Raw genomic sequence first — 70,875 nt, forward strand, 5'->3', positions numbered from 1 at the left:
AACGAGTGCAGGGAAAAAGGGAACGAGAAAATCCGAGCAACGAACGAGTGCAGGGAAAAAGGGAACGAGAAAATCCGCGCAATGAACGAGTGCAGGGAAAAAGGGAACGAGAAAAAGCGAACAACGAACGAGTGCAGGGAAAAAGGGAACGAGAAAAAGCGAGCAACAAACGAGTGCAGGGAAAAAGGGAACGAGAAAATCCGAGCAACGAACGAGTGCAGGGAAAAAGGGAACGAGAAAAACCGAACAACGAACGAGTGCAGGGAAAAAGGGAACGAGAAAAAGCGAGCAACGAACGAGTGCAGGGAAAAAGGGAACGAGAAAAGGCGAGCAACGAACGAGTGCAGGGAAAAAGGGAACGAGAAAAAGCGAGCAACGAACGAGTGCAGGGAAAAAGGGAACGAGAAAAACCGAACAACGAACGAGTGCAGGGAAAAAGGGAACGAGAAAAACCGAACAACGAACGAGTGCAGGGAAAAAGGGAACGAGAAAAAGCGAACAACGAATGAGTGCAGGGAAAAAGGGAACGAGAAAAGGCGAGCAACGAACGAGTGCAGGGAAAAAGGGAACGAGAAAATCCGCGCAATGAACGAGTGCAGGGAAAAAGGGAACGAGAAAAAGCGAACAACGAATGAGTGCAGGGAAAAAGGGAACGAGAAAAAGCGAACAACGAACGAGTGCAGGGAAAAAGGGAACGAGAAAAGGCGAGCAACGAATGAGTGCAGGGAAAAAGGGAACGAGAAAATCCATGCAACGAACGAGTGCAGGGAAAAAGGGAACGAGAAAATCCGAGCAACGAACGAGTGCAGGGAAAAAGGGAACGAGAAAAAGCGAGCAACGAACGAATGCAGGGAAAAAGGGAACGAGAAAAAGCGAGCAATGAACGAGTGCAGGGAAAAAGGGAACGAGAAAATCCGCGCAATGAACGAGTGCAGGGAAAAAGGGAACGAGAAAAGGCGAGCAACGAACGAGTGCAGGGAAAAAGGGAACGAGAAAAACCGAACAACGAACAAGTGCAGGGAAAAAGGGAACGAGAAAAAGCGAACAACGAACGAGTGCAGGGAAAAAGGGAACGAGAAAAGGCGAGCAACGAACGAGTGCAGGGAAAAAGGGAACGAGAAAATCCGAGCAACGAACGAGTGCAGGGAAAAAGGGAACGAGAAAATCCGCGCAATGAACGAGTGCAGGGAAAAAGGGAACGAGAAAAAGCGAACAACGAACGAGTGCAGGGAAAAAGGGAACGAGAAAATCCGAGCAACGAACGAGTGCAGGGAAAAAGGGAACGAGAAAAAGCGAGCAACGAACGAGTGCAGGGAAAAAGGGAACGAGAAAATCCGAGCAACGAACGAGTGCAGGGAAAAAGGGAACGAGAAAAAGCGAGCAACGAACGAGTGCAGGGAAAAAGGGAACGAGAAAATCCGAGCAACGAACGAGTGCAGGGAAAAAGGGAACGAGAAAAAGCGAACAACGAACGAGTGCAGGGAAAAAAGGGAACGAGAAAAGGTGAGCAACGAACGAGTGCAGGGAACAAGGGAACGAGAAAGTGCGAGCAACGAACGAGTGCAGGGAAAAAGGGAACGAGAAAAAGCGAGCAACGAACGAGTGCAGGGAAAAAGGGAACGAGAAAATCCGAGCAACGAACGAGTGCAGGGAAAAAGGGAACGAGAAAAAGCGAACAACGAACGAGTGCAGGGAAAAAGGGAACGAGAAAATCCGAGCAACGAACGAGTGCAGGGAAAAAGGGAACGAGAAAAAGCGAACAACGAACGAGTGCAGGGAAAAAAGGGAACGAGAAAAGGCGAGCAACGAACGAGTGCAGGGAAAAAGGGAACGAGAAAATCTGCGCAACGAACGAGTGCAAGGAAAAAGGGAACGAGAAAATCCGAGCAACGAACGAGTGCAGGGAAAAAGGGAACGAGAAAAAGCGAACAACGAACGAGTGCAGGGAAAAAGGGAACGAGAAAATCCGCGCAATGAACGAGTGCAGGGAAAAAGGGAACGAGAAAAACCGCGCAATGAACGAGTGCAGGGAAAAAGGGAACGAGAAAAAGCGAACAACGAACGAGTGCAGGGAAAAAGGGAACGAGAAAAAGCGAACAACGAATGAGTGCAGGGAAAAAGGGAACGAGAAAAACTGAACAACGAACAAGTGCAGGGAAAAAGGGAACGAGAAAAGACGAACAACGAACGAGTGCAGGGAAAAAGGGAACAAGAAAAGGCGAGAACGAACGAGTGCAGGGAAAAAGGGAACGAGAAAATCCGAGCAACGAACGAGTGCAGGGAAAAAGGGAACGAGAAAATCCGCGCAATGAACGAGTGCAGGGAAAAAGGGAACGAGAAAAAGCGAACAACGAACGAGTGCAGGGAAAAAGGGAACGAGAAAAAGCGAGCAACAAACGAGTGCAGGGAAAAAGGGAACGAGAAAATCCGAGCAACGAACGAGTGCAGGGAAAAAGGGAATGAGAAAAAGCGAGCAACGAACGAGTGCAGGGAAAAAGGGAACGAGAAAAGGCGAGCAACGAACGAGTGCAGGGAAAAAGGGAACGAGAAAAAGCGAGCAACGAACGAGTGCAGGGAAAAAGGGAACGAGAAAATCCGAGCAACGAACGAGTGCAGGGAAAAAGGGAACGAGAAAAAGCGAGCAACGAACGAGTGCAGGGAAAAAGGGAACGAGAAAATCCACGCAATGAACGAGTGCAGGGAAAAAGGGAACGAGAAAAAGCGAACAACGAACGAGTGCAGGGAAAAAGGGAACGAGAAAAAGCGAACAACGAACGAGTGCAGGGAAAAAGGGAACGAGAAAATCCGAGCAACGAACGAGTGCAGGGAAAAAGGGAACGAGAAAGTGCGAGCAACGAACGAGTGCAGGGAAAAAGGGAACGAGAAAAAGCGAGCAACGAACGAGTGCAGGGAAAAAGGGAACGAGAAAATCCGAGCAACGAACGAGTGCAGGGAAAAAGGGAACGAGAAAAAGCGAGCAACAAACGAGTGCAGGGAAAAAGGGAACGAGAAAAAGCGAGCAACGAACGAGTGCAGGGAAAAAGGGAACGAGAAAATCCGCGCAATGAACGAGTGCAGGGAAAAAGGGAACGAGAAAAAGCGAACAACGAACGAGTGCAGGGAAAAAGGGAACGAGAAAATCCGAGCAACGAACGAGTGCAGGGAAAAAGGGAACGAGAAAAAGCGAACAACGAACGAGTGCAGGGAAAAAAGGGAACGAGAAAAGGCGAGCAACGAACGAGTGCAGGGAAAAAGGGAACGAGAAAATCTGCGCAACGAACGAGTGCAAGGAAAAAGGGAACGAGAAAATCCGAGCAACGAACGAGTGCAGGGAAAAAGGGAACGAGAAAAAGCGAACAACGAACGAGTGTAGGGAAAAAGGGAACGAGAAAATCCGCGCAATGAACGAGTGCAGGGAAAAAGGGAACGAGAAAAACCGCGCAATGAACGAGTGCAGGGAAAAAGGGAACGAGAAAAAGCGAACAACGAACGAGTGCAGGGAAAAAGGGAACGAGAAAAGGTGAACAACGAACGAGTGCAGGGAAAAAGGGAACGAGAAAAACTGAACAACGAACAAGTGCAAGGAAAAAGGGAACGAGAAAAAGCGAACAACGAACGAGTGCAGGGAAAAAGGGAACGAGAAAAGGCGAGCAACGAACGAGTGCAGGGAAAAAGGGAACGAGAAAATCCGAGCAACGAACGAGTGCAGGGAAAAAGGGAACGAGAAAATCCGCGCAATGAACGAGTGCAGGGAAAAAGGGAACGAGAAAAAGCGAACAACGAACGAGTGCAGGGAAAAAGGGAACGAGAAAAAGCGAACAACGAACGAGTGCAGGGAAAAAGGGAACGAGAAAAAGCGAGCAACAAACGAGTGCAGGGAAAAAGGGAACGAGAAAATCCGAGCAACGAACGAGTGCAGGTAAAAAGGGAACGAGAAAAACCGAACAACGAACGAGTGCAGGGAAAAAGGGAACGAGAAAAGGTGAGCAACGAACGAGTGCAGGGAAAAAGGGAACGAGAAAAAGCGAGCAACGAACGAGTGCAGGGAAAAAGGGAACGAGAAAATCCGCGCAATGAACGAGTGCAGGGAAAAAGGGAACGAGAAAAACCGAACAACGAACGAGTGCAGGGAAAAAGGGAACGAGAAAAAGCGAACAACGAACGAGTGCAGGGAAAAAGGGAACGAGAAAAAGCGAACAACGAACGAGTGCAGGGAAAAAGGGAACGAGAAAATCTGCGCAACGAATGAGTGCAGGGAAAAAGGGAACGAGAAAATCCGAGCAACGAACGAGTGCAGGGAAAAAGGGAACGAGAAAAAGCGAGCAATGAACGAGTGCAGGGAAAAAGGGAACGAGAAAAAGCGAACAACGAACGAGTGCAGGGAAAAAGGGAACGAGAAAATCCGAGCAACGAACGAGTGCAGGGAAAAAGGGAACGAGAAAAAGCGAGCAACAAACGAGTGCAGGGAAAAAGGGAACGAGAAAATCCGCGCAATGAACGAGTGCAGGGAAAAAGGGAACGAGAAAAAGCGAACAACGAATGAGTGCAGGGAAAAAGGGAACGAGAAAAAGCGAACAACGAACGAGTGCAGGGAAAAAGGGAACGAGAAAAGGCGAGCAACGAATGAGTGCAGGGAAAAAGGGAACGAGAAAATCCATGCAACGAACGAGTGCAGGGAAAAAGGGAACGAGAAAATCCGAGCAACGAACGAGTGCAGGGAAAAAGGGAACGAGAAAAGGCGAACAACGAACGAGTGCAGGGAAAAAGGGAACGAGAAAAACTGAACAACGAACAAGTGCAGGGAAAAAGGGAACGAGAAAAAGCGAACAACGAACGAGTGCAGGGAAAAAGGGAACGAGAAAATCCGCGCAATGAACGAGTGCAGGGAAAAAGGGAACGAGAAAAACCGCGCAATGAACGAGTGCAGGGAAAAAGGGAACGAGAAAAGGCGAGCAACGAACGAGTGCAGGGAAAAAGGGAACGAGAAAAACCGAACAATGAACAAGTGCAGGGAAAAAGGGAACGAGAAAAAGCGAACAACGAACGAGTGCAGGGAAAAAGGGAACGAGAAAAGGCGAGCAACGAACGAGTGCAGGGAAAAAGGGAATGAGAAAATCCGAGCAACGAACGAGTGCAGGGAAAAAGGGAACGAGAAAATCCGCGCAATGAACGATTGCAGGGAAAAAGGGAACGAGAAAAAGCGAACAACGAACGAGTGCAGGGAAAAAGGGAACGAGAAAAAGCGAACAACGAACGAGTGCAGGGAAAAAGGGAACGAGAAAAAGCGAGCAACGAACGAGTGCAGGGAAAAAGGGAACGAGAAAATCCGAGCAACGAACGAGTGCAGGGAAAAAGGGAACGAGAAAATCCGAACAACGAACGAGTGCAGGGAAAAGGGGAACGAGAAAAAGCGAGCAACGAACGAGTGCAGGGAAAAAGGGAACGAGAAAAAGCGAGCAACGAACGAGTGCAGGGAAAAAGGGAATGAGAAAAAGCGAACAACGAACGAGTGCAGGGAAAAAGGGAACGAGAAAAAGCGAACAACGAACGAGTGCAGGGAAAAAGGGAACGAGAAAAAGCGAGCAACAAACGAGTGCAGGGAAAAAGGGAACGAGAAAATCCGAGCAACGAACGAGTGCAGGGAAAAAGGGAACGAGAAAAACTGAACAACGAACGAGTGCAGGGAAAAAGGGAACGAGAAAAGGTGAGCAACGAACGAGTGCAGGGAAAAAGGGAACGAGAAAAAGCGAGCAACGAACGAGTGCAGGGAAAAAGGGAACGAGAAAATCCGCGCAATGAACGAGTGCAGGGAAAAAGGGAACGAGAAAAACCGAACAACGAACGAGTGCAGGGAAAAAGGGAACGAGAAAAAGCGAACAACGAACGAGTGCAGGGAAAAAGGGAACGAGAAAAGGCGAGCAACGAACGAGTGCAGGGAAAAAGGGAACGAGAAAATCTGCGCAACGAATGAGTGCAGGGAAAAAGGGAACGAGAAAATCCGAGCAACGAACGAGTGCAGGGAAAAAGGGAACGAGAAAAAGCGAGCAATGAACGAGTGCAGGGAAAAAGGGAACGAGAAAAAGCGAACAACGAACGAGTGCAGGGAAAAAGGGAACGAGAAAATCCGAGCAACGAACGAGTGCAGGGAAAAAGGGAACGAGAAAAAGCGAGCAACAAACGAGTGCAGGGAAAAAGGGAACGAGAAAATCCGCGCAATGAACGAGTGCAGGGAAAAAGGGAACGAGAAAAAGCGAACAACGAATGAGTGCAGGGAAAAAGGGAACGAGAAAAAGCGAACAACGAACGAGTGCAGGGAAAAAGGGAACGAGAAAATCCGAGCAACGAATGAGTGCAGGGAAAAAGGGAACGAGAAAATCCATGCAACGAACGAGTGCAGGGAAAAAGGGAACGAGAAAATCCGAGCAACGAACGAGTGCAGGGAAAAAGGGAACGAGAAAAGGCGAACAACGAACGAGTGCAGGGAAAAAGGGAACGAGAAAAACTGAACAACGAACAAGTGCAGGGAAAAAGGGAACGAGAAAAAGCGAACAACGAACGAGTGCAGGGAAAAAGGGAACGAGAAAATCCGCGCAATGAACGAGTGCAGGGAAAAAGGGAACGAGAAAAACCGCGCAATGAACGAGTGCAGGGAAAAAGGGAACGAGAAAAGGCGAGCAACGAACGAGTGCAGGGAAAAAGGGAACGAGAAAAACCGAACAACGAACAAGTGCAGGGAAAAAGGGAACGAGAAAAAGCGAACAACGAACGAGTGCAGGGAAAAAGGGAACGAGAAAAGGCGAGCAACGAACGAGTGCAGGGAAAAAGGGAATGAGAAAATCCGAGCAACAAACGAGTGCAGGGAAAAAGGGAACGAGAAAATCCGCGCAATGAACGAGTGCAGGGAAAAAGGGAACGAGAAAAAGCGAACAACGAACGAGTGCAGGGAAAAAGGGAACGAGAAAAAGCGAGCAACGAACGAGTGCAGGGAAAAAGGGAACGAGAAAATCCGAGCAACGAATGAGTGCAGGGAAAAAGGGAACGAGAAAATCCGAACAACGAACGAGTGCAGGGAAAAAGGGAACGAGAAAAAGCGAGCAACGAACGAGTGCAGGGAAAAAGGGAACGAGAAAAAGCGAGCAATGAACGAGTGCAGGGAAAAAGGGAATGAGAAAAAGCGAACAACGAACGAGTGCAGGGAAAAAGGGAACGAGAAAATCCGAGCAACGAACGAGTGCAGGGAAAAAGGGAACGAGAAAAAGCGAGCAACGAACGAGTGCAGGGAAAAAGGGAACGAGAAAATCCGAACAACGAACGAGTGCAGGGAAAAAGGGAACGAGAAAAAGCGAGCAACGAACGAGTGCAGGGAAAAAGGGAACGAGAAAATCCGAGCAACGAACGAGTGCAGGGAAAAAGGGAACGAGAAAAAGCGAGCAACGAACGAGTGCAGGGAAAAAGGGAACGAGAAAATCCGAGCAACGAACGAGTGCAGGGAAAAAGGGAACGAGAAAAAGCGAACAACGAACGAGTGCAGGGAAAAAAGGGAACGAGAAAAGGCGAGAAACGAACGAGTGCAGGGAACAAGGGAACGAGAAAGTGCGAGCAACAAACGAGTGCAGGGAAAAAGGGAACGAGAAAATCCGAGCAACGAACGAGTGCAGGGAAAAAGGGAACGAGAATAACCGAACAACGAACGAGTGCAGGGAAAAAGGGAACGAGAAAAAGCGAGCAATGAACGAGTGCAGGGAAAAAGGGAACGAGAAAAAGCGAGCAACGAACGAGTGCAGGGAAAAAGGGAACGAGAAAAAGCGAGCAATGAACGAGTGCAGGGAAAAAGGGAACGAGAAAAAGCGAACAACGAACGAGTGCAGGGAAAAAGGGAACGAGAAAATCCGAGCAACGAACGAGTGCAGGGAAAAAGGGAACGAGAAAAAGCGAGCAACGAACGAGTGCAGGGAAAAAGGGAACGAGAAAATCCGAGCAACGAACGAGTGCAGGGAAAAAGGGAACGAGAAAAAGCGAACAACGAACGAGTGCAGGGAAAAAAGGGAACGAGAAAAGGCGAGCAACGAACGAGTGCAGGGAACAAGGGAACGAGAAAAAGCGAGCAACGAACGAGTGCAGGGAAAAAGGGAACGAGAAAAAGCGAGCAACGAACGAGTGCAGGGAAAAAGGGAACGAGAAAATCCGCGCAATGAACGAGTGCAGGGAAAAAGGGAACGAGAAAAAGCGAACAACGAACGAGTGCAGGGAAAAAGGGAACGAGAAAATCCGAGCAACGAACGAGTGCAGGGAAAAAGGGAACGAGAAAAAGCGAACAACGAACGAGTGCAGGGAAAAAAGGGAACGAGAAAAGGCGAGCAACGAACGAGTGCAGGGAAAAAGGGAACGAGAAAATCTGCGCAACGAACGAGTGCAAGGAAAAAGGGAACGAGAAAATCCGAGCAACGAACGAGTGCAGGGAAAAAGGGAACGAGAAAAAGCGAACAACGAACGAGTGCAGGGAAAAAGGGAACGAGAAAATCCGCGCAATGAACGAGTGCAGGGAAAAAGGGAACGAGAAAAACCGCGCAATGAACGAGTGCAGGGAAAAAGGGAACGAGAAAAAGCGAACAACGAACGAGTGCAGGGAAAAAGGGAACGAGAAAAGGCGAACAACGAACTAGTGCAGGGAAAAAGGGAACGAGAAAAACTGAACAACGAACAAGTGCAGGGAAAAAGGGAACGAGAAAAAGCGAACAACGAACGAGTGCAGGGAAAAAGGGAACGAGAAAATCCGAGCAACGAACGAGTGCAGGGAAAAAGGGAACGAGAAAATCCGCGCAAGGAACGAGTGCAGGGAAAAAGGGAACGAGAAAAAGCGAACAACGAACGAGTGCAGGGAAAAAGGGAACGAGAAAAAGCGAACAACGAACGAGTGCAGGGAAAAAGGGAACGAGAAAAAGCGAGCAACAAACGAGTGCCGGGAAAAAGGGAACGAGAAAATCCGAGCAACGAACGAGTGCAGGGAAAAAGGGAACGAGAAAAACCGAACAACGAACGAGTGCAGGGAAAAAGGGAACGAGAAAAAGCGAGCAACGAACGAGTGCAGGGAAAAAGGGAACGAGAAAAGGCGAGCAACGAACGAGTGCAGGGAAAAAGGGAACGAGAAAAAGCGAGCAACGATCGAGTGCAGGGAAAAAGGGAACGAGAAAATCCGCGCAATGAACGAGTGCAGGGAAAAAGGGAACGAGAAAAACCGAACAACGAACGAGTGCAGGGAAAAAGGGAACGAGAAAAAGCGAACAACGAACGAGTGCAGGGAAAAAGGGAACGAGAAAAGGCGAGCAACGAACGAGTGCAGGGAAAAAGGGAACGAGAAAATCTGCGCAACGAATGAGTGCAGGGAAAAAGGGAACGAGAAAAAGCGAGCAACGAACGAGTGCAGGGAAAAAGGGAACGAGAAAAAGCGAGCAATGAACGAGTGCAGGGAAAAAGGGAACGAGAAAAAGCGAACAACGAACGAGTGCAGGGAAAAAGGGAACGAGAAAATCCGAGCAACGAACGAGTGCAGGGAAAAAGGGAACGAGAAAAAGCGAGCAACGAACGAGTGCAGGGAAAAAGGGAACGAGAAAATCCGCGCAATGAACGAGTGCAGGGAAAAAGGGAACGAGAAAAAGCGAACAACGAATGAGTGCAGGGAAAAAGGGAACGAGAAAAAGCGAACAACGAACGAGTGCAGGGAAAAAGGGAACGAGAAAAGGCGAGCAACGAATGAGTGCAGGGAAAAAGGGAACGAGAAAATCCATGCAACGAACGAGTGCAGGGAAAAAGGGAACGAGAAAATCCGAGCAACGAACGAGTGCAGGGAAAAAGGGAACGAGAAAAAGCGAGCAATGAACGAGTGCAGGGAAAAAGGGAACGAGAAAAAGCGAACAACGAACGAGTGCAGGGAAAAAAGGGAACGAGAAAAGGTGAGCAACGAACGAGTGCAGGGAACAAGGGAACGAGAAAGTGCGAGCAACGAACGAGTGCAGGGAAAAAGGGAACGAGAAAAAGCGAGCAACGAACGAGTGCAGGGAAAAAGGGAACGAGAAAATCCGAGCAACGAACGAGTGCAGGGAAAAAGGGAACGAGAAAAAGCGAACAACGAACGAGTGCAGGGAAAAAGGGAACGAGAAAATCCGAGCAACGAACGAGTGCAGGGAAAAAGGGAACGAGAAAAAGCGAACAACGAACGAGTGCAGGGAAAAAAGGGAACGAGAAAAGGCGAGCAACGAACGAGTGCAGGGAAAAAGGGAACGAGAAAATCTGCGCAACGAACGAGTGCAAGGAAAAAGGGAACGAGAAAATCCGAGCAACGAACGAGTGCAGGGAAAAAGGGAACGAGAAAAAGCGAACAACGAACGAGTGCAGGGAAAAAGGGAATGAGAAAATCCGCGCAATGAACGAGTGCAGGGAAAAAGGGAACGAGAAAAACCGCGCAATGAACGAGTGCAGGGAAAAAGGGAACGAGAAAAAGCGAACAACGAACGAGTGCAGGGAAAAAGGGAACGAGAAAAGGCGAACAACGAATGAGTGCAGGGAAAAAGGGAACGAGAAAAACTGAACAACGAACAAGTGCAGGGAAAAAGGGAACGAGAAAAAGCGAACAACGAACGAGTGCAGGGAAAAAGGGAACGAGAAAAGGCGAGCAACGAACGAGTGCAGGGAAAAAGGGAACGAGAAAATCTGCGCAACGAACGAGTGCAGGGAAAAAGGGAACGAGAAAATCCGCGCAATGAACGAGTGCAGGGAAAAAGGGAACGAGAAAAAGCGAACAACGAACGAGTGCAGGGAAAAAGGGAACGAGAAAAAGCGAGCAACAAACGAGTGCAGGGAAAAAGGGAACGAGAAAATCCGAGCAACGAACGAGTGCAGGGAAAAAGGGAACGAGAAAAAGCGAACAACGAACGAGTGCAGGGAAAAAAGGGAACGAGAAAAGGTGAGCAACGAACGAGTGCAGGGAACAAGGGAACGAGAAAGTGCGAGCAACGAACGAGTGCAGGGAAAAAGGGAACGAGAAAAAGCGAGCAACGAACGAGTGCAGGGAAAAAGGGAACGAGAAAATCCGAGCAACGAACGAGTGCAGGGAAAAAGGGAACGAGAAAAAGCGAACAACGAACGAGTGCAGGGAAAAAGGGAACGAGAAAATCCGAGCAACGAACGAGTGCAGGGAAAAAGGGAACGAGAAAAAGCGAACAACGAACGAGTGCAGGGAAAAAAGGGAACGAGAAAAGGCGAGCAACGAACGAGTGCAGGGAAAAAGGGAACGAGAAAATCTGCGCAACGAACGAGTGCAAGGAAAAAGGGAACGAGAAAATCCGAGCAACGAACGAGTGCAGGGAAAAAGGGAACGAGAAAAAGCGAACAACGAACGAGTGCAGGGAAAAAGGGAATGAGAAAATCCGCGCAATGAACGAGTGCAGGGAAAAAGGGAACGAGAAAAACCGCGCAATGAACGAGTGCAGGGAAAAAGGGAACGAGAAAAAGCGAACAACGAACGAGTGCAGGGAAAAAGGGAACGAGAAAAGGCGAACAACGAATGAGTGCAGGGAAAAAGGGAACGAGAAAAACTGAACAACGAACAAGTGCAGGGAAAAAGGGAACGAGAAAAAGCGAACAACGAACGAGTGCAGGGAAAAAGGGAACGAGAAAAGGCGAGCAACGAACGAGTGCAGGGAAAAAGGGAACGAGAAAATCTGCGCAACGAACGAGTGCAGGGAAAAAGGGAACGAGAAAATCCGCGCAATGAACGAGTGCAGGGAAAAAGGGAACGAGAAAAAGCGAACAACGAACGAGTGCAGGGAAAAAGGGAACGAGAAAAAGCGAGCAACAAACGAGTGCAGGGAAAAAGGGAACGAGAAAATCCGAGCAACGAACGAGTGCAGGGAAAAAGGGAACGAGAAAAACCGAACAACGAACGAGTGCAGGGAAAAAGGGAACGAGAAAAAGCGAGCAACGAACGAGTGCAGGGAAAAAGGGAACGAGAAAAAGCGAGCAACGAACGAGTGCAGGGAAAAAGGGAACGAGAAAAAGCGAGCAACGAACGAGTGCAGGGAAAAAGGGAACGAGAAAATCCGCGCAATGAACGAGTGCAGGGAAAAAGGGAACGAGAAAAAGCGAACAACGAACGAGTGCAGGGAAAAAGGGAACGAGAAAATCCGAGCAACGAACGAGTGCAGGGAAAAAGGGAACGAGAAAATCCGCGCAATGAACGAGTGCAGGGAAAAAGGGAACGAGAAAAAGCGAGCAACGAACGAGTGCAGGGAAAAAGGGAACGAGAAAATCCGCGCAATGAACGAGTGCAGGGAAAAAGGGAACGAGAAAAAGCGAACAACGAACGAGTGCAGGGAAAAAGGGAACGAGAAAATCCGAGCAACGAACGAGTGCAGGGAAAAAGGGAACGAGAAAAAGCGAACAACGAACGAGGGCAGGGAAAAAAGGGAACGAGAAAAGGCGAGCAACGAACGAGTGCAGGGAAAAAGGGAACGAGAAAATCTGCGCAACGAACGAGTGCAAGGAAAAAGGGAACGAGAAAATCCGAGCAACGAACGAGTGCAGGGAAAAAGGGAACGAGAAAAAGCGAACAACGAACGAGTGCAGGGAAAAAGGGAACGAGAAAATCCGCGCAATGAACGAGTGCAGGGAAAAAGGGAACGAGAAAAACCGCGCAATGAACGAGTGCAGGGAAAAAGGGAACGAGAAAAAGCGAACAACGAACGAGTGCAGGGAAAAAGGGAACGAGAAAAGGCGAACAACGAACGAGTGCAGGGAAAAAGGGAACGAGAAAAACTGAACAACGAACAAGTGCAGGGAAAAAGGGAACGAGAAAAAGCGAACAACGAACGAGTGCAGGGAAAAAGGGAACGAGAAAAGGCGAGCAACGAACGAGTGCAGGGAAAAAGGGAACGAGAAAATCCGAGCAACGAACGAGTGCAGGGAAAAAGGGAACGAGAAAATCCGCGCAATGAACGAGTGCAGGGAAAAAGGGAACGAGAAAAAGCGAACAACGAACGAGTGCAGGGAAAAAGGGAACGAGAAAAAGCGAGCAACAAACGAGTGCAGGGAAAAAGGGAACGAGAAAATCCGAGCAACGAACGAGTGCAGGGAAAAAGGGAACGAGAAAAACCGAACAACGAACGAGTGCAGGGAAAAAGGGAACGAGAAAAGGCGAGCAACGAACGAGTGCAGGGAAAAAGGGAATGAGAAAATCCGAGCAACAAACGAGTGCAGGGAAAAAGGGAACGAGAAAATCCGCGCAATGAACGAGTGCAGGGAAAAAGGGAACGAGAAAAAGCGAACAACGAACGAGTGCAGGGAAAAAGGGAACGAGAAAAAGCGAGCAACGAACGAGTGCAGGGAAAAAGGGAACGAGAAAATCCGAGCAACGAATGAGTGCAGGGAAAAAGGGAACGAGAAAATCCGAACAACGAACGAGTGCAGGGAAAAAGGGAACGAGAAAAAGCGAGCAACGAACGAGTGCAGGGAAAAAGGGAACGAGAAAAAGCGAGCAATGAACGAGTGCAGGGAAAAAGGGAATGAGAAAAAGCGAACAACGAACGAGTGCAGGGAAAAAGGGAACGAGAAAATCCGAGCAACGAACGAGTGCAGGGAAAAAGGGAACGAGAAAAAGCGAGCAACGAACGAGTGCAGGGAAAAAGGGAACGAGAAAATCCGAACAACGAACGAGTGCAGGGAAAAAGGGAACGAGAAAAAGCGAGCAACGAACGAGTGCAGGGAAAAAGGGAACGAGAAAATCCGAGCAACGAACGAGTGCAGGGAAAAAGGGAACGAGAAAAAGCGAGCAACGAACGAGTGCAGGGAAAAAGGGAACGAGAAAATCCGAGCAACGAACGAGTGCAGGGAAAAAGGGAACGAGAAAAAGCGAACAACGAACGAGTGCAGGGAAAAAAGGGAACGAGAAAAGGCGAGAAACGAACGAGTGCAGGGAACAAGGGAACGAGAAAGTGCGAGCAACAAACGAGTGCAGGGAAAAAGGGAACGAGAAAATCCGAGCAACGAACGAGTGCAGGGAAAAAGGGAACGAGAATAACCGAACAACGAACGAGTGCAGGGAAAAAGGGAACGAGAAAAAGCGAGCAATGAACGAGTGCAGGGAAAAAGGGAACGAGAAAAAGCGAGCAACGAACGAGTGCAGGGAAAAAGGGAACGAGAAAAAGCGAGCAATGAACGAGTGCAGGGAAAAAGGGAACGAGAAAAAGCGAACAACGAACGAGTGCAGGGAAAAAGGGAACGAGAAAATCCGAGCAACGAACGAGTGCAGGGAAAAAGGGAACGAGAAAAAGCGAGCAACGAACGAGTGCAGGGAAAAAGGGAACGAGAAAATCCGAGCAACGAACGAGTGCAGGGAAAAAGGGAACGAGAAAAAGCGAACAACGAACGAGTGCAGGGAAAAAAGGGAACGAGAAAAGGCGAGCAACGAACGAGTGCAGGGAACAAGGGAACGAGAAAAAGCGAGCAACGAACGAGTGCAGGGAAAAAGGGAACGAGAAAAAGCGAGCAACGAACGAGTGCAGGGAAAAAGGGAACGAGAAAATCCGCGCAATGAACGAGTGCAGGGAAAAAGGGAACGAGAAAAAGCGAACAACGAACGAGTGCAGGGAAAAAGGGAACGAGAAAATCCGAGCAACGAACGAGTGCAGGGAAAAAGGGAACGAGAAAAAGCGAACAACGAACGAGTGCAGGGAAAAAAGGGAACGAGAAAAGGCGAGCAACGAACGAGTGCAGGGAAAAAGGGAACGAGAAAATCTGCGCAACGAACGAGTGCAAGGAAAAAGGGAACGAGAAAATCCGAGCAACGAACGAGTGCAGGGAAAAAGGGAACGAGAAAAAGCGAACAACGAACGAGTGCAGGGAAAAAGGGAACGAGAAAATCCGCGCAATGAACGAGTGCAGGGAAAAAGGGAACGAGAAAAACCGCGCAATGAACGAGTGCAGGGAAAAAGGGAACGAGAAAAAGCGAACAACGAACGAGTGCAGGGAAAAAGGGAACGAGAAAAGGCGAACAACGAACTAGTGCAGGGAAAAAGGGAACGAGAAAAACTGAACAACGAACAAGTGCAGGGAAAAAGGGAACGAGAAAAAGCGAACAACGAACGAGTGCAGGGAAAAAGGGAACGAGAAAATCCGAGCAACGAACGAGTGCAGGGAAAAAGGGAACGAGAAAATCCGCGCAAGGAACGAGTGCAGGGAAAAAGGGAACGAGAAAAAGCGAACAACGAACGAGTGCAGGGAAAAAGGGAACGAGAAAAAGCGAACAACGAACGAGTGCAGGGAAAAAGGGAACGAGAAAAAGCGAGCAACAAACGAGTGCCGGGAAAAAGGGAACGAGAAAATCCGAGCAACGAACGAGTGCAGGGAAAAAGGGAACGAGAAAAACCGAACAACGAACGAGTGCAGGGAAAAAGGGAACGAGAAAAAGCGAGCAACGAACGAGTGCAGGGAAAAAGGGAACGAGAAAAGGCGAGCAACGAACGAGTGCAGGGAAAAAGGGAACGAGAAAAAGCGAGCAACGATCGAGTGCAGGGAAAAAGGGAACGAGAAAATCCGCGCAATGAACGAGTGCAGGGAAAAAGGGAACGAGAAAAACCGAACAACGAACGAGTGCAGGGAAAAAGGGAACGAGAAAAAGCGAACAACGAACGAGTGCAGGGAAAAAGGGAACGAGAAAAGGCGAGCAACGAACGAGTGCAGGGAAAAAGGGAACGAGAAAATCTGCGCAACGAATGAGTGCAGGGAAAAAGGGAACGAGAAAAAGCGAGCAACGAACGAGTGCAGGGAAAAAGGGAACGAGAAAAAGCGAGCAATGAACGAGTGCAGGGAAAAAGGGAACGAGAAAAAGCGAACAACGAACGAGTGCAGGGAAAAAGGGAACGAGAAAATCCGAGCAACGAACGAGTGCAGGGAAAAAGGGAACGAGAAAAAGCGAGCAACGAACGAGTGCAGGGAAAAAGGGAACGAGAAAATCCGCGCAATGAACGAGTGCAGGGAAAAAGGGAACGAGAAAAAGCGAACAACGAATGAGTGCAGGGAAAAAGGGAACGAGAAAAAGCGAACAACGAACGAGTGCAGGGAAAAAGGGAACGAGAAAAGGCGAGCAACGAATGAGTGCAGGGAAAAAGGGAACGAGAAAATCCATGCAACGAACGAGTGCAGGGAAAAAGGGAACGAGAAAATCCGAGCAACGAACGAGTGCAGGGAAAAAGGGAACGAGAAAAAGCGAGCAATGAACGAGTGCAGGGAAAAAGGGAACGAGAAAAAGCGAACAACGAACGAGTGCAGGGAAAAAAGGGAACGAGAAAAGGTGAGCAACGAACGAGTGCAGGGAACAAGGGAACGAGAAAGTGCGAGCAACGAACGAGTGCAGGGAAAAAGGGAACGAGAAAAAGCGAGCAACGAACGAGTGCAGGGAAAAAGGGAACGAGAAAATCCGAGCAACGAACGAGTGCAGGGAAAAAGGGAACGAGAAAAAGCGAACAACGAACGAGTGCAGGGAAAAAGGGAACGAGAAAATCCGAGCAACGAACGAGTGCAGGGAAAAAGGGAACGAGAAAAAGCGAACAACGAACGAGTGCAGGGAAAAAAGGGAACGAGAAAAGGCGAGCAACGAACGAGTGCAGGGAAAAAGGGAACGAGAAAATCTGCGCAACGAACGAGTGCAAGGAAAAAGGGAACGAGAAAATCCGAGCAACGAACGAGTGCAGGGAAAAAGGGAACGAGAAAAAGCGAACAACGAACGAGTGCAGGGAAAAAGGGAATGAGAAAATCCGCGCAATGAACGAGTGCAGGGAAAAAGGGAACGAGAAAAACCGCGCAATGAACGAGTGCAGGGAAAAAGGGAACGAGAAAAAGCGAACAACGAACGAGTGCAGGGAAAAAGGGAACGAGAAAAGGCGAACAACGAATGAGTGCAGGGAAAAAGGGAACGAGAAAAACTGAACAACGAACAAGTGCAGGGAAAAAGGGAACGAGAAAAAGCGAACAACGAACGAGTGCAGGGAAAAAGGGAACGAGAAAAGGCGAGCAACGAACGAGTGCAGGGAAAAAGGGAACGAGAAAATCTGCGCAACGAACGAGTGCAGGGAAAAAGGGAACGAGAAAATCCGCGCAATGAACGAGTGCAGGGAAAAAGGGAACGAGAAAAAGCGAACAACGAACGAGTGCAGGGAAAAAGGGAACGAGAAAAAGCGAGCAACAAACGAGTGCAGGGAAAAAGGGAACGAGAAAATCCGAGCAACGAACGAGTGCAGGGAAAAAGGGAACGAGAAAAAGCGAACAACGAACGAGTGCAGGGAAAAAAGGGAACGAGAAAAGGTGAGCAACGAACGAGTGCAGGGAACAAGGGAACGAGAAAGTGCGAGCAACGAACGAGTGCAGGGAAAAAGGGAACGAGAAAAAGCGAGCAACGAACGAGTGCAGGGAAAAAGGGAACGAGAAAATCCGAGCAACGAACGAGTGCAGGGAAAAAGGGAACGAGAAAAAGCGAACAACGAACGAGTGCAGGGAAAAAGGGAACGAGAAAATCCGAGCAACGAACGAGTGCAGGGAAAAAGGGAACGAGAAAAAGCGAACAACGAACGAGTGCAGGGAAAAAAGGGAACGAGAAAAGGCGAGCAACGAACGAGTGCAGGGAAAAAGGGAACGAGAAAATCTGCGCAACGAACGAGTGCAAGGAAAAAGGGAACGAGAAAATCCGAGCAACGAACGAGTGCAGGGAAAAAGGGAACGAGAAAAAGCGAACAACGAACGAGTGCAGGGAAAAAGGGAATGAGAAAATCCGCGCAATGAACGAGTGCAGGGAAAAAGGGAACGAGAAAAACCGCGCAATGAACGAGTGCAGGGAAAAAGGGAACGAGAAAAAGCGAACAACGAACGAGTGCAGGGAAAAAGGGAACGAGAAAAGGCGAACAACGAATGAGTGCAGGGAAAAAGGGAACGAGAAAAACTGAACAACGAACAAGTGCAGGGAAAAAGGGAACGAGAAAAAGCGAACAACGAACGAGTGCAGGGAAAAAGGGAACGAGAAAAGGCGAGCAACGAACGAGTGCAGGGAAAAAGGGAACGAGAAAATCTGCGCAACGAACGAGTGCAGGGAAAAAGGGAACGAGAAAATCCGCGCAATGAACGAGTGCAGGGAAAAAGGGAACGAGAAAAAGCGAACAACGAACGAGTGCAGGGAAAAAGGGAACGAGAAAAAGCGAGCAACAAACGAGTGCAGGGAAAAAGGGAACGAGAAAATCCGAGCAACGAACGAGTGCAGGGAAAAAGGGAACGAGAAAAACCGAACAACGAACGAGTGCAGGGAAAAAGGGAACGAGAAAAAGCGAGCAACGAACGAGTGCAGGGAAAAAGGGAACGAGAAAAAGCGAGCAACGAACGAGTGCAGGGAAAAAGGGAACGAGAAAAAGCGAGCAACGAACGAGTGCAGGGAAAAAGGGAACGAGAAAATCCGCGCAATGAACGAGTGCAGGGAAAAAGGGAACGAGAAAAAGCGAACAACGAACGAGTGCAGGGAAAAAGGGAACGAGAAAATCCGAGCAACGAACGAGTGCAGGGAAAAAGGGAACGAGAAAATCCGCGCAATGAACGAGTGCAGGGAAAAAGGGAACGAGAAAAAGCGAGCAACGAACGAGTGCAGGGAAAAAGGGAACGAGAAAATCCGCGCAATGAACGAGTGCAGGGAAAAAGGGAACGAGAAAAAGCGAACAACGAACGAGTGCAGGGAAAAAGGGAACGAGAAAATCCGAGCAACGAACGAGTGCAGGGAAAAAGGGAACGAGAAAAAGCGAACAACGAACGAGTGCAGGGAAAAAAGGGAACGAGAAAAGGCGAGCAACGAACGAGTGCAGGGAAAAAGGGAACGAGAAAATCTGCGCAACGAACGAGTGCAAGGAAAAAGGGAACGAGAAAATCCGAGCAACGAACGAGTGCAGGGAAAAAGGGAACGAGAAAAAGCGAACAACGAACGAGTGCAGGGAAAAAGGGAACGAGAAAATCCGCGCAATGAACGAGTGCAGGGAAAAAGGGAACGAGAAAAACCGCGCAATGAACGAGTGCAGGGAAAAAGGGAACGAGAAAAAGCGAACAACGAACGAGTGCAGGGAAAAAGGGAACGAGAAAAGGCGAACAACGAACGAGTGCAGGGAAAAAGGGAACGAGAAAAACTGAACAACGAACAAGTGCAGGGAAAAAGGGAACGAGAAAAAGCGAACAACGAACGAGTGCAGGGAAAAAGGGAACGAGAAAAGGCGAGCAACGAACGAGTGCAGGGAAAAAGGGAACGAGAAAATCCGAGCAACGAACGAGTGCAGGGAAAAAGGGAACGAGAAAATCCGCGCAATGAACGAGTGCAGGGAAAAAGGGAACGAGAAAAAGCGAACAACGAACGAGTGCAGGGAAAAAGGGAACGAGAAAAAGCGAGCAACAAACGAGTGCAGGGAAAAAGGGAACGAGAAAATCCGAGCAACGAACGAGTGCAGGGAAAAAGGGAACGAGAAAAACCGAACAACGAACGAGTGCAGGGAAAAAGGGAACGAGAAAAAGCGAGCAACGAACGAGTGCAGGGAAAAAGGGAACGAGAAAAGGCGAGCAACGAACGAGTGCAGGGAAAAAGGGAACGAGAAAAAGCGAGCAACGAACGAGTGCAGGGAAAAAGGGAACGAGAAAAACCGAACAACGAACGAGTGCAGGGAAAAAGGGAACGAGAAAAACCGAACAACGAACGAGTGCAGGGAAAAAGGGAACGAGAAAAAGCGAACAACGAATGAGTGCAGGGAAAAAGGGAACGAGAAAAGGCGAGCAACGAACGAGTGCAGGGAAAAAGGGAACGAGAAAATCCGCGCAATGAACGAGTGCAGGGAAAAAGGGAACGAGAAAAAGCGAACAACGAATGAGTGCAGGGAAAAAGGGAACGAGAAAAAGCGAACAACGAACGAGTGCAGGGAAAAAGGGAACGAGAAAAGGCGAGCAACGAATGAGTGCAGGGAAAAAGGGAACGAGAAAATCCATGCAACGAACGAGTGCAGGGAAAATGGGAACGAGAAAATCCGAGCAACGAACGAGTGCAGGGAAAAAGGGAACGAGAAAAAGCGAGCAACGAACGAATGCAGGGAAAAAGGGAACGAGAAAAAGCGAGCAATGAACGAGTGCAGGGAAAAAGGGAACGAGAAAATCCGCGCAATGAACGAGTGCAGGGAAAAAGGGAACGAGAAAAACCGCGCAATGAACGAGTGCAGGGAAAAAGGGAACGAGAAAAGGCGAGCAACGAACGAGTGCAGGGAAAAAGGGAACGAGAAAAACCGAACAACGAACAAGTGCAGGGAAAAAGGGAACGAGAAAAAGCGAACAACGAACGAGTGCAGGGAAAAAGGGAACGAGAAAAGGCGAGCAACGAACGAGTGCAGGGAAAAAGGGAACGAGAAAATCCGAGCAACGAACGAGTGCAGGGAAAAAGGGAACGAGAAAATCCGCGCAATGAACGAGTGCAGGGAAAAAGGGAACGAGAAAAAGCGAACAACGAACGAGTGCAGGGAAAAAGGGAACGAGAAAATCCGAGCAACGAACGAGTGCAGGGAAAAAGGGAACGAGAAAAAGCGAGCAACGAACGAGTGCAGGGAAAAAGGGAACGAGAAAATCCGAGCAACGAACGAGTGCAGGGAAAAAGGGAACGAGAAAAAGCGAGCAACGAACGAGTGCAGGGAAAAAGGGAACGAGAAAATCCGAGCAACGAACGAGTGCAGGGAAAAAGGGAACGAGAAAAAGCGAACAACGAACGAGTGCAGGGAAAAAAGGGAACGAGAAAAGGTGAGCAACGAACGAGTGCAGGGAACAAGGGAACGAGAAAGTGCGAGCAACGAACGAGTGCAGGGAAAAAGGGAACGAGAAAAAGCGAGCAACGAACGAGTGCAGGGAAAAAGGGAACGAGAAAATCCGAGCAACGAACGAGTGCAGGGAAAAAGGGAACGAGAAAAAGCGAACAACGAACGAGTGCAGGGAAAAAGGGAACGAGAAAATCCGAGCAACGAACGAGTGCAGGGAAAAAGGGAACGAGAAAAAGCGAACAACGAACGAGTGCAGGGAAAAAAGGGAACGAGAAAAGGCGAGCAACGAACGAGTGCAGGGAAAAAGGGAACGAGAAAATCTGCGCAACGAACGAGTGCAAGGAAAAAGGGAACGAGAAAATCCGAGCAACGAACGAGTGCAGGGAAAAAGGGAACGAGAAAAAGCGAACAACGAACGAGTGCAGGGAAAAAGGGAACGAGAAAATCCGCGCAATGAACGAGTGCAGGGAAAAAGGGAACGAGAAAAACCGCGCAATGAACGAGTGCAGGGAAAAAGGGAACGAGAAAAAGCGAACAACGAACGAGTGCAGGGAAAAAGGGAACGAGAAAAAGCGAACAACGAATGAGTGCAGGGAAAAAGGGAACGAGAAAAACTGAACAACGAACAAGTGCAGGGAAAAAGGGAACGAGAAAAGGCGAGCAACGAACGAGTGCAGGGAAAAAGGGAACGAGAAAATCCGAGCAACGAACGAGTGCAGGGAAAAAGGGAACGAGAAAATCCGCGCAATGAACGAGTGCAGGGAAAAAGGGAACGAGAAAAAGCGAACAACGAACGAGTGCAGGGAAAAAGGGAACGAGAAAAAGCGAGCAACAAACGAGTGCAGGGAAAAAGGGAACGAGAAAATCCGAGCAACGAACGAGTGCAGGGAAAAAGGGAATGAGAAAAAGCGAGCAACGAACGAGTGCAGGGAAAAAGGGAACGAGAAAAGGCGAGCAACGAACGAGTGCAGGGAAAAAGGGAACGAGAAAAAGCGAGCAACGAACGAGTGCAGGGAAAAAGGGAACGAGAAAATCCGAGCAACGAACGAGTGCAGGGAAAAAGGGAACGAGAAAAAGCGAGCAACGAACGAGTGCAGGGAAAAAGGGAACGAGAAAATCCACGCAATGAACGAGTGCAGGGAAAAAGGGAACGAGAAAAAGCGAACAACGAACGAGTGCAGGGAAAAAGGGAACGAGAAAATCCGAGCAACGAACGAGTGCAGGGAAAAAGGGAACGAGAAAATCCGCGCAATGAACGAGTGCAGGGAAAAAGGGAACGAGAAAAAGCGAACAACGAACGAGTGCAGGGAAAAAGGGAACGAGAAAAAGCGAACAACGAACGAGTGCAGGGAAAAAGGGAACGAGAAAAAGCGAGCAACAAACGAGTGCAGGGAAAAAGGGAACGAGAAAAAGCGAGCAACGAACGAGTGCAGGGAAAAAGGGAACGAGAAAATCCGCGCAATGAACGAGTGCAGGGAAAAAGGGAACGAGAAAAAGCGAACAACGAACGAGTGCAGGGAAAAAGGGAACGAGAAAATCCGAGCAACGAACGAGTGCAGGGAAAAAGGGAACGAGAAAAAGCGAACAACGAACGAGTGCAGGGAAAAAAGGGAACGAGAAAAGGCGAGCAACGAACGAGTGCAGGGAAAAAGGGAACGAGAAAATCTGCGCAACGAACGAGTGCAAGGAAAAAGGGAACGAGAAAATCCGAGCAACGAACGAGTGCAGGGAAAAAGGGAACGAGAAAAAGCGAACAACGAACGAGTGCAGGGAAAAAGGGAACGAGAAAATCCGCGCAATGAACGAGTGCAGGGAAAAAGGGAACGAGAAAAACCGCGCAATGAACGAGTGCAGGGAAAAAGGGAACGAGAAAAAGCGAACAACGAACGAGTGCAGGGAAAAAGGGAACGAGAAAAGGCGAACAACGAACGAGTGCAGGGAAAAAGGGAACGAGAAAAACTGAACAACGAACAAGTGCAGGGAAAAAGGGAACGAGAAAAAGCGAACAACGAACGAGTGCAGGGAAAAAGGGAACGAGAAAAGGCGAGCAACGAACGAGTGCAGGGAAAAAGGGAACGAGAAAATCCGAGCAACGAACGAGTGCAGGGAAAAAGGGAACGAGAAAATCCGCGCAATGAACGAGTGCAGGGAAAAAGGGAACGAGAAAAAGCGAACAACGAACGAGTGCAGGGAAAAAGGGAACGAGAAAATCCGAGCAACGAACGAGTGCACGGAAAAAGGGAACGAGAAAATCCGCGCAATGAACGAGTGCAGGGAAAAAGGGAACGAGAAAAAGCGAACAACGAACGAGTGCAGGGAAAAAGGGAACGAGAAAAAGCGAGCAACAAACGAGTGCAGGGAAAAAGGGAACGAGAAAAAGCGAGCAACGAACGAGTGCAGGGAAAAAGGGAACGAGAAAATCCGCGCAATGAACGAGTGCAGGGAAAAAGGGAACGAGAAAAAGCGAACAACGAACGAGTGCAGGGAAAAAGGGAACGAGAAAATCCGAGCAACGAACGAGTGCAGGGAAAAAGGGAACGAGAAAAAGCGAACAACGAACGAGTGCAGGGAAAAAAGGGAACGAGAAAAGGCGAGCAACGAACGAGTGCAGGGAAAAAGGGAACGAGAAAATCTGCGCAACTAATGAGTGCAAGGAAAAAGGGAACGAGAAAATCCGAGCAACGAACGAGTGCAGGGAAAAAGGGAACGAGAAAAAGCGAACAACGAACGAGTGCAGGGAAAAAGGGAACGAGAAAATCCGCGCAATGAACGAGTGCAGGGAAAAAGGGAACGAGAAAAACCGCGCAATGAACGAGTGCAGGGAAAAAGGGAACGAGAAAAAGCGAACAACGAACGAGTGCAGGGAAAAAGGGAACGAGAAAAGGCGAACAACGAACGAGTGCAGGGAAAAAGGGAACGAGAAAAACTGAACAACGAACAAGTGCAGGGAAAAAGGGAACGAGAAAAAGCGAACAACGAACGAGTGCAGGGAAAAAGGGAACGAGAAAAGGCGAGCAACGAACGAGTGCAGGGAAAAAGGGAACGAGAAAATCCGAGCAACGAACGAGTGCAGGGAAAAAGGGAACGAGAAAATCCGCGCAATGAACGAGTGCAGGGAAAAAGGGAACGAGAAAAAGCGAACAACGAACGAGTGCAGGGAAAAAGGGAACGAGAAAAAGCGAGCAACAAACGAGTGCAGGGAAAAAGGGAACGAGAAAATCCGAGCAACGAACGAGTGCAGGGAAAAAGGGAACGAGAAAAACCGAACAACGAACGAGTGCAGGGAAAAAGGGAACGAGAAAAAGCGAGCAACGAACGAGTGCAGGGAAAAAGGGAACGAGAAAATCCGAGCAACGAACGAGTGCAGGGAAAAAGGGAACGAGAAAAAGCGAGCAACGAACGAGTGCAGGGAAAAAGGGAACGAGAAAATCCGCGCAATGAACGAGTGCAGGGAAAAAGGGAACGAGAAAAAGCGAACAACGAACGAGTGCAGGGAAAAAGGGAACGAGAAAATCCGAGCAACGAACGAGTGCAGGGAAAAAGGGAACGAGAAAATCCGCGCAATGAACGAGTGCAGGGAAAAAGGGAACGAGAAAAAGCGAACAACGAACGAGTGCAGGGAAAAAGGGAACGAGAAAAAGCGAACAACGAACGAGTGCAGGGAAAAAGGGAACGAGAAAAAGCGAGCAACTAACGAGTGCAGGGAAAAAGGGAACGAGAAAAAGCGAGCAACGAACGAGTGCAGGGAAAAAGGGAACGAGAAAATCCGCGCAATGAACGAGTGCAGGGAAAAAGGGAACGAGAAAAAGCGAACAACGAACGAGTGCAGGGAAAAAGGGAACGAGAAAATCCGAGCAACGAACGAGTGCAGGGAAAAAGGGAATGAGAAAAAGCGAACAACGAACGAGTGCAGGGAAAAAAGGGAACGAGAAAAGGCGAGCAACGAACGAGTGCAGGGAAAAAGGGAACGAGAAAATCTGCGCAACGAACGAGTGCAAAGAAAAAGGGAACGAGAAAATCCGAGAAACGAACGAGTGCAGGGAAAAAGGGAACGAGAAAAAGCGAACAACGAACGAGTGCAGGGAAAAAGGGAACGAGAAAATCCGCGCAATGAACGAGTGCAGGGAAAAAGGGAACGAGAAAAACCGCGCAATGAATGAGTGCAGGGAAAAAGGGAACGAGAAAAAGCGAACAACGAACGAGTGCAGGGAAAAAGGGAACGAGAAAAGGCGAACAACGAACGAGTGCAGGGAAAAAGGGAACGAGAAAAACTGAACAACGAACAAGTGCAGGGAAAAAGGGAACGAGAAAAAGCGAACAACGAACGAGTGCAGGGAAAAAGGGAACGAGAAAAGGCGAGCAACGAACGAGTGCAGGGAAAAAGGGAACGAGAAAATCCGAGCAACGAACGAGTGCAGGGAAAAAGGGAACGAGAAAAACCGCGCAACGAACGAGTGCAGGGAAAAAGGGAACGAGAAAAAGCGAACAACGAACGAGTGCAGGGAAAAAGGGAACGAGAAAAGGCGAACAACGAACGAGTGCAGGGAAAAAGGGAACGAGAAAAACTGAACAACGAACAAGTGCAGGGAAAAAGGGAACGAGAAAAAGCGAACAACGAACGAGTGCAGGGAAAAAGGGAACGAGAAAAGGCGAGCAACGAACGAGTGCAGGGAAAAAGGGAACGAGAAAATCCGAGCAACGAACGAGTGCAGGGAAAAAGGGAACGAGAAAATCCGCGCAATGAACGAGTGCAGGGAAAAAGGGAACGAGAAAAACCGCGCAATGAACGAGTGCAGGGAAAAAGGGAACGAGAAAAGGCGAGCAACGAACGAGTGCAGGGAAAAAGGGAACGAGAAAAACCGAACAACGAACAAGTGCAGGGAAAAAGGGAACGAGAAAAAGCGAACAACGAACGAGTGCAGGGAAAAAGGGAACGAGAAAAGGCGAGCAACGAACGAGTGCAGGGAAAAAGGGAACGAGAAAATCCGAGCAACGAACGAGTGCAGGGAAAAAGGGAACGAGAAAATCCGCGCAATGAACGAGTGCAGGGAAAAAGGGAACGAGAAAAAGCGAACAACGAACGAGTGCAGGGAAAAAGGGAACGAGAAAATCCGAGCAACGAACGAGTGCAGGGAAAAAGGGAACGAGAAAAAGCGAGCAACGAACGAGTGCAGGGAAAAAGGGAACGAGAAAATCCGAGCAACGAACGAGTGCAGGGAAAAAGGGAACGAGAAAAAGCGAGCAACGAACGAGTGCAGGGAAAAAGGGAACGAGAAAATCCGAGCAACGAACGAGTGCAGGGAAAAAGGGAACGAGAAAAAGCGAACAACGAACGAGTGCAGGGAAAAAAGGGAACGAGAAAAGGTGAGCAACGAACGAGTGCAGGGAACAAGGGAACGAGAAAGTGCGAGCAACGAACGAGTGCAGGGAAAAAGGGAACGAGAAAAAGCGAGCAACGAACGAGTGCAGGGAAAAAGGGAACGAGAAAATCCGAGCAACGAACGAGTGCAGGGAAAAAGGGAACGAGAAAAAGCGAACAACGAACGAGTGCAGGGAAAAAGGGAACGAGAAAATCCGAGCAACGAACGAGTGCAGGGAAAAAGGGAACGAGAAAAAGCGAACAACGAACGAGTGCAGGGAAAAAAGGGAACGAGAAAAGGCGAGCAACGAACGAGTGCAGGGAAAAAGGGAACGAGAAAATCTGCGCAACGAACGAGTGCAAGGAAAAAGGGAACGAGAAAATCCGAGCAACGAACGAGTGCAGGGAAAAAGGGAACGAGAAAAAGCGAACAACGAACGAGTGCAGGGAAAAAGGGAACGAGAAAATCCGCGCAATGAACGAGTGCAGGGAAAAAGGGAACGAGAAAAACCGCGCAATGAACGAGTGCAGGGAAAAAGGGAACGAGAAAAAGCGAACAACGAACGAGTGCAGGGAAAAAGGGAACGAGAAAAAGCGAACAACGAATGAGTGCAGGGAAAAAGGGAACGAGAAAAACTGAACAACGAACAAGTGCAGGGAAAAAGGGAACGAGAAAAGACGAACAACGAACGAGTGCAGGGAAAAAGGGAACAAGAAAAGGCGAGCAACGAACGAGTGCAGGGAAAAAGGGAACGAGAAAATCCGAGCAACGAACGAGTGCAGGGAAAAAGGGAACGAGAAAATCCGCGCAATGAACGAGTGCAGGGAAAAAGGGAACGAGAAAAAGCGAACAACGAACGAGTGCAGGGAAAAAGGGAACGAGAAAAAGCGAGCAACAAACGAGTGCAGGGAAAAAGGGAACGAGAAAATCCGAGCAACGAACGAGTGCAGGGAAAAAGGGAATGAGAAAAAGCGAGCAACGAACGAGTGCAGGGAAAAAGGGAACGAGAAAAGGCGAGCAACGAACGAGTGCAGGGAAAAAGGGAACGAGAAAAAGCGAGCAACGAACGAGTGCAGGGAAAAAGGGAACGAGAAAATCCGAGCAACGAACGAGTGCAGGGAAAAAGGGAACGAGAAAAAGCGAGCAACGAACGAGTGCAGGGAAAAAGGGAACGAGAAAATCCACGCAATGAACGAGTGCAGGGAAAAAGGGAACGAGAAAAAGCGAACAACGAACGAGTGCAGGGAAAAAGGGAACGAGAAAATCCGAGCAACGAACGAGTGCAGGGAAAAAGGGAACGAGAAAATCCGCGCAATGAACGAGTGCAGGGAAAAAGGGAACGAGAAAAAGCGAACAACGAACGAGTGCAGGGAAAAAGGGAACGAGAAAAAGCGAACAACGAACGAGTGCAGGGAAAAAGGGAACGAGAAAAAGCGAGCAACAAACGAGTGCAGGGAAAAAGGGAACGAGAAAAAGCGAGCAACGAACGAGTGCAGGGAAAAAGGGAACGAGAAAATCCGCGCAATGAACGAGTGCAGGGAAAAAGGGAACGAGAAAAAGCGAACAACGAACGAGTGCAGGGAAAAAGGGAACGAGAAAATCCGAGCAACGAACGAGTGCAGGGAAAAAGGGAACGAGAAAAAGCGAACAACGAACGAGTGCAGGGAAAAAAGGGAACGAGAAAAGGCGAGCAACGAACGAGTGCAGGGAAAAAGGGAACGAGAAAATCTGCGCAACGAACGAGTGCAAGGAAAAAGGGAACGAGAAAATCCGAGCAACGAACGAGTGCAGGGAAAAAGGGAACGAGAAAAAGCGAACAACGAACGAGTGCAGGGAAAAAGGGAACGAGAAAATCCGCGCAATGAACGAGTGCAGGGAAAAAGGGAACGAGAAAAACCGCGCAATGAACGAGTGCAGGGAAAAAGGGAACGAGAAAAAGCGAACAACGAACGAGTGCAGGGAAAAAGGGAACGAGAAAAGGCGAACAACGAACGAGTGCAGGGAAAAAGGGAACGAGAAAAACTGAACAACGAACAAGTGCAGGGAAAAAGGGAACGAGAAAAAGCGAACAACGAACGAGTGCAGGGAAAAAGGGAACGAGAAAAGGCGAGCAACGAACGAGTGCAGGGAAAAAGGGAACGAGAAAATCCGAGCAACGAACGAGTGCAGGGAAAAAGGGAACGAGAAAATCCGCGCAATGAACGAGTGCAGGGAAAAAGGGAACGAGAAAAGGTGAGCAACGAACGAGTGCAGGGAAAAAGGGAACGAGAAAAAGCGAGCAACGAACGAGTGCAGGGAAAAAGGGAACGAGAAAAGGCGAGCAACGAACGAGTGCAGGGAAAAAGGGAACGAGAAAAAGCGAGCAACGAACGAGTGCAGGGAAAAAGGGAACGAGAAAATCCGCGCAATGAACGAGTGCAGGGAAAAAGGGAACGAGAAAAACCGAACAACGAACGAGTGCAGGGAAAAAGGGAACGAGAAAAAGCGAACAACGAACGAGTGCAGGGAAAAAGGGAACGAGAAAAGGCGAGCAACGAACGAGTGCAGGGAAAAAGGGAACGAGAAAATCTGCGCAACGAATGAGTGCAGGGAAAAAGGGAACGAGAAAATCCGAGCAACGAACGAGTGCAGGGAAAAAGGGAACGAGAAAAAGCGAGCAACAAACGAGTGCAGGGAAAAAGGGAACGAGAAAATCCGAGCAACGAACGAGTGCAGGGAAAAAGGGAACGAGAAAAACCGAACAACGAACGAGTGCAGGGAAAAAGGGAACGAGAAAAAGCGAGCAACGAACGAGTGCAGGGAACAAGGGAACGAGAAAAAGCGAGCAACGAACGAGTGCAGGGAAAAAGGGAACGAGAAAATCCGAGCAATGAACGAGTGCAGGGAAAAAGGGAACGAGAAAAAGCGAACAACGAACGAGTGCAGGGAAAAAGGGAACGAGAAAATCCGAGCAACGAACGAGTGCACGGAAAAAGGGAACGAGAAAATCCGCGCAATGAACGAGTGCAGGGAAAAAGGGAACGAGAAAAAGCGAGCAACGAACGAGTGCAGGGAAAAAGGGAACGAGAAAAAGCGAGCAACAAACGAGTGCAGGGAAAAAGGGAACGAGAAAAAGCGAGCAACGAACGAGTGCAGGGAAAAAGGGAACGAGAAAATCCGCGCAATGAACGAGTGCAGGGAAAAAGGGAACGAGAAAATCCGAGCAACGAACGAGTGCAGGGAAAAAGGGAACGAGAAAATCCGAGCAACGAACGAGTGCAGGGAAAAAGGGAACGAGAAAAAGCGAACAACGAACGAGTGCAGGGAAAAAAGGGAACGAGAAAAGGCGAGCAACGAACGAGTGCAGGGAAAAAGGGAACGAGAAAATCTGCGCAACTAATGAGTGCAAGGAAAAAGGGAACGAGAAAATCCGAGCAACGAACGAGTGCAGGGAAAAAGGGAACGAGAAAAAGCGAACAACGAACGAGTGCAGGGAAAAAGGGAACGAGAAAATCCGCGCAATGAACGAGTGCAGGGAAAAAGGGAACGAGAAAAACCGCGCAATGAACGAGTGCAGGGAAAAAGGGAACGAGAAAAAGCGAACAACGAACGAGTGCAGGGAAAAAGGGAACGAGAAAAGGCGAACAACGAACGAGTGCAGGGAAAAAGGGAACGAGAAAAACTGAACAACGAACGAGTGCAGGGAAAAAGGGAACGAGAAAAAGCGAACAACGAACGAGTGCAGGGAAAAAGGGAACGAGAAAAGGCGAGCAACGAACGAGTGCAGGGAAAAAGGGAACGAGAAAATCCGAGCAACGAACGAGTGCAGGGAAAAAGGGAACGAGAAAATCCGCGCAATGAACGAGTGCAGGGAAAAAGGGAACGAGAAAAAGCGAACAACGAACGAGTGCAGGGAAAAAGGGAACGAGAAAAAGCGAGCAACAAACGAGTGCAGGGAAAAAGGGAACGAGAAAATCCGAGCAACGAACGAGTGCAGGGAAAAAGGGAACGAGAAAAAGCGAACAACGAACGAGTGCAGGGAAAAAAGGGAACGAGAAAAGGCGAGCAACGAACGAGTGCAGGGAAAAAGGGAACGAGAAAATCTGCGCAACGAACGAGTGCAAGGAAAAAGGGAACGAGAAAATCCGAGCAACGAACGAGTGCAGGGAAAAAGGGAACGAGAAAAAGCGAACAACGAACGAGTGCAGGGAAAAAGGGAACGAGAAAATCCGCGCAATGAACGAGTGCAGGGAAAAAGGGAACGAGAAAAACCGCGCAATGAACGAGTGCAGGGAAAAAGGGAACGAGAAAAAGCGAACAACGAACGAGTGCAGGGAAAAAGGGAACGAGAAAAAGCGAACAACGAATGAGTGCAGGGAAAAAGGGAACGAGAAAAACTGAACAACGAACAAGTGCAGGGAAAAAGGGAACGAGAAAAGACGAACAACGAACGAGTGCAGGGAAAAAGGGAACAAGAAAAGGCGAGCAACGAACGAGTGCAGGGAAAAAGGGAACGAGAAAATCCGAGCAACGAACGAGTGCAGGGAAAAAGGGAACGAGAAAATCCGCGCAATGAACGAGTGCAGGGAAAAAGGGAACGAGAAAAAGCGAACAACGAACGAGTGCAGGGAAAAAGGGAACGAGAAAAAGCGAGCAACAAACGAGTGCAGGGAAAAAGGGAACGAGAAAATCCGAGCAACGAACGAGTGCAGGGAAAAAGGGAATGAGAAAAAGCGAGCAACGAACGAGTGCAGGGAAAAAGGGAACGAGAAAATCTGCGCAACTAATGAGTGCAAGGAAAAAGGGAACGAGAAAATCCGAGCAACGAACGAGTGCAGGGAAAAAGGGAACGAGAAAAAGCGAACAACGAACGAGTGCAGGGAAAAAGGGAACGAGAAAATCCGCGCAATGAACGAGTGCAGGGAAAAAGGGAACGAGAAAAACCGCGCAATGAACGAGTGCAGGGAAAAAGGGAACGAGAAAAAGCGAACAACGAACGAGTGCAGGGAAAAAGGGAACGAGAAAAAGCGAGCAACAAACGAGTGCAGGGAAAAAGGGAACGAGAAAATCCGAGCAACGAACGAGTGCAGGGAAAAAGGGAACGAGAAAAACCGAACAACGAACGAGTGCAGGGAAAAAGGGAACGAGAAAAAGCGAGCAACGAACGAGTGCAGGGAAAAAGGGAACGAGAAAATCCGAGCAACGAACGAGTGCAGGGAAAAAGGGAACGAGAAAAAGCGAGCAACGAACGAGTGCAGGGAAAAAGGGAACGAGAAAATCCGCGCAATGAACGAGTGCAGGGAAAAAGGGAACGAGAAAAAGCGAACAACGAACGAGTGCAGGGAAAAAGGGAACGAGAAAATCCGAGCAACGAACGAGTGCAGGGAAAAAGGGAACGAGAAAATCCGCGCAATGAACGAGTGCAGGGAAAAAGGGAACGAGAAAAAGCGAACAACGAACGAGTGCAGGGAAAAAGGGAACGAGAAAAAGCGAACAACGAACGAGTGCAGGGAAAAAGGGAACGAGAAAAAGCGAGCAACTAACGAGTGCAGGGAAAAAGGGAACGAGAAAAAGCGAGCAACGAACGAGTGCAGGGAAAAAGGGAACGAGAAAATCCGCGCAATGAACGAGTGCAGGGAAAAAGGGAACGAGAAAAAGCGAACAACGAACGAGTGCAGGGAAAAAGGGAACGAGAAAATCCGAGCAACGAACGAGTGCAGGGAAAAAGGGAATGAGAAAAAGCGAACAACGAACGAGTGCAGGGAAAAAAGGGAACGAGAAAAGGCGAGCAACGAACGAGTGCAGGGAAAAAGGGAACGAGAAAATCTGCGCAACGAACGAGTGCAAAGAAAAAGGGAACGAGAAAAAGCGAACAACGAACGAGTGCAGGGAAAAAGGGAACGAGAAAAAGCGAACAACGAACGAGTGCAGGGAAAAAGGGAACGAGAAAATCCGCGCAATGAACGAGTGCAGGGAAAAAGGGAACGAGAAAAACCGCGCAATGAATGAGTGCAGGGAAAAAGGGAACGAGAAAAAGCGAACAACGAACGAGTGCAGGGAAAAAGGGAACGAGAAAAGGCGAACAACGAACGAGTGCAGGGAAAAAGGGAACGAGAAAAACTGAACAACGAACAAGTGCAGGGAAAAAGGGAACGAGAAAAAGCGAACAACGAACGAGTGCAGGGAAAAAGGGAACGAGAAAAGGCGAGCAACGAACGAGTGCAGGGAAAAAGGGAACGAGAAAATCCGAGCAACGAACGAGTGCAGGGAAAAAGGGAACGAGAAAATCCGCGCAAGGAACGAGTGCAGGGAAAAAGGGAACGAGAAAAAGCGAACAACGAACGAGTGCAGGGAAAAAGGGAACGAGAAAAAGCGAACAACGAACGAGTGCAGGGAAAAAGGGAACGAGAAAAAGCGAGCAACAAACGAGTGCAGGGAAAAAGGGAACGAGAAAATCCGAGCAACGAACGAGTGCAGGGAAAAAGGGAACGAGAAAAACCGAACAACGAACGAGTGCAGGGAAAAAGGGAACGAGAAAAAGCGAGCAACGAACGAGTGCAGGGAAAAAGGGAACGAGAAAAGGCGAGCAACGAACGAGTGCAGGGAAAAAGGGAACGAGAAAAAGCGAGCAACGAACGAGTGCAGGGAAAAAGGGAACGAGAAAATCCGCGCAATGAACGAGTGCAGGGAAAAAGGGAACGAGAAAAACCGAACAACGAACGAGTGCAGGGAAAAAGGGAACGAGAAAAAGCGAACAACGAACGAGTGCAGGGAAAAAGGGAACGAGAAAAAGCGAGCAATGAACGAGTGCAGGGAAAAAGGGAACGAGAAAAAGCGAACAACGAACGAGTGCAGGGAAAAAGGGAACGAGAAAATCCGAGCAACGAACGAGTGCAGGGAAAAAGGGAACGAGAAAAAGCGAGCAACGAACGAGTGCAGGGAAAAAGGGAACGAGAAAATCCGCGCAATGAACGAGTGCAGGGAAAAAGGGAACGAGAAAAAGCGAACAACGAATGAGTGCAGGGAAAAAGGGAACGAGAAAAAGCGAACAACGAACGAGTGCAGGGAAAAAGGGAACGAGAAAAGGCGAGCAACGAATGAGTGCAGGGAAAAAGGGAACGAGAAAATCCATGCAACGAACGAGTGCAGGGAAAAAGGGAACGAGAAAATCCGAGCAACGAACGAGTGCAGGGAAAAAGGGAACGAGAAAAAGCGAGCAATGAACGAGTGCAGGGAAAAAGGGAACGAGAAAAAGCGAGCAACGAACGAATGCAGGGAAAAAGGGAACGAGAAAAAGCGAGCAATGAACGAGTGCAGGGAAAAAGGGAACGAGAAAATCCGCGCAATGAACGAGTGCAGGGAAAAAGGGAACGAGAAAAAGCGAACAACGAACGAGTGCAGGGAAAAAGGGAACGAGAAAAGGCGAGCAACGAACGAGTGCAGGGAAAAAGGGAACGAGAAAAACCGAACAACGAACAAGTGCAGGGAAAAAGGGAATGAGAAAAAGCGAACAACGAACGAGTGCAGGGAAAAAGGGAACGAGAAAAGGCGAGCAACGAACGAGTGCAGGGAAAAAGGGAATGAGAAAATCCGAGCAACGAACGAGTGCAGGGAAAAAGGGAACGAGAAAATCCGCGCAATGAACGAGTGCAGGGAAAAAGGGAACGAGAAAAAGCGAGCAACGAACGAGTGCAGGGAAAAAGGGAACGAGAAAAAGCGAGCAACGAACGAGTGCAGGGAAAAAGGGAACGAGAAAATCCGAGCAACGAACGAGTGCAGGGAAAAAGGGAACGAGAAAAAGCGAGCAACGAACGAGTGCAGGGAAAAAGGGAACGAGAAAAAGCGAGCAACGAACGAGTGCAGGGAAAAAGGGAACGAGAAAAAGCGAACAACGAACGAGTGCAGGGAAAAAGGGAACGAGAAAATCCGAGCAACGAACGAGTGCAGGGAAAAAGGGAACGAGAAAAAGCGAACAACGAACGAGTGCAGGGAAAAAAGGGAACGAGAAAAGGCGAGCAACGATCGAGTGCAGGGAAAAAGGGAACGAGAAAATCTGCGCAACGAACGAGTGCAAGGAAAAAGGGAACGAGAAAATCCGAGCAACGAACGAGTGCAGGGAAAAAGGGAACGAGAAAAAGCGAACAACGAACGAGTGCAGGGAAAAAGGGAACGAGAAAATCCGCGCAATGAACGAGTGCAGGGAAAAAGGGAACGAGAAAAGGCGAGCAACGAACGAGTGCAGGGAAAAAGGGAACGAGAAAATCTGCGCAACGAATGAGTGCAGGGAAAAAGGGAACGAGAAAATCCGAGCAACGAACGAGTGCAGGGAAAAAGGGAACGAGAAAAAGCGAGCAATGAACGAGTGCAGGGAAAAAGGGAACGAGAAAAAGCGAACAACGAACGAGTGCAGGGAAAAAGGGAACGAGAAAATCCGAGCAACGAACGAGTGCAGGGAAAAAGGGAACGAGAAAATCCGCGCAATGAACGAGTGCAGGGAAAAAGGGAACGAGAAAAAGCGAACAACGAATGAGTGCAGGGAAAAAGGGAACGAGAAAAAGCGAACAACGAACGAGTGCAGGGAAAAAGGGAACGAGAAAATCCGAGCAACGAATGAGTGCAGGGAAAAAGGGAACGAGAAAATCCATGCAACGAACGAGTGCAGGGAAAAAGGGAACGAGAAAATCCGAGCAACGAACGAGTGCAGGGAAAAAGGGAACGAGAAAAGGCGAACAACGAACGAGTGCAGGGAAAAAGGGAACGAGAAAAACTGAACAACGAACAAGTGCAGGGAAAAAGGGAACGAGAAAAAGCGAACAACGAACGAGTGCAGGGAAAAAGGGAACGAGAAAATCCGCGCAATGAACGAGTGCAGGGAAAAAGGGAACGAGAAAAACCGCGCAATGAACGAGTGCAGGGAAAAAGGGAACGAGAAAATCCGAGCAACGAACGAGTGCAGGGAAAAAGGGAACGAGAAAGTGCGAGCAACGAACGAGTGCAGGGAAAAAGGGAACGAGAAAAAGCGAGCAACGAACGAGTGCAGGGAAAAAGGGAACGAGAAAATCCGAGCAACGAACGAGTGCAGGGAAAAAGGGAACGAGAAAAAGCGAGCAACAAACGAGTGCAGGGAAAAAGGGAACGAGAAAAAGCGAGCAACGAACGAGTGCAGGGAAAAAGGGAACGAGAAAATCTGCGCAATGAACGAGTGCAGGGAAAAAGGGAACGAGAAAAAGCGAACAACGAACGAGTGCAGGGAAAAAAGGGAACGAGAAAAGGCGAGCAACGAACGAGTGCAGGGAAAAAGGGAACGAGAAAATCTGCGCAACGAACGAGTGCAAGGAAAAAGGGAACGAGAAAATCCGAGCAACGAACGAGTGCAGGGAAAAAGGGAACGAGAAAAAGCGAACAACGAACGAGTGCAGGGAAAAAGGGAACGAGAAAATCCGCGCAATGAACGAGTGCAGGGAAAAAGGGAACGAGAAAAACCGCGCAATGAACGAGTGCAGGGAAAAAGGGAACGAGAAAAAGCGAACAACGAACGAGTGCAGGGAAAAAGGGAACGAGAAAAGGTGAACAACGAACGAGTGCAGGGAAAAAGGGAACGAGAAAAACTGAACAACGAACAAGTGCAAGGAAAAAAGGAACGAGAAAAAGCGAACAACGAACGAGTGCAGGGAAAAAGGGAACGAGAAAAGGCGAGCAACGAACGAGTGCAGGGAAAAAGGGAACGAGAAAATCCGAGCAACGAACGAGTGCAGGGAAAAAGGGAACGAGAAAATCCGCGCAATGAACGAGTGCAGGGAAAAAGGGAACGAGAAAAAGCGAACAACGAACGAGTGCAGGGAAAAAGGGAACGAGAAAAAGCGAACAACGAACGAGTGCAGGGAAAAAGGGAACGAGAAAAAGCGAGCAACAAACGAGTGCAGGGAAAAAGGGAACGAGAAAATCCGAGCAACGAACGAGTGCAGGTAAAAAGGGAACGAGAAAAACCGAACAACGAACGAGTGCAGGGAAAAAGGGAACGAGAAAAGGTGAGCAACGAACGAGTGCAGGGAAAAAGGGAACGAGAAAAAGCGAGCAACGAACGAGTGCAGGGAAAAAGGGAACGAGAAAATCCGCGCAATGAACGAGTGCAGGGAAAAAGGGAGCGAGAAAAACCGAACAACGAACGAGTGCAGGGAAAAAGGGAACGAGAAAAAGCGAACAACGAACGAGTGCAGGGAAAAAGGGAACGAGAAAAGGCGAGCAACGAACGAGTGCAGGGAAAAAGGGAAAGAGAAAATCTGCGCAACGAATGAGTGCAGGGAAAAAGGGAACGAGAAAATCCGAGCAACGAACGAGTGCAGGGAAAAAGGGAACGAGAAAAAGCGAGCAATGAACGAGTGCAGGGAAAAAGGGAACGAGAAAAAGCGAACAACGAACGAGTGCAGGGAAAAAGGGAACGAGAAAATCCGAGCAACGAACGAGTGCAGGGAAAAAGGGAACGAGAAAAAGCGAGCAACAAACGAGTGCAGGGAAAAAGGGAACGAGAAAATCCGCGCAATGAACGAGTGCAGGGAAAAAGGGAACGAGAAAAAGCGAACAACGAATGAGTGCAGGGAAAAAGGGAACGAGAAAAAGCGAACAACGAAAGAGTGCAGGGAAAAAGGGAACGAGAAAAGGCGAGCAACGAATGAGTGCAGGGAAAAAGGGAACGAGAAAAGGCGAGCAACGAACGAGTGCAGGGAAAAAGTGAACGAGAAAATCCGAGCAACGAACGAGTGCAGGGAAAAAGGGAACGAGAAAAGGCGAACAACGAACGAGTGCAGGGAAAAAGGGAACGAGAAAAACTGAACAACGAACAAGTGCAGGGAAAAAGGGAACGAGAAAAAGCGAACAACGAACGAGTGCAGGGAAAAAGGGAACGAGAAAATCCGCGCAATGAACGAGTGCAGGGAAAAAGGGAACGAGAAAAACCGCGCAATGAACGAGTGCAGGGAAAAAGGGAACGAGAAAAGGCGAGCAACGAACGAGTGCAGGGAAAAAGGGAACGAGAAAAACCGAACAACGAACAAGTGCAGGGAAAAAGGGAACGAGAAAAAGCGAACAACGAACGAGTGCAGGGAAAAAGGGAACGAGAAAAGGCGAGCAACGAACGAGTGCAGGGAAAAAGGGAATGAGAAAATCCGAGCAACGAACGAGTGCAGGGAAAAAGGGAACGAGAAAATCCGCGCAATGAACGATTGCAGGGAAAAAGGGAACGAGAAAAAGCGAACAACGAACGAGTGCAGGGAAAAAGGGAACGAGAAAAAGCGAACAACGAACGAGTGCAGGGAAAAAGGGAACGAGAAAAAGCGAGCAACGAACGAGTGCAGGGAAAAAGGGAACGAGAAAATCCGAGCAACGAACGAGTGCAGGGAAAAAGGGAACGAGAAAATCCGAACAACGAACGAGTGCAGGGAAAAAGGGAACGAGAAAAAGCGAGCAACGAACGAGTGCAGGGAAAAAGGGAACGAGAAAAAGCGAGCAACGAACGAGTGCAGGGAAAAAGGGAATGAGAAAAAGCGAACAACGAACGAGTGCAGGGAAAAAGGGAACGAGAAAAAGCGAACAACGAACGAGTGCAGGGAAAAAGGGAACGAGAAAAAGCGAGCAACAAACGAGTGCAGGGAAAAAGGGAACGAGAAAATCCGAGCAACGAACGAGTGCAGGGAAAAAGGCAACGAGAAAAACCGAACAACGAACGAGTGCAGGGAAAAAGGGAACGAGAAAAGGTGAGCAACGAACGAGTGCAGGGAAAAAGGGAACGAGAAAAAGCGAGCAACGAACGAGTGCAGGGAAAAAGGGAACGAGAAAATCCGCGCAATGAACGAGTGCAGGGAAAAAGGGAACGAGAAAAAGCGAACAACGAACGAGTGCAGGGAAAAAGGGAACGAGAAAAAGCGAACAACGAACGAGTGCAGGGAAAAAGGGAACGAGAAAAGGCGAGCAACGAACGAGTGCAGGGAAAAAGGGAACGAGAAAATCTGCGCAACGAATGAGTGCAGGGAAAAAGGGAACGAGAAAATCCGAGCAACGAACGAGTGCAGGGAAAAAGGGAACGAGAAAAAGCGAGCAATGAACGAGTGCAGGGAAAAAGGGAACGAGAAAAAGCGAACAACGAACGAGTGCAGGGAAAAAGGGAACGAGAAAATCCGAGCAACGAACGAGTGCAGGGAAAAAGGGAATGAGAAAATCCGAGCAACAAACGAGTGCAGGGAAAAAGGGAACGAGAAAATCCGCGCAATGAACGAGTGCAGGGAAAAAGGGAACGAGAAAAAGCGAACAACGAACGAGTGCAGGGAAAAAGGGAACGAGAAAAAGCGAGCAACGAACGAGTGCAGGGAAAAAGGGAACGAGAAAATCCGAGCAACGAACGAGTGCAGGGAAAAAGGGAACGAGAAAATCCGAACAACGAACGAGTGCAGGGAAAAAGGGAACGAGAAAAAGCGAGCAACGAACGAGTGCAGGGAAAAAGGGAACGAGAAAAAGCGAGCAACGAACGAGTGCAGGGAAAAAGGGAATGAGAAAAAGCGAACAACGAACGAGTGCAGGGAAAAAGGGAACGAGAAAATCCGAGCAACGAACGAGTGCAGGGAAAAAGGGAACGAGAAAAAGCGAGCAACGAACGAGTGCAGGGAAAAAGGGAACGAGAAAATCCGAGCAACGAACGAGTGCAGGGAAAAAGGGAACGAGAAAAAGCGAGCAACGAACGAGTGCAGGGAACAAGGGAACGAGAAAAAGCGAGCAACGAACGAGTGCAGGGAAAAAGGGAACGAGAAAATCCGCGCAATGAACGAGTGCAGAGAAAAAGGGAACGAGAAAAAGCGAACAACGAACGAGTGCAGGGAAAAAGGGAACGAGAAAATCCGAGCAACGAACGAGTGCAGGGAAAAAGGGAACGAGAAAATCCGCGCAATGAACGAGTGCAGGGAAAAAGGGAACGAGAAAATCCGAGCAACGAACGAGTGCAGGGAAAAAGGGAACGAGAAAAAGCGAACAACGAACGAGTGCAGGGAAAAAGGGAACGAGAAAAAGCGAGCAACAAACGAGTGCAGGGAAAAAGGGAACGAGAAAATCCGCGCAATGAACGAGTGCAGGGAAAAAGGGAACGAGAAAAACCGAACAACGAACGAGTGCAGGGAAAAAGGGAACGAGAAAAAGCGAACAACGAACGAGTGCAGGGAAAAAGGGAACGAGAAAAGGCGAGCAACGAACGAGTGCAGGGAAAAAGGGAACGAGAAAATCTGCGCAACGAATGAGTGCAGGGAAAAAGGGAACGAGAAAATCCGAGCAACGAACGAGTGCAGGGAAAAAGGGAACGAGAAAAAGCGAGCAATGAACGAGTGCAGGGAAAAAGGGAACGAGAAAAAGCGAACAACGAACGAGTGCAGGGAAAAAGGGAACGAGAAAATCCGAGCAACGAACGAGTGCAGGGAAAAAGGGAACGAGAAAATCCGCGCAATGAACGAGTGCAGGGAAAAAGGGAACGAGAAAAAGCGAACAACGAATGAGTGCAGGGAAAAAGGGAACGAGAAAAAGCGAACAACGAACGAGTGCAGGGAAAAAGGGAACGAGAAAATCCGAGCAACGAATGAGTGCAGGGAAAAAGGGAACGAGAAAATCCATGCAACGAACGAGTGCAGGGAAAAAGGGAACGAGAAAATCCGAGCAACGAACGAGTGCAGGGAAAAAGGGAACGAGAAAAGGCGAGCAACGAACGAGTGCAGGGAAAAAGGGAACGAGAAAAACTGAACAACGAACAAGTGCAGGGAAAAAGGGAACGAGAAAAAGCGAACAACGAACGAGTGCAGGGAAAAAGGGAACGAGAAAATCCGCGCAATGAACGAGTGCAGGGAAAAAGGGAACGAGAAAAACCGCGCAATGAACGAGTGCAGGGAAAAAGGGAACGAGAAAAGGCGAGCAACGAACGAGTGCAGGGAAAAAGGGAACGAGAAAAACCGAACAACGAACAAGTGCAGGGAAAAAGGGAACGAGAAAAAGCGAACAACGAACGAGTGCAGGGAAAAAGGGAACGAGAAAAGGCGAGCAACGAACGAGTGCAGGGAAAAAGGGAATGAGAAAATCCGAGCAACAAACGAGTGCAGGGAAAAAGGGAACGAGAAAATCCGCGCAATGAACGAGTGCAGGGAAAAAGGGAACGAGAAAAAGCGAACAACGAACGAGTGCAGGGAAAAAGGGAACGAGAAAAAGCGAGCAACGAACGAGTGCAGGGAAAAAGGGAACGAGAAAAAGCGAGCAACGAACGAGTGCAGGGAACAAGGGAACGAGAAAAAGCGAGCAACGAACGAGTGCAGGGAAAAAGGGAACGAGAAAATTCGAGCAACGAACGAGTGCAGGGAAAAAGGGAACGAGAAAAAGCGAGCAACGAACGAGTGCAGGGAAAAAGGGAACGAGAAAATCCGCGCAATGAACGAGTGCAGAGAAAAAGGGAACGAGAAAAAGCGAACAACGAACGAGTGCAGGGAAAAAGGGAACGAGAAAATCCGAGCAACGAACGAGTGCAGGGAAAAAGGGAACGAGAAAATCCGCGCAATGAACGAGTGCAGGGAAAAAGGGAACGAGAAAAAGCGAACAACGAACGAGTGCAGGGAAAAAGGGAACGAGAAAAAGCGAACAACGAACGAGTGCAGGGAAAAAGGGAACGAGAAAAAGCGAGCAACAAACGAGTGCAGGGAAAAAGGGAACGAGAAAAAGCGAGCAACGAACGAGTGCAGGGAAAAAGGGAACGAGAAAATCCGCGCAAGGAACGAGTGCAGGGAAAAAGGGAACGAGAAAAAGCGAACAACGAACGAGTGCAGGGAAAAAGGGAACGAGAAAATCCGAGCAACGAACGAGTGCAGGGAAAAAGGGAACGAGAAAAAGCGAACAACGAACGAGTGCAGGGAAAAAAGGGAACGAGAAAAGGCGAGCAACGAACGAGTGCAGGGAAAAAGGGAACGAGAAAATCTGCGCAACGAACGAGTGCAAGGAAAAAGGGAACGAGAAAATCCGAGTAACGAACGAGTGCAGGGAAAAAGGGAACGAGAAAAAGCGAACAACGAACGAGTGCAGGGAAAAAGGGAACGAGAAAATCCGCGCAATGAACGAGTGCAGGGAAAAAGGGAACGAGAAAAACCGCGCAATGAACGAGTGCAGGGAAAAAGGGAACGAGAAAAAGCGAACAACGAACGAGTGCAGGGAAAAAGGGAACGAGAAAAGGCGAACAACGAACGAGTGCAGGGAAAAAGGGAACGAGAAAAACTGAACAACGAACAAGTGCAGGGAAAAAGGGAACGAGAAAAAGCGAACAACGAACGAGTGCAGGGAAAAAGGGAACGAGAAAAGGCGAGCAACGAACGAGTGCAGGGAAAAAGGGAACGAGAAAATCCGAGCAACGAACGAGTGCAGGGAAAAAGGGAACGAGAAAATCCGCGCAATGAACGAGTGCAGGGAAAAAGGGAACGAGAAAAAGCGAACAACGAACGAGTGCAGGGAAAAAGGGAACGAGAAAAAGCGAACAACGAACGAGTGCAGGGAAAAAGGGAACGAGAAAAAGCGAGCAACAAACGAGTGCAGGGAAAAAGGGAACGAGAAAATCCGAGCAACGAACGAGTGCAGGGAAAAAGGGAACGAGAAAAACCGAACAACGAACGAGTGCAGGGAAAAAGGGAACGAGAAAAAGCGAGCAACGAACGAGTGCAGGGAAAAAGGGAACGAGAAAAGGCGAGCAACGAACGAGTGCAGGGAAAAAGGGAACGAGAAAAAGCGAGCAACGAACGAGTGCAGGGAAAAAGGGAACGAGAAAATCCGCGCAATGAACGAGTGCAGGGAAAAAGGGAACGAGAAAAAGCGAGCAACGAACGAGTGCAGGGAAAAAGGGAACGAGAAAATCCGAGCAACGAACGAGTGCAGGGAAAAAGGGAACGAGAAAATCCGAACAACGAACGAGTGCAGGGAAAAAGGGAACGAGAAAAAGCGAGCAATGAACGAGTGCAGGGAAAAAGGGAACGAGAAAAAGCGAGCAATGAACGAGTGCAGGGAAAAAGGGAATGAGAAAAAGCGAACAACGAACGAGTGCAGGGAAAAAGGGAACGAGAAAATCCGAGCAACGAACGAGTGCAGGGAAAAAAGGGAACGAGAAAAAGCGAGCAACGAACGAGTGCAGGGAAAAAGGGAACGAGAAAATCCGAGCAACGAACGAGTGCAGGGAAAAAGGGAACGAGAAAAACCGAACAACGAACGAGTGCAGGGAAAAAAGGGAACGAGAAAAGGCGAGCAACGAACGAGTGCAGGGAACAAGGGAACGAGAAAGTGCGAGCAACGAACGAGTGCAGGGAACAAGGGAACGAGAAAGTGCGAGCAACGAACGAGTGCAGGGAAAAAGGGAACGAGAAAAAGCGAGCAACGAACGAGTGCAGGGAAAAAGGGAACGAGAAAATCCGAGAAACGAACGAGTGCAGGGAAAAAGGGAACGAGAAAAAGCGAACAACGAACGAGTGCAGGGAAAAAAGGGAACGAGAAAAGGCGAGCAACGAACGAGTGCAGGGAAAAAGGGAACGAGAAAATCCGAGCAACGAACGAGTGCAGGGAAAAAGGGAACGAGAAAAACCGAACAACGAACGAGTGCAGGGAAAAAGGGAACGAGAAAAAGCGAGCAACGAACGAGTGCAGGGAACAAGGGAACGAGAAAAAGCGAGCAACGAACGAGTGCAGGGAAAAAGGGAACGAGAAAATCCGAGCAACGAACGAGTGCAGGGAAAAAGGGAACGAGAAAAAGCGAGCAACGAACGAGTGCAGGGAAAAAGGGAACGAGAAAATCCGCGCAACGAACGAGTGCAGGGAAAAAGGGAACGAGAAAATCCGCGCAATGAACGAGTGCAGGGAAAAAGGGAACGAGAAAAAGCGAACAACGAACGAGTGCAGGGAAAAAGGGAACGAGAAAATCCGAGCAACGAACGAGTGCAGGGAAAAAGGGAACGAGAAAATCCGCGCAATGAACGAGTGCAGGGAAAAAGGGAACGAGAAAAAGCGAGCAACGAACGAGTGCAGGGAAAAAGGGAACGAGAAAAAGCGAACAACGAACGAGTGCAGGGAAAAAGGGAACGAGAAAAGGCGAGCAACGAATGAGTGCAGGGAAAAAGGGAACGAGAAAATCCATGCAACGAACGAGTGCAGGGAAAAAGGGAACGAGAAAATCCGAGCAACGAACGAGTGCAGGGAAAAAGGGAACGAGAAAAAGCGAGCAATGAACGAGTGCAGGGAAAAAGGGAACGAGAAAAAGCGAGCAACGAACGAATGCAGGGAAAAAGGGAACGAGAAAAAGCGAGCAATGAACGAGTGCAGGGAAAAAGGGAACGAGAAAATCCGCGCAATGAACGAGTGCAGGGAAAAAGGGAACGAGAAAAACCGCGCAATGAACGAGTGCAGGGAAAAAGGGAACGAGAAAAGGCGAGCAACGAACGAGTGCAGGGAAAAAGGGAACGAGAAAAACCGAACAATGAACAAGTGCAGGGAAAAAGGGAACGAGAAAAAGCGAACAACGAACGAGTGCAGGGAAAAAGGGAACGAGAAAAAGCGAGCAACGAACGAGTGCAGGGAAAAAGGGAATGAGAAAATCCGAGCAACGAACGAGTGCAGGGAAAAAGGGAACGAGAAAAAGCGAGCAACAAACGAGTGCAGGGAAAAAGGGAACGAGAAAATCCGCGCAATGAACGAGTGCAGGGAAAAAGGGAACGAGAAAAAGCGAACAACGAACGAGTGCAGGGAAAAAGGGAACGAGAAAAAGCGAACAACGAACGAGTGCAGGGAAAAAGGGAACGAGAAAAGGCGAGCAACGAACGAGTGCAGGGAAAAAGGGAACGAGAAAATCTGCGCAACGAACGAGTGCAGGGAAAAAGGGAACGAGAAAAAGCGAGCAACGAACGAGTGCAGGGAAAAAGGGAACGAGAAAAAGCGAACAACGAACGAGTGCAGGGAAAAAGGGAACGAGAAAAAGCGAGCAACGAACGAGTGCAGGGAAAAAGGGAACGAGAAAAACCGCGCAATGAACGAGTGCAGGGAAAAAGGGAACGAGAAAAAGCGAACAACGAACGAGTGCAGGGAAAAAGGGAACGAGAAAAGGCGAGCAACGAACGAGTGCAGGAAAAAAGGGAACGAGAAAATCTGCGCAACGAACGAGTGCAGGGAAAAAGGGAACGAGAAAATCCGCGCAATGAACGAGTGCAGGGAAAAAGGGAACGAGAAAAAGCGAACAACGAACGAGTGCAGGGAAAAAGGGAACGAGAAAAAGCGAACAACGAACGAGTGCAGGGAAAAAGGGAACGAGAAAAAGCGAGCAACAAACGAGTGCAGGGAAAAAGGGAACGAGAAAATCCGAGCAACGAACGAGTGCAGGGAAAAAGGGAACGAGAAAAAGCGAACAACGAACGAGTGCAGGGAAAAAGGGAACGAGAAAAAGCGAGCAACGAACGAGTGCAGGGAACAAGGGAACGAGAAAAAGCGAGCAACGAACGAGTGCAGGGAAAAAGGGAACGAGAAAATCCGAGCAACGAACGAGTGCAGGGAAAAAGGGAACGAGAAAAAGCGAGCAACGAACGAGTGCAGGGAAAAAGGGAACGAGAAAATCCGCGCAATGAACGAGTGCAGGGAAAAAGGGAACGAGAAAAACCGAACAACGAACGAGTGCAGGGAAAAAGGGAACGAGAAAAAGCGAGCAACGAACGAGTGCAGGGAAAAAGGGAACGAGAAAAGGCGAGCAACGAACGAGTGCAGGGAAAAAGGGAACGAGAAAATCTGCGCAACGAATGAGTGCAGGGAAAAAGGGAACGAGAAAATCCGAGCAACGAACGAGTGCAGGGAAAAAGGGAACGAGAAAAAGCGAGCAATGAACGAGTGCAGGGAAAAAGGGAACGAGAAAAAGCGAGCAACGAACGAGTGCAGGGAAAAAGGGAACGAGAAAAAGCGAGCAACGAACGAGTGCAGGTAAAAAGGGAACGAGAAAATCCGCGCAATGAACGAGTGCAGGGAAAAAGGGAACGAGAAAAAGCGAACAACGAACGAGTGCAGGGAAAAAGGGAACGAGAAAAGGCGAGCAACGAATGAGTGCAGGGAAAAAGGGAACGAGAAAATCCATGCAACGAACGAGTGCAGGGAAAAAGGGAACGAGAAAATCCGAGCAACGAACGAGTGCAGGGAAAAAGGGAACGAGAAAAAGCGAGCAATGAACGAGTGCAGGAAAAAGGGAACGAGAAAAAGCGAGCAACGAACGAATGCAGGGAAAAAGGGAACGAGAAAAAGCGAGCAATGAACGAGTGCAGGGAAAAAGGGAACGAGAAAATCCGCGCAATGAACGAGTGCAGGGAAAAAGGGAACGAGAAAAACCGCGCAATGAACGAGTGCAGGGAAAAAGGGAACGAGAAAAGGCGAGCAACGAACGAGTGCAGGGAAAAAGGGAACGAGAAAAAGCGAACAACGAACAAGTGCAGGGAAAAAGGGAACGAGAAAAAGCGAACAACGAACGAGTGCAGGGAAAAAGGGAACGAGAAAAGGCGAGCAACGAACGAGTGCAGGGAAAAAGGGAACGAGAAAATCCGAGCAACGAACGAGTGCAGGGAAAAAGGGAACGAGAAAATCCGCGCAATGAACGAGTGCAGGGAAAAAGGGAACGAGAAAAAGCGAACAACGAACGAGTGCAGGGAAAAAGGGAACGAGAAAAAGCGAGCAACGAACGAGTGCAGGGAAAAAGGGAACGAGAAAATCCGAACAACGAACGAGTGCAGGGAAAAAGGGAACGAGAAAAAGCGAGCAACGAACGAGTGCAGGGAAAAAGGGAACGAGAAAAGGCGAGCAACGAACGAGTGCAGGGAAAAAGGGAACGAGAAAATCTGCGCAACGAATGAGTGCAGGGAAAAAGGGAACGAGAAAATCCGAGCAACGAACGAGTGCAGGGAAAAGGGAACGAGAAAAAGCGAACAACGAACGAGTGCAGGGAAAAAGGGAACGAGAAAATCCGAGCAACGAACGAGTGCAGGGAAAAAGGGAACGAGAAAAGGCGAACAACGAACGAGTGCAGGGAAAAAGGGAACGAGAAAAACTGAACAACGAACAAGTGCAGGGAAAAAGGGAACGAGAAAAAGCGAACAACGAACGAGTGCAGGGAAAAAGGGAACGAGAAAATCCGCGCAATGAACGAGTGCAGGGAAAAAGGGAACGAGAAAAACCGCGCAATGAACGAGTGCAGGGAAAAAGGGAACGAGAAAAGGCGAGCAACGAACGAGTGCAGGGAAAAAGGGAACGAGAAAAACCGAACAACGAACAAGTGCAGGGAAAAAGGGAACGAGAAAAAGCGAACAACGAACGAGTGCAGGGAAAAAGGGAACGAGAAAAGGCGAGCAACGAACGAGTGCAGGGAAAAAGGGAATGAGAAAATCCGAGCAACAAACGAGTGCAGGGAAAAAGGGAACGAGAAAATCCGCGCAATGAACGAGTGCAGGGAAAAAGGGAACGAGAAAAAGCGAACAACGAACGAGTGCAGGGAAAAAGGGAACGAGAAAAAGCGAGCAACGAACGAGTGCAGGGAAAAAGGGAACGAGAAAATCCGAGCAACGAACGAGTGCAGGGAAAAAGGGAACGAGAAAATCCGAACAACGAACGAGTGCAGGGAAAAAGGGAACGAGAAAAAGCGAGCAACGAACGAGTGCAGGGAAAAAGGGAACGAGAAAAAGCGAGCAATGAACGAGTGCAGGGAAAAAGGGAATGAGAAAAAGCGAACAACGAACGAGTGCAGGGAAAAAGGGAACGAGAAAATCCGAGCAACGAACGAGTGCAGGGAAAAAGGGAACGAGAAAAAGCGAACAACGAACGAGTGCAGGGAAAAAAGGGAACGAGAAAAGGCGAGCAACGAACGAGTGCAGGGAAAAAGGGAACGAGATAATCCGAGCAACGAACGAGTGCAGGGAAAAAGGGAACGAGAAAAAGCGAGCAACGAACGAGTGCAGGGAACAAGGGAACGAGAAAAAGCGAGCAACGAACGAGTGCAGGGAAAAAGGGAACGAGAAAATTCGAGCAACGAACGAGTGCAGGGAAAAAGGGAACGAGAAAAAGCGAGCAACGAACGAGTGCAGGGAAAAAGGGAACGAGAAAATCCGCGCAATGAACGAGTGCAGAGAAAAAGGGAACGAGAAAAAGCGAACAACGAACGAGTGCAGGGAAAAAGGGAACGAGAAAATCCGAGCAACGAACGAGTGCAGGGAAAAAGGGAACGAGAAAATCCGCGCAATGAACGAGTGCAGGGAAAAAGGGAACGAGAAAAAGCGAACAACGAACGAGTGCAGGGAAAAAGGGAACGAGAAAAAGCGAACAACGAACGAGTGCAGGGAAAAAGGGAACGAGAAAAAGCGAGCAACAAACGAGTGCAGGGAAAAAGGGAACGAGAAAAAGCGAGCAACGAACGAGTGCAGGGAAAAAGGGAACGAGAAAATCCGCGCAAGGAACGAGTGCAGGGAAAAAGGGAACGAGAAAAAGCGAACAACGAACGAGTGCAGGGAAAAAGGGAACGAGAAAATCCGAGCAACGAACGAGTGCAGGGAAAAAGGGAACGAGAAAAAGCGAACAACGAACGAGTGCAGGGAAAAAAGGGAACGAGAAAAGGCGAGCAACGAACGAGTGCAGGGAAAAAGGGAACGAGAAAATCTGCGCAACGAACGAGTGCAAGGAAAAAGGGAACGAGAAAATCCGAGTAACGAACGAGTGCAGGGAAAAAGGGAACGAGAAAAAGCGAACAACGAACGAGTGCAGGGAAAAAGGGAACGAGAAAATCCGCGCAATGAACGAGTGCAGGGAAAAAGGGAACGAGAAAAACCGCGCAATGAACGAGTGCAGGGAAAAAGGGAACGAGAAAAAGCGAACAACGAACGAGTGCAGGGAAAAAGGGAACGAGAAAAGGCGAACAACGAACGAGTGCAGGGAAAAAGGGAACGAGAAAAACTGAACAACGAACAAGTGCAGGGAAAAAGGGAACGAGAAAAAGCGAACAACGAACGAGTGCAGGGAAAAAGGGAACGAGAAAAGGCGAGCAACGAACGAGTGCAGGGAAAAAGGGAACGAGAAAATCCGAGCAACGAACGAGTGCAGGGAAAAAGGGAACGAGAAAATCCGCGCAATGAACGAGTGCAGGGAAAAAGGGAACGAGAAAAAGCGAACAACGAACGAGTGCAGGGAAAAAGGGAACGAGAAAAAGCGAACAACGAACGAGTGCAGGGAAAAAGGGAACGAGAAAAAGCGAGCAACAAACGAGTGCAGGGAAAAAGGGAACGAGAAAATCCGAGCAACGAACGAGTGCAGGGAAAAAGGGAACGAGAAAAACCGAACAACGAACGAGTGCAGGGAAAAAGGGAACGAGAAAAAGCGAGCAACGAACGAGTGCAGGGAAAAAGGGAACGAGAAAAGGCGAGCAACGAACGAGTGCAGGGAAAAAGGGAACGAGAAAAAGCGAGCAACGAACGAGTGCAGGGAAAAAGGGAACGAGAAAATCCGCGCAATGAACGAGTGCAGGGAAAAAGGGAACGAGAAAAAGCGAGCAACGAACGAGTGCAGGGAAAAAGGGAACGAGAAAATCCGAGCAACGAACGAGTGCAGGGAAAAAGGGAACGAGAAAAACCGAACAACGAACGAGTGCAGGGAAAAAGGGAACGAGAAAAAGCGAGCAACGAACGAGTGCAGGGAACAAGGGAACGAGAAAAAGCGAGCAACGAACGAGTGCAGGGAAAAAGGGAACGAGAAAATCCGAGCAACGAACGAGTGCAGGGAAAAAGGGAACGAGAAAAAGCGAGCAACGAACGAGTGCAGGGAAAAAGGGAACGAGAAAATCCGCGCAACGAACGAGTGCAGGGAAAAAGGGAACGAGAAAATCCGCGCAATGAACGAGTGCAGGGAAAAAGGGAACGAGAAAAAGCGAACAACGAACGAGTGCAGGGAAAAAGGGAACGAGAAAATCCGAGCAACGAACGAGTGCAGGGAAAAAGGGAACGAGAAAATCCGCGCAATGAACGAGTGCAGGGAAAAAGGGAACGAGAAAAAGCGAACAACGAACGAGTGCAGGGAAAAAGGGAACGAGAAAAAGCGAACAACGAACGAGTGCAGGGAAAAAGGGAACGAGAAAAGGCGAGCAACGAATGAGTGCAGGGAAAAAGGGAACGAGAAAATCCATGCAACGAACGAGTGCAGGGAAAAAGGGAACGAGAAAATCCGAGCAACGAACGAGTGCAGGGAAAAAGGGAACGAGAAAAAGCGAGCAATGAACGAGTGCAGGGAAAAAGGGAACGAGAAAAAGCGAGCAACGAACGAATGCAGGGAAAAAGGGAACGAGAAAAAGCGAGCAATGAACGAGTGCAGGGAAAAAGGGAACGAGAAAATCCGCGCAATGAACGAGTGCAGGGAAAAAGGGAACGAGAAAAACCGCGCAACGAACGAGTGCAGGGAAAAAGGGAACGAGAAAAAGCGAGCAATGAACGAGTGCAGGGAAAAAGGGAACGAGAAAAACCGCGCAACGAATGAGTGCAGGGAAAAAGGGAACGAGAAAATCCATGCAACGAACGAGTGCAGGGAAAAAGGGAACGAGAAAATCCGAGCAACGAACGAGTGCAGGGAAAAAGGGAACGAGAAAAAGCGAGCAATGAACGAGTGCAGGGAAAAAGGGAACGAGAAAAAGCGAACAACGAACGAGTGCAGGGAAAAAGGGAACGAGAAAAAGCGAGCAACGAATGAGTGCAGGGAAAAAGGGAACGAGAAAATCCGAGCAACGAACGAGTGCAGGGAAAAGGGAACGAGAAAAAGCGAACAACGAACGAGTGCAGGGAAAAAGGGAACGAGAAAAGGCGAGCAACGAACGAGTGCAGGGAAAAAGGGAACGAGAAAATCTGCGCAACGAACGAGTGCAGGGAAAAAGGGAACGAGAAAAAGCGAGCAACGAACGAGTGCAGGGAAAAAGGGAACGAGAAAAAGCGAACAACGAACGAGTGCAGGGAAAAAGGGAACGAGAAAAAGCGAGCAACGAACGAGTGCAGGGAAAAAGGGAACGAGAAAAACCGCGCAATGAACGAGTGCAGGGAAAAAGGGAACGAGAAAAAGCGAACAACGAACGAGTGCAGGGAAAAAGGGAACGAGAAAAGGCGAGCAACGAACGAGTGCAGGAAAAAAGGGAACGAGAAAATCTGCGCAACGAACGAGTGCAGGGAAAAAGGGAACGAGAAAATCCGCGCAATGAACGAGTGCAGGGAAAAAGGGAACGAGAAAAAGCGAACAACGAACGAGTGCAGGGAAAAAGGGAACGAGAAAAAGCGAACAACGAACGAGTGCAGGGAAAAAGGGATCGAGAAAAAGCGAGCAACAAACGAGTGCAGGGAAAAAGGGAACGAGAAAATCCGAGCAACGAACGAGTGCAGGGAAAAAGGGAACGAGAAAAAGCGAACAACGAACGAGTGCAGGGAAAAAGGGAACGAGAAAAAGCGAGCAACGAACGAGTGCAGGGAACAAGGGAACGAGAAAAAGCGAGCAACGAACGAGTGCAGGGAAAAAGGGAACGAGAAAATCCGAGCAACGAACGAGTGCAGGGAAAAAGGGAACGAGAAAAAGCGAGCAACGAACGAGTGCAGGGAAAAAGGGAACGAGAAAATCTGCGCAACGAACGAGTGCAGGGAAAAAGGGAACGAGAAAAACCGCGCAATGAACGAGTGCAGGGAAAAAGGGAACGAGAAAAGGCGAGCAACGAACGAGTGCAGGGAAAAAGGGAACGAGAAAAAGCGAACAACGAACGAGTGCAGGGAAAAAGGGAACGAGAAAAGGCGAGCAACGAACGAGTGCAGGGAAAAAGGGAACGAGAAAATCCGAGCAACGAACGAGTGCAGGGAAAAAGGGAACGAGAAAATCCGCGCAATGAACGAGTGCAGGGAAAAAGGGAACGAGAAAAAGCGAACAACGAACGAGTGCAGGGAAAAAGGGAACGAGAAAAAGCGAGCAACGAACGAGTGCAGGGAAAAAGGGAACGAGAAAATCCGAACAACGAACGAGTGCAGGGAAAAAGGGAACGAGAAAAAGCGAGCAACGAACGAGTGCAGGGAAAAAGGGAACGAGAAAAGGCGAGCAACGAACGAGTGCAGGGAAAAAGGGAACGAGAAAATCTGCGCAACGAATGAGTGCAGGGAAAAAGGGAACGAGAAAATCCGAGCAACGAACGAGTGCAGGGAAAAGGGAACGAGAAAAAGCGAACAACGAACGAGTGCAGGGAAAAAGGGAACGAGAAAAGGCGAGCAACGAACGAGTGCAGGGAAAAAGGGAACGAGAAAATCTGCGCAACGAACGAGTGCAGGGAAAAAGGGAACGAGAAAAAGCGAGCAACGAACGAGTGCAGGGAAAAAGGGAACGAGAAAAAGCGAACAACGAACGAGTGCAGGGAAAAAGGGAACGAGAAAAAGCGAGCAACGAACGAGTGCAGGGAAAAAGGGAACGAGAAAAACCGCGCAATGAACGAGTGCAGGGAAAAAGGGAACGAGAAAAAGCGAACAACGAACGAGTGCAGGGAAAAAGGGAACGAGAAAAGGCGAGCAACGAACGAGTGCAGGAAAAAAGGGAACGAGAAAATCTGCGCAACGAACGAGTGCAGGGAAAAAGGGAACGAGAAAATCCGCGCAATGAACGAGTGCAGGGAAAAAGGGAACGAGAAAAAGCGAACAACGAACGAGTGCAGGGAAAAAGGGAACGAGAAAAAGCGAACAACGAACGAGTGCAGGGAAAAAGGGATCGAGAAAAAGCGAGCAACAAACGAGTGCAGGGAAAAAGGGAACGAGAAAATCCGAGCAACGAACGAGTGCAGGGAAAAAGGGAACGAGAAAAAGCGAACAACGAACGAGTGCAGGGAAAAAGGGAACGAGAAAAAGCGAGCAACGAACGAGTGCAGGGAACAAGGGAACGAGAAAAAGCGAGCAACAAACGAGTGCAGGGAAAAAGGGAACGAGAAAATCCGAGCAACGAACGAGTGCAGGGAAAAAGGGAACGAGAAAAAGCGAGCAACGAACGAGTGCAGGGAAAAAGGGAACGAGAAAATCCGCGCAATGAACGAGTGCAGGGAAAAAGGGAACGAGAAAAACCGAACAACGAACGAGTGCAGGGAAAAAGGGAACGAGAAAAAGCGAACAACGAACGAGTGCAGGGAAAAAGGGAACGAGAAAAGGCGAGCAACGAACGAGTGCAGGGAAAAAGGGAACGAGAAAATCTGCGCAACGAATGAGTGCAGGGAAAAAGGGAACGAGAAAATCCGAGCAACGAACGAGTGCAGGGAAAAAGGGAACGAGAAAAAGCGAGCAACGAACGAGTGCAGGGAAAAAGGGAACGAGAAAAAGCGAGCAACGAACGAGTGCAGGTAAAAAGGGAACGAGAAAATCCGCGCAATGAACGAGTGCAGGGAAAAAGGGAACGAGAAAAAGCGAACAACGAACGAGTGCAGGGAAAAAGGGAACGAGAAAAGGCGAGCAACGAATGAGTGCAGGGAAAAAGGGAACGAGAAAATCCATGCAACGAACGAGTGCAGGGAAAAAGGGAACGAGAAAATCCGAGCAACGAACGAGTGCAGGGAAAAAGGGAACGAGAAAAAGCGAGCAATGAACGAGTGCAGGAAAAAGGGAACGAGAAAAAGCGAGCAACGAACGAATGCAGGGAAAAAGGGAACGAGAAAAAGCGAGCAATGAACGAGTGCAGGGAAAAAGGGAACGAGAAAATCCGCGCAATGAACGAGTGCAGGGAAAAAGGGAACGAGAAAAACCGCGCAATGAACGAGTGCAGGGAAAAAGGGAACGAGAAAAGGCGAGCAACGAACGAGTGCAGGGAAAAAGGGAACGAGAAAAAGCGAACAACGAACAAGTGCAGGGAAAAAGGGAACGAGAAAAAGCGAACAACGAACGAGTGCAGGGAAAAAGGGAACGAGAAAAGGCGAGCAACGAACGAGTGCAGGGAAAAAGGGAACGAGAAAATCCGAGCAACGAACGAGTGCAGGGAAAAAGGGAACGAGAAAATCCGCGCAATGAACGAGTGCAGGGAAAAAGGGAACGAGAAAAAGCGAACAACGAATGAGTGCAGGGAAAAAGGGAACGAGAAAAAGCGAGCAACGAACGAGTGCAGGGAAAAAGGGAACGAGAAAATCCGAACAACGAACGAGTGCAGGGAAAAAGGGAACGAGAAAAAGCGAGCAACGAACGAGTGCAGGGAAAAAGGGAACGAGAAAAGGCGAGCAACGAACGAGTGCAGGGAAAAAGGGAACGAGAAAATCTGCGCAACGAATGAGTGCAGGGAAAAAGGGAACGAGAAAATCCGAGCAACGAACGAGTGCAGGGAAAAGGGAACGAGAAAAAGCGAACAACGAACGAGTGCAGGGAAAAAGGGAACGAGAAAATCCGAGCAACGAACGAGTGCAGGGAAAAAGGGAACGAGAAAAAGCGAGCAACGAACGAGTGCAGGGAAAAAGGGAACGAGAAAATCCGCGCAATGAACGAGTGCAGGGAAAAAGGGAACGAGAAAAACCGCGCAAAGAACGAGTGCAGGGAAAAAGGGAACGAGAAAAGGCGAGCAACGAACGAGTGCAGGGAAAAAGGGAACGAGAAAAAGCGAACAACGAACGAGTGCAGGGAAAAAAGGGAACGAGAAAAGGCGAGCAACGAACGAGTGCAGGGAAAAAGGGAACGAGAAAATCTGCGCAACGAACGAGTGCAGGGAAAAAGGGAACGAGAAAATCCGAGCAACAAACGAGTGCAGGGAAAAAGGGAACGAGAAAAAGCGAACAACGAACGAGTGCAGGGAAAAAGGGAACGAGAAAATCCGCGCAATGAACGAGTGCAGGGAAAAAGGGAACGAGAAAAACCGTGCAATGAACGAGTGCAGGGAAAAAGGGAACGAGAAAAAGCGAACAACGAACGAGTGCAGGGAAAAAGGGAACGAGAAAAGGCGAACAACGAACGAGTGCAGGGAAAAAGGGAACGAGAAAAACTGAACAACGAACAAGTGCAGGGAAAAAGGGAACGAGAAAAAGCGAACAACGAACGAGTGCAGGGAAAAAGGGAACGAGAAAAGGCGAACAACGAACGAGTGCAGGGAAAAAGGGAACGAGAAAAAGCGAACAACGAACGAGTGCAGGGAAAAAGGGATCGAGAAAAAGCGAGCAACAAACGAGTGCAGGGAAAAAGGGAACGAGAAAATCCGAGCAACGAACGAGTGCAGGGAAAAAGGGAACGAGAAAAAGCGAACAACGAACGAGTGCAGGGAAAAAGGGAACGAGAAAAAGCGAGCAACGAACGAGTGCAGGGAACAAGGGAACGAGAAAAAGCGAGCAACGAACGAGTGCAGGGAAAAAGGGAACGAGAAAATCCATGCAACGAACGAGTGCAGGGAAAAAGGGAACGAGAAAATCCGAGCAACGAACGAGTGCAGGGAAAAAGGGAACGAGAAAAAGCGAGCAATGAACGAGTGCAGGAAAAAGGGAACGAGAAAAAGCGAGCAACGAACGAGTGCAGGGAAAAAGGGAACGAGAAAAAGCGAACAACGAACGAGTGCAGGGAAAAAGGGAACGAGAAAAAGCGAGCAACGAACGAGTGCAGGGAAAAAGGGAACGAGAAAAACCGCGCAATGAACGAGTGCAGGGAAAAAGGGAACGAGAAAAAGCGAACAACGAACGAGTGCAGGGAAAAAGGGAACGAGAAAAGGCGAGCAACGAACGAGTGCAGGAAAAAAGGGAACGAGAAAATCTGCGCAACGAACGAGTGCAGGGAAAAAGGGAACGAGAAAATCCGCGCAATGAACGAGTGCAGGGAAAAAGGGAACGAGAAAAAGCGAACAACGAACGAGTGCAGGGAAAAAGGGAACGAGAAAAAGCGAACAACGAACGAGTGCAGGGAAAAAGGGATCGAGAAAAAGCGAGCAACAAACGAGTGCAGGGAAAAAGGGAACGAGAAAATCCGAGCAACGAACGAGTGCAGGGAAAAAGGGAACGAGAAAAAGCGAACAACGAACGAGTGCAGGGAAAAAGGGAACGAGAAAAAGCGAGCAACGAACGAGTGCAGGGAACAAGGGAACGAGAAAAAGCGAGCAACGAACGAGTGCAGGGAAAAAGGGAACGAGAAAATCCGAGCAACGAACGAGTGCAGGGAAAAAGGGAACGAGAAAAAGCGAGCAACGAACGAGTGCAGGGAAAAAGGGAACGAGAAAATCTGCGCAACGAACGAGTGCAGGGAAAAAGGGAACGAGAAAAACCGCGCAATGAACGAGTGCAGGGAAAAAGGGAACGAGAAAAGGCGAGCAACGAACGAGTGCAGGGAAAAAGGGAACGAGAAAAAGCGAACAACGAACGAGTGCAGGGAAAAAGGGAACGAGAAAAGGCGAGCAACGAACGAGTGCAGGGAAAAAGGGAACGAGAAAATCCGAGCAACGAACGAGTGCAGGGAAAAAGGGAACGAGAAAATCCGCGCAATGAACGAGTGCAGGGAAAAAGGGAACGAGAAAAAGCGAACAACGAACGAGTGCAGGGAAAAAGGGAACGAGAAAAAGCGAGCAACGAACGAGTGCAGGGAAAAAGGGAACGAGAAAATCCGAACAACGAACGAGTGCAGGGAAAAAGGGAACGAGAAAAAGCGAGCAACGAACGAGTGCAGGGAAAAAGGGAACGAGAAAAGGCGAGCAACGAACGAGTGCAGGGAAAAAGGGAACGAGAAAATCTGCGCAACGAATGAGTGCAGGGAAAAAGGGAACGAGAAAATCCGAGCAACGAACGAGTGCAGGGAAAAGGGAACGAGAAAAAGCGAACAACGAACGAGTGCAGGGAAAAAGGGAACGAGAAAAGGCGAGCAACGAACGAGTGCAGGGAAAAAGGGAACGAGAAAATCTGCGCAACGAACGAGTGCAGGGAAAAAGGGAACGAGAAAAAGCGAGCAATGAACGAGTGCAGGGAAAAAGGGAACGAGAAAAACCGCGCAACGAATGAGTGCAGGGAAAAAGGGAACGAGAAAATCCATGCAACGAACGAGTGCAGGGAAAAAGGGAACGAGAAAATCCGAGCAACGAACGAGTGCAGGGAAAAAGGGAACGAGAAAAAGCGAGCAATGAACGAGTGCAGGGAAAAAGGGAACGAGAAAAAGCGAACAACGAACGAGTGCAGGGAAAAAGGGAACGAGAAAAAGCGAGCAACGAATGAGTGCAGGGAAAAAGGGAACGAGAAAATCCGAGCAACGAACGAGTGCAGGGAAAAGGGAACGAGAAAAAGCGAACAACGAACGAGTGCAGGGAAAAAGGGAACGAGAAAAGGCGAGCAACGAACGAGTGCAGGGAAAAAGGGAACGAGAAAATCTGCGCAACGAACGAGTGCAGGGAAAAAGGGAACGAGAAAAAGCGAGCAACGAACGAGTGCAGGGAAAAAGGGAACGAGAAAAAGCGAACAACGAACGAGTGCAGGGAAAAAGGGAACGAGAAAAAGCGAGCAACGAACGAGTGCAGGGAAAAAGGGAACGAGAAAAACCGCGCAATGAACGAGTGCAGGGAAAAAGGGAACGAGAAAAAGCGAACAACGAACGAGTGCAGGGAAAAAGGGAACGAGAAAAGGCGAGCAACGAACGAGTGCAGGAAAAAAGGGAACGAGAAAATCTGCGCAACGAACGAGTGCAGGGAAAAAGGGAACGAGAAAATCCGCGCAATGAACGAGTGCAGGGAAAAAGGGAACGAGAAAAAGCGAACAACGAACGAGTGCAGGGAAAAAGGGAACGAGAAAAAGCGAACAACGAACGAGTGCAGGGAAAAAGGGATCGAGAAAAAGCGAGCAACAAACGAGTGCAGGGAAAAAGGGAACGAGAAAATCCGAGCAACGAACGAGTGCAGGGAAAAAGGGAACGAGAAAAAGCGAACAACGAACGAGTGCAGGGAAAAAGGGAACGAGAAAAAGCGAGCAACGAACGAGTGCAGGGAACAAGGGAACGAGAAAAAGCGAGCAACGAACGAGTGCAGGGAAAAAGGGAACGAGAAAATCCGAGCAACGAACGAGTGCAGGGAAAAAGGGAACGAGAAAAAGCGAGCAACGAACGAGTGCAGGGAAAAAGGGAACGAGAAAATCTGCGCAACGAACGAGTGCAGGGAAAAAGGGAACGAGAAAAACCGCGCAATGAACGAGTGCAGGGAAAAAGGGAACGAGAAAAGGCGAGCAACGAACGAGTGCAGGGAAAAAGGGAACGAGAAAAAGCGAACAACGAACGAGTGCAGGGAAAAAGGGAACGAGAAAAGGCGAGCAACGAACGAGTGCAGGGAAAAAGGGAACGAGAAAATCCGAGCAACGAACGAGTGCAGGGAAAAAGGGAACGAGAAAATCCGCGCAATGAACGAGTGCAGGGAAAAAGGGAACGAGAAAAAGCGAACAACGAACGAGTGCAGGGAAAAAGGGAACGAGAAAAAGCGAGCAACGAACGAGTGCAGGGAAAAAGGGAACGAGAAAATCCGAACAACGAACGAGTGCAGGGAAAAAGGGAACGAGAAAAAGCGAGCAACGAACGAGTGCAGGGAAAAAGGGAACGAGAAAAGGCGAGCAACGAACGAGTGCAGGGAAAAAGGGAACGAGAAAATCTGCGCAACGAATGAGTGCAGGGAAAAAGGGAACGAGAAAATCCGAGCAACGAACGAGTGCAGGGAAAAGGGAACGAGAAAAAGCGAACAACGAACGAGTGCAGGGAAAAAGGGAACGAGAAAAGGCGAGCAACGAACGAGTGCAGGGAAAAAGGGAACGAGAAAATCTGCGCAACGAACGAGTGCAGGGAAAAAGGGAACGAGAAAAAGCGAGCAACGAACGAGTGCAGGGAAAAAGGGAACGAGAAAAAGCGAACAACGAACGAGTGCAGGGAAAAAGGGAACGAGAAAAAGCGAGCAACGAACGAGTGCAGGGAAAAAGGGAACGAGAAAAACCGCGCAATGAACGAGTGCAGGGAAAAAGGGAACGAGAAAAAGCGAACAACGAACGAGTGCAGGGAAAAAGGGAACGAGAAAAGGCGAGCAACGAACGAGTGCAGGAAAAAAGGGAACGAGAAAATCTGCGCAACGAACGAGTGCAGGGAAAAAGGGAACGAGAAAATCCGCGCAATGAACGAGTGCAGGGAAAAAGGGAACGAGAAAAAGCGAACAACGAACGAGTGCAGGGAAAAAGGGAACGAGAAAAAGCGAACAACGAACGAGTGCAGGGAAAAAGGGATCGAGAAAAAGCGAGCAACAAACGAGTGCAGGGAAAAAGGGAACGAGAAAATCCGAGCAACGAACGAGTGCAGGGAAAAAGGGAACGAGAAAAAGCGAACAACGAACGAGTGCAGGGAAAAAGGGAACGAGAAAAAGCGAGCAACGAACGAGTGCAGGGAACAAGGGAACGAGAAAAAGCGAGCAACAAACGAGTGCAGGGAAAAAGGGAACGAGAAAATCCGAGCAACGAACGAGTGCAGGGAAAAAGGGAACGAGAAAAAGCGAGCAACGAACGAGTGCAGGGAAAAAGGGAACGAGAAAATCCGCGCAATGAACGAGTGCAGGGAAAAAGGGAACGAGAAAAACCGAACAACGAACGAGTGCAGGGAAAAAGGGAACGAGAAAAAGCGAACAACGAACGAGTGCAGGGAAAAAGGGAACGAGAAAAGGCGAGCAACGAACGAGTGCAGGGAAAAAGGGAACGAGAAAATCTGCGCAACGAATGAGTGCAGGGAAAAAGGGAACGAGAAAATCCGAGCAACGAACGAGTGCAGGGAAAAAGGGAACGAGAAAAAGCGAGCAACGAACGAGTGCAGGGAAAAAGGGAACGAGAAAAAGCGAGCAACGAACGAGTGCAGGTAAAAAGGGAACGAGAAAATCCGCGCAATGAACGAGTGCAGGGAAAAAGGGAACGAGAAAAAGCGAACAACGAACGAGTGCAGGGAAAAAGGGAACGAGAAAAGGCGAGCAACGAATGAGTGCAGGGAAAAAGGGAACGAGAAAATCCATGCAACGAACGAGTGCAGGGAAAAAGGGAACGAGAAAATCCGAGCAACGAACGAGTGCAGGGAAAAAGGGAACGAGAAAAAGCGAGCAATGAACGAGTGCAGGAAATAGGGAACGAGAAAAAGCGAGCAACGAACGAATGCAGGGAAAAAGGGAACGAGAAAAAGCGAGCAATGAACGAGTGCAGGGAAAAAGGGAACGAGAAAATCCGCGCAATGAACGAGTGCAGGGAAAAAGGGAACGAGAAAAACCGCGCAATGAACGAGTGCAGGGAAAAAGGGAACGAGAAAAGGCGAGCAACGAACGAGTGCAGGGAAAAAGGGAACGAGAAAAAGCGAACAACGAACAAGTGCAGGGAAAAAGGGAACGAGAAAAAGCGAACAACGAACGAGTGCAGGGAAAAAGGGAACGAGAAAAGGCGAGCAACGAACGAGTGCAGGGAAAAAGGGAACGAGAAAATCCGAGCAACGAACGAGTGCAGGGAAAAAGGGAACGAGAAAATCCGCGCAATGAACGAGTGCAGGGAAAAAGGGAACGAGAAAAAGCGAACAACGAATGAGTGCAGGGAAAAAGGGAACGAGAAAAAGCGAGCAACGAACGAGTGCAGGGAAAAAGGGAACGAGAAAATCCGAACAACGAACGAGTGCAGGGAAAAAGGGAACGAGAAAAAGCGAGCAACGAACGAGTGCAGGGAAAAAGGGAACGAGAAAAGGCGAGCAACGAACGAGTGCAGGGAAAAAGGGAACGAGAAAATCTGCGCAACGAATGAGTGCAGGGAAAAAGGGAACGAGAAAATCCGAGCAACGAACGAGTGCAGGGAAAAGGGAACGAGAAAAAGCGAACAACGAACGAGTGCAGGGAAAAAGGGAACGAGAAAATCCGAGCAACGAACGAGTGCAGGGAAAAAGGGAACGAGAAAAAGCGAGCAACGAACGAGTGCAGGGAAAAAGGGAACGAGAAAATCCGCGCAATGAACGAGTGCAGGGAAAAAGGGAACGAGAAAAACCGCGCAAAGAACGAGTGCAGGGAAAAAGGGAACGAGAAAAGGCGAGCAACGAACGAGTGCAGGGAAAAAGGGAACGAGAAAAAGCGAACAACGAACGAGTGCAGGGAAAAAAGGGAACGAGAAAAGGCGAGCAACGAACGAGTGCAGGGAAAAAGGGAACGAGAAAATCTGCGCAACGAACGAGTGCAGGGAAAAAGGGAACGAGAAAATCCGAGCAACAAACGAGTGCAGGGAAAAAGGGAACGAGAAAAAGCGAACAACGAACGAGTGCAGGGAAAAAGGGAACGAGAAAATCCGCGCAATGAACGAGTGCAGGGAAAAAGGGAACGAGAAAAACCGTGCAATGAACGAGTGCAGGGAAAAAGGGAACGAGAAAAAGCGAACAACGAACGAGTGCAGGGAAAAAGGGAACGAGAAAAGGCGAACAACGAACGAGTGCAGGGAAAAAGGGAACGAGAAAAACTGAACAACGAACAAGTGCAGGGAAAAAGGGAACGAGAAAAAGCGAACAACGAACGAGTGCAGGGAAAAAGGGAACGAGAAAAGGCGAACAACGAACGAGTGCAGGGAAAAAGGGAACGAGAAAAAGCGAACAACGAACGAGTGCAGGGAAAAAGGGATCGAGAAAAAGCGAGCAACAAACGAGTGCAGGGAAAAAGGGAACGAGAAAATCCGAGCAACGAACGAGTGCAGGGAAAAAGGGAACGAGAAAAAGCGAACAACGAACGAGTGCAGGGAAAAAGGGAACGAGAAAAAGCGAGCAACGAACGAGTGCAGGGAACAAGGGAACGAGAAAAAGCGAGCAACGAACGAGTGCAGGGAAAAAGGGAACGAGAAAATCCATGCAACGAACGAGTGCAGGGAAAAAGGGAACGAGAAAATCCGAGCAACGAACGAGTGCAGGGAAAAAGGGAACGAGAAAAAGCGAGCAATGAACGAGTGCAGGAAAAAGGGAACGAGAAAAAGCGAGCAACGAACGAGTGCAGGGAAAAAGGGAACGAGAAAAAGCGAACAACGAACGAGTGCAGGGAAAAAGGGAACGAGAAAAAGCGAGCAACGAACGAGTGCAGGGAAAAAGGGAACGAGAAAAACCGCGCAATGAACGAGTGCAGGGAAAAAGGGAACGAGAAAAAGCGAACAACGAACGAGTGCAGGGAAAAAGGGAACGAGAAAAGGCGAGCAACGAACGAGTGCAGGAAAAAAGGGAACGAGAAAATCTGCGCAACGAACGAGTGCAGGGAAAAAGGGAACGAGAAAATCCGCGCAATGAACGAGTGCAGGGAAAAAGGGAACGAGAAAAAGCGAACAACGAACGAGTGCAGGGAAAAAGGGAACGAGAAAAAGCGAACAACGAACGAGTGCAGGGAAAAAGGGATCGAGAAAAAGCGAGCAACAAACGAGTGCAGGGAAAAAGGGAACGAGAAAATCCGAGCAACGAACGAGTGCAGGGAAAAAGGGAACGAGAAAAAGCGAACAACGAACGAGTGCAGGGAAAAAGGGAACGAGAAAAAGCGAGCAACGAACGAGTGCAGGGAACAAGGGAACGAGAAAAAGCGAGCAACGAACGAGTGCAGGGAAAAAGGGAACGAGAAAATCCGAGCAACGAACGAGTGCAGGGAAAAAGGGAACGAGAAAAAGCGAGCAACGAACGAGTGCAGGGAAAAAGGGAACGAGAAAATCTGCGCAACGAACGAGTGCAGGGAAAAAGGGAACGAGAAAAACCGCGCAATGAACGAGTGCAGGGAAAAAGGGAACGAGAAAAGGCGAGCAACGAACGAGTGCAGGGAAAAAGGGAACGAGAAAAAGCGAACAACGAACGAGTGCAGGGAAAAAGGGAACGAGAAAAGGCGAGCAACGAACGAGTGCAGGGAAAAAGGGAACGAGAAAATCCGAGCAACGAACGAGTGCAGGGAAAAAGGGAACGAGAAAATCCGCGCAATGAACGAGTGCAGGGAAAAAGGGAACGAGAAAAAGCGAACAACGAACGAGTGCAGGGAAAAAGGGAACGAGAAAAAGCGAGCAACGAACGAGTGCAGGGAAAAAGGGAACGAGAAAATCCGAACAACGAACGAGTGCAGGGAAAAAGGGAACGAGAAAAAGCGAGCAACGAACGAGTGCAGGGAAAAAGGGAACGAGAAAAGGCGAGCAACGAACGAGTGCAGGGAAAAAGGGAACGAGAAAATCTGCGCAACGAATGAGTGCAGGGAAAAAGGGAACGAGAAAATCCGAGCAACGAACGAGTGCAGGGAAAAGGGAACGAGAAAAAGCGAACAACGAACGAGTGCAGGGAAAAAGGGAACGAGAAAAGGCGAGCAACGAACGAGTGCAGGGAAAAAGGGAACGAGAAAATCTGCGCAACGAACGAGTGCAGGGAAAAAGGGAACGAGAAAAAGCGAGCAACGAACGAGTGCAGGGAAAAAGGGAACGAGAAAAAGCGAACAACGAACGAGTGCAGGGAAAAAGGGAACGAGAAAAAGCGAGCAACGAACGAGTGCAGGGAAAAAGGGAACGAGAAAAACCGCGCAATGAACGAGTGCAGGGAAAAAGGGAACGAGAAAAAGCGAACAACGAACGAGTGCAGGGAAAAAGGGAACGAGAAAAGGCGAGCAACGAACGAGTGCAGGAAAAAAGGGAACGAGAAAATCTGCGCAACGAACGAGTGCAGGGAAAAAGGGAACGAGAAAATCCGCGCAATGAACGAGTGCAGGGAAAAAGGGAACGAGAAAAAGCGAACAACGAACGAGTGCAGGGAAAAAGGGAACGAGAAAAAGCGAACAACGAACGAGTGCAGGGAAAAAGGGATCGAGAAAAAGCGAGCAACAAACGAGTGCAGGGAAAAAGGGAACGAGAAAATCCGAGCAACGAACGAGTGCAGGGAAAAAGGGAACGAGAAAAAGCGAACAACGAACGAGTGCAGGGAAAAAGGGAACGAGAAAAAGCGAGCAACGAACGAGTGCAGGGAACAAGGGAACGAGAAAAAGCGAGCAACAAACGAGTGCAGGGAAAAAGGGAACGAGAAAATCCGAGCAACGAACGAGTGCAGGGAAAAAGGGAACGAGAAAAAGCGAGCAACGAACGAGTGCAGGGAAAAAGGGAACGAGAAAATCCGCGCAATGAACGAGTGCAGGGAAAAAGGGAACGAGAAAAACCGAACAACGAACGAGTGCAGGGAAAAAGGGAACGAGAAAAAGCGAACAACGAACGAGTGCAGGGAAAAAGGGAACGAGAAAAGGCGAGCAACGAACGAGTGCAGGGAAAAAGGGAACGAGAAAATCTGCGCAACGAATGAGTGCAGGGAAAAAGGGAACGAGAAAATCCGAGCAACGAACGAGTGCAGGGAAAAAGGGAACGAGAAAAAGCGAGCAACGAACGAGTGCAGGGAAAAAGGGAACGAGAAAAAGCGAGCAACGAACGAGTGCAGGTAAAAAGGGAACGAGAAAATCCGCGCAATGAACGAGTGCAGGGAAAAAGGGAACGAGAAAAAGCGAACAACGAACGAGTGCAGGGAAAAAGGGAACGAGAAAAGGCGAGCAACGAATGAGTGCAGGGAAAAAGGGAACGAGAAAATCCATGCAACGAACGAGTGCAGGGAAAAAGGGAACGAGAAAATCCGAGCAACGAACGAGTGCAGGGAAAAAGGGAACGAGAAAAAGCGAGCAATGAACGAGTGCAGGAAAAAGGGAACGAGAAAAAGCGAGCAACGAACGAATGCAGGGAAAAAGGGAACGAGAAAAAGCGAGCAATGAACGAGTGCAGGGAAAAAGGGAACGAGAAAATCCGCGCAATGAACGAGTGCAGGGAAAAAGGGAACGAGAAAAACCGCGCAATGAACGAGTGCAGGGAAAAAGGGAACGAGAAAAGGCGAGCAACGAACGAGTGCAGGGAAAAAGGGAACGAGAAAAAGCGAACAACGAACAAGTGCAGGGAAAAAGGGAACGAGAAAAAGCGAACAACGAACGAGTGCAGGGAAAAAGGGAACGAGAAAAGGCGAGCAACGAACGAGTGCAGGGAAAAAGGGAACGAGAAAATCCGAGCAACGAACGAGTGCAGGGAAAAAGGGAACGAGAAAATCCGCGCAATGAACGAGTGCAGGGAAAAAGGGAACGAGAAAAAGCGAACAACGAATGAGTGCAGGGAAAAAGGGAACGAGAAAAAGCGAGCAACGAACGAGTGCAGGGAAAAAGGGAACGAGAAAATCCGAACAACGAACGAGTGCAGGGAAAAAGGGAACGAGAAAAAGCGAGCAACGAACGAGTGCAGGGAAAAAGGGAACGAGAAAAGGCGAGCAACGAACGAGTGCAGGGAAAAAGGGAACGAGAAAATCTGCGCAACGAATGAGTGCAGGGAAAAAGGGAACGAGAAAATCCGAGCAACGAACGAGTGCAGGGAAAAGGGAACGAGAAAAAGCGAACAACGAACGAGTGCAGGGAAAAAGGGAACGAGAAAATCCGAGCAACGAACGAGTGCAGGGAAAAAGGGAACGAGAAAAAGCGAGCAACGAACGAGTGCAGGGAAAAAGGGAACGAGAAAATCCGCGCAATGAACGAGTGCAGGGAAAAAGGGAACGAGAAAAACCGCGCAAAGAACGAGTGCAGGGAAAAAGGGAACGAGAAAAGGCGAGCAACGAACGAGTGCAGGGAAAAAGGGAACGAGAAAAAGCGAACAACGAACGAGTGCAGGGAAAAAAGGGAACGAGAAAAGGCGAGCAACGAACGAGTGCAGGGAAAAAGGGAACGAGAAAATCTGCGCAACGAACGAGTGCAGGGAAAAAGGGAACGAGAAAATCCGAGCAACAAACGAGTGCAGGGAAAAAGGGAACGAGAAAAAGCGAACAACGAACGAGTGCAGGGAAAAAGGGAACGAGAAAATCCGCGCAATGAACGAGTGCAGGGAAAAAGGGAACGAGAAAAACCGTGCAATGAACGAGTGCAGGGAAAAAGGGAACGAGAAAAAGCGAACAACGAACGAGTGCAGGGAAAAAGGGAACGAGAAAAACTGAACAACGAACAAGTGCAGGGAAAAAGGGAACGAGAAAAAGCGAACAACGAACGAGTGCAGGGAAAAAGGGAACGAGAAAAGGCGAACAACGAACGAGTGCAGGGAAAAAGGGAACGAGAAAAAGCGAACAACGAACGAGTGCAGGGAAAAAGGGATCGAGAAAAAGCGAGCAACAAACGAGTGCAGGGAAAAAGGGAACGAGAAAATCCGAGCAACGAACGAGTGCAGGGAAAAAGGGAACGAGAAAAAGCGAACAACGAACGAGTGCAGGGAAAAAGGGAACGAGAAAAAGCGAGCAACGAACGAGTGCAGGGAACAAGGGAACGAGAAAAAGCGAGCAACGAACGAGTGCAGGGAAAAAGGGAACGAGAAAATCCATGCAACGAACGAGTGCAGGGAAAAAGGGAACGAGAAAATCCGAGCAACGAACGAGTGCAGGGAAAAAGGGAACGAGAAAAAGCGAGCAATGAACGAGTGCAGGAAAAAGGGAACGAGAAAAAGCGAGCAACGAACGAATGCAGGGAAAAAGGGAACGAGAAAAAGCGAGCAATGAACGAGTGCAGGGAAAAAGGGAACGAGAAAATCCGCGCAATGAACGAGTGCAGGGAAAAAGGGAACGAGAAAAACCGCGCAATGAACGAGTGCAGGGAAAAAGGGAACGAGAAAAGGCGAGCAACGAACGAGTGCAGGGAAAAAGGGAACGAGAAAAAGCGAACAACGAACAAGTGCAGGGAAAAAGGGAACGAGAAAAAGCGAACAACGAACGAGTGCAGGGAAAAAGGGAACGAGAAAAGGCGAGCAACGAACGAGTGCAGGGAAAAAGGGAACGAGAAAATCCGAGCAACGAACGAGTGCAGGGAAAAAGGGAACGAGAAAATCCGCGCAATGAACGAGTGCAGGGAAAAAGGGAACGAGAAAAAGCGAACAACGAACGAGTGCAGGGAAAAAGGGAACGAGAAAAAGCGAGCAACGAACGAGTGCAGGGAAAAAGGGAACGAGAAAATCCGAACAACGAACGAGTGCAGGGAAAAAGGGAACGAGAAAAAGCGAGCAACGAACGAGTGCAGGGAAAAAGGGAACGAGAAAAGGCGAGCAACGAACGAGTGCAGGGAAAAAGGGAACGAGAAAATCTGCGCAACGAATGAGTGCAGGGAAAAAGGGAACGAGAAAATCCGAGCAACGAACGAGTGCAGGGAAAAGGGAACGAGAAAAAGCGAACAACGAACGAGTGCAGGGAAAAAGGGAACGAGAAAAGGCGAGCAACGAACGAGTGCAGGGAAAAAGGGAACGAGAAAATCTGCGCAACGAACGAGTGCAGGGAAAAAGGGAACGAGAAAAAGCGAGCAACGAACGAGTGCAGGGAAAAAGGGAACGAGAAAAAGCGAACAACGAACGAGTGCAGGGAAAAAGGGAACGAGAAAAAGCGAGCAACGAACGAGTGCAGGGAAAAAGGGAACGAGAAAAACCGCGCAATGAACGAGTGCAGGGAAAAAGGGAACGAGAAAAAGCGAACAACGAACGAGTGCAGGGAAAAAGGGAACGAGAAAAGGCGAGCAACGAACGAGTGCAGGAAAAAAGGGAACGAGAAAATCTGCGCAACGAACGAGTGCAGGGAAAAAGGGAACGAGAAAATCCGCGCAATGAACGAGTGCAGGGAAAAAGGGAACGAGAAAAAGCGAACAACGAACGAGTGCAGGGAAAAAGGGAACGAGAAAAAGCGAACAACGAACGAGTGCAGGGAAAAAGGGATCGAGAAAAAGCGAGCAACAAACGAGTGCAGGGAAAAAGGGAACGAGAAAATCCGAGCAACGAACGAGTGCAGGGAAAAAGGGAACGAGAAAAAGCGAACAACGAACGAGTGCAGGGAAAAAGGGAACGAGAAAAAGCGAGCAACGAACGAGTGCAGGGAACAAGGGAACGAGAAAAAGCGAGCAACGAACGAGTGCAGGGAAAAAGGGAACGAGAAAATCCGAGCAACGAACGAGTGCAGGGAAAAAGGGAACGAGAAAAAGCGAGCAACGAACGAGTGCAGGGAAAAAGGGAACGAGAAAATCCGCGCAATGAACGAGTGCAGGGAAAAAGGGAACGAGAAAAACCGAACAACGAACGAGTGCAGGGAAAAAGGGAACGAGAAAAAGCGAACAACGAACGAGTGCAGGGAAAAAGGGAACGAGAAAAGGCGAGCAACGAACGAGTGCAGGGAAAAAGGGAACGAGAAAATCTGCGCAACGAATGAGTGCAGGGAAAAAGGGAACGAGAAAATCCGAGCAACGAACGAGTGCAGGGAAAAAGGGAACGAGAAAAAGCGAGCAACGAACGAGTGCAGGGAAAAAGGGAACGAGAAAAAGCGAGCAACGAACGAGTGCAGGTAAAAAGGGAACGAGAAAATCCGCGCAATGAACGAGTGCAGGGAAAAAGGGAACGAGAAAAAGCGAACAACGAACGAGTGCAGGGAAAAAGGGAACGAGAAAAGGCGAGCAACGAATGAGTGCAGGGAAAAAGGGAACGAGAAAATCCATGCAACGAACGAGTGCAGGGAAAAAGGGAACGAGAAAATCCGAGCAACGAACGAGTGCAGGGAAAAAGGGAACGAGAAAAAGCGAGCAATGAACGAGTGCAGGAAAAAGGGAACGAGAAAAAGCGAGCAACGAACGAATGCAGGGAAAAAGGGAACGAGAAAAAGCGAGCAATGAACGAGTGCAGGGAAAAAGGGAACGAGAAAATCCGCGCAATGAACGAGTGCAGGGAAAAAGGGAACGAGAAAAACCGCGCAATGAACGAGTGCAGGGAAAAAGGGAACGAGAAAAGGCGAGCAACGAACGAGTGCAGGGAAAAAGGGAACGAGAAAAAGCGAACAACGAACAAGTGCAGGGAAAAAGGGAACGAGAAAAAGCGAACAACGAACGAGTGCAGGGAAAAAGGGAACGAGAAAAGGCGAGCAACGAACGAGTGCAGGGAAAAAGGGAACGAGAAAATCCGAGCAACGAACGAGTGCAGGGAAAAAGGGAACGAGAAAATCCGCGCAATGAACGAGTGCAGGGAAAAAGGGAACGAGAAAAAGCGAACAACGAACGAGTGCAGGGAAAAAGGGAACGAGAAAAAGCGAGCAACGAACGAGTGCAGGGAAAAAGGGAACGAGAAAATCCGAACAACGAACGAGTGCAGGGAAAAAGGGAACGAGAAAAAGCGAGCAACGAACGAGTGCAGGGAAAAAGGGAACGAGAAAAGGCGAGCAACGAACGAGTGCAGGGAAAAAGGGAACGAGAAAATCTGCGCAACGAATGAGTGCAGGGAAAAAGGGAACGAGAAAATCCGAGCAACGAACGAGTGCAGGGAAAAGGGAACGAGAAAAAGCGAACAACGAACGAGTGCAGGGAAAAAGGGAACGAGAAAATCCGAGCAACGAACGAGTGCAGGGAAAAAGGGAACGAGAAAAAGCGAGCAACGAACGAGTGCAGGGAAAAAGGGAACGAGAAAATCCGCGCAATGAACGAGTGCAGGGAAAAAGGGAACGAGAAAAACCGCGCAAAGAACGAGTGCAGGGAAAAAGGGAACGAGAAAAGGCGAGCAACGAACGAGTGCAGGGAAAAAGGGAACGAGAAAAAGCGAACAACGAACGAGTGCAGGGAAAAAAGGGAACGAGAAAAGGCGAGCAACGAACGAGTGCAGGGAAAAAGGGAACGAGAAAATCTGCGCAACGAACGAGTGCAGGGAAAAAGGGAACGAGAAAATCCGAGCAACAAACGAGTGCAGGGAAAAAGGGAACGAGAAAAAGCGAACAACGAACGAGTGCAGGGAAAAAGGGAACGAGAAAATCCGCGCAATGAACGAGTGCAGGGAAAAAGGGAACGAGAAAAACCGCGCAATGAACGAGTGCAGGGAAAAAGGGAACGAGAAAAAGCGAACAACGAACGAGTGCAGGGAAAAAGGGAACGAGAAAAGGCGAACAACGAACGAGTGCAGGGAAAAAGGGAACGAGAAAAACTGAACAACGAACAAGTGCAGGGAAAAAGGGAACGAGAAAAAGCGAACAACGAACGAGTGCAGGGAAAAAGGGAACGAGAAAAGGCGAACAACGAACGAGTGCAGGGAAAAAGGGAACGAGAAAAAGCGAACAACGAACGAGTGCAGGGAAAAAGGGATCGAGAAAAAGCGAGCAACAAACGAGTGCAGGGAAAAAGGGAACGAGAAAATCCGAGCAACGAACGAGTGCAGGGAAAAAGGGAACGAGAAAAAGCGAACAACGAACGAGTGCAGGGAAAAAGGGAACGAGAAAAAGCGAGCAACGAACGAGTGCAGGGAACAAGGGAACGAGAAAAAGCGAGCAACGAACGAGTGCAGGGAAAAAGGGAACGAGAAAATCCGAGCAACGAACGAGTGCAGGGAAAAAGGGAACGAGAAAAAGCGAGCAACGAACGAGTGCAGGGAAAAAGGGAACGAGAAAATCCGCGCAATGAACGAGTGCAGGGAAAAAGGGAACGAGAAAAACCGAACAACGAACGAGTGCAGGGAAAAAGGGAACGAGAAAAAGCGAACAACGAACGAGTGCAGGGAAAAAGGGAACGAGAAAAGGCGAGCAACGAACGAGTGCAGGGAAAAAGGGAACGAGAAAATCTGCGCAACGAATGAGTGCAGGGAAAAAGGGAACGAGAAAATCCGAGCAACGAACGAGTGCAGGGAAAAAGGGAACGAGAAAAAGCGAGCAATGAACGAGTGCAGGGAAAAAGGGAACGAGAAAAAGCGAGCAACGAACGAGTGCAGGGAAAAAGGGAACGAGAAAAAGCGAGCAACGAACGAGTGCAGGTAAAAAGGGAACGAGAAAATCCGCGCAATGAACGAGTGCAGGGAAAAAGGGAACGAGAAAAAGCGAACAACGAACGAGTGCAGGGAAAAAGGGAACGAGAAAAGGCGAGCAACGAATGAGTGCAGGGAAAAAGGGAACGAGAAAATCCATGCAACGAACGAGTGCAGGGAAAAAGGGAACGAGAAAATCCGAGCAACGAACAAGTGCAGGGAAAAAGGGAACGAGAAAAAGCGAGCAATGAACGAGTGCAGGAAAAAGGGAACGAGAAAAAGCGAGCAACGAACGAATGCAGGGAAAAAGGGAACGAGAAAAAGCGAGCAATGAACGAGTGCAGGGAAAAAGGGAACGAGAAAATCCGCGCAATGAACGAGTGCAGGGAAAAAGGGAACGAGAAAAACCGCGCAATGAACGAGTGCAGGGAAAAAGGGAACGAGAAAAGGCGAGCAACGAACGAGTGCAGGGAAAAAGGGAACGAGAAAAAGCGAACAACGAACAAGTGCAGGGAAAAAGGGAACGAGAAAAAGCGAACAACGAACGAGTGCAGGGAAAAAGGGAACGAGAAAAGGCGAGCAACGAACGAGTGCAGGGAAAAAGGGAACGAGAAAATCCGAGCAACGAACGAGTGCAGGGAAAAAGGGAACGAGAAAATCCGCGCAATGAACGAGTGCAGGGAAAAAGGGAACGAGAAAAAGCGAACAACGAACGAGTGCAGGGAAAAAGGGAACGAGAAAAAGCGAGCAACGAACGAGTGCAGGGAAAAAGGGAACGAGAAAATCCGAACAACGAACGAGTGCAGGGAAAAAGGGAACGAGAAAAAGCGAGCAACGA

This window comes from Aphelocoma coerulescens, chromosome 1A (genome assembly GCF_041296385.1).
Source record: "Aphelocoma coerulescens isolate FSJ_1873_10779 chromosome 1A, UR_Acoe_1.0, whole genome shotgun sequence".
In the NCBI taxonomy this organism is placed as follows: Eukaryota; Metazoa; Chordata; class Aves; order Passeriformes; family Corvidae; genus Aphelocoma; species Aphelocoma coerulescens.